The 54047-nt window shown below is 39.6% G+C and overlaps 1 protein-coding gene and 2 long non-coding RNA genes across 4 annotated transcripts; 1 reads left to right on the top strand and 2 right to left on the bottom strand.

The window, feature by feature from the left end:
• Positions 1–10884: 10884 nt before the first annotated feature.
• Positions 10885–40490, bottom strand: LOC147800385 (uncharacterized). Of its 2 annotated transcripts, none has more exons than XM_087146972.1 (13): positions 40444–40490; positions 35237–35308; positions 34216–34287; positions 33324–33395; positions 31149–31220; positions 22874–22945; positions 21165–21236; positions 18910–18981; positions 17447–17518; positions 16572–16643; positions 13946–14017; positions 12242–12303; positions 10885–11567 (listed from the first exon to the last, which is right to left on the bottom strand). In XM_087146972.1, the coding sequence occupies exons 1-12, from the start codon at positions 40461–40463 to the stop codon at positions 12261–12263; spliced, it is 783 nt and encodes a 260-aa protein (XP_087003098.1). In that variant the 5' UTR covers positions 40464–40490; the 3' UTR covers positions 10885–11567; positions 12242–12260. The 2 variants fall into 2 exon arrangements, with proteins under 2 accessions (XP_087003098.1, XP_087003105.1); XM_087146979.1 differs by lacking the exon at positions 40444–40490 and adding an exon at positions 36851–37372.
• LOC147800387 (uncharacterized) lies at positions 27140–27756 on the top strand. The gene is made up of 2 exons (XR_015427908.1): positions 27140–27298; positions 27679–27756. It is a non-coding gene; the product is annotated as an uncharacterized LOC147800387 (long non-coding RNA).
• On the bottom strand, positions 27758–31084 carry LOC147800386 (uncharacterized). The gene is made up of 3 exons (XR_015427907.1): positions 29882–31084; positions 29555–29617; positions 27758–28875 (listed from the first exon to the last, which is right to left on the bottom strand). It is a non-coding gene; the product is annotated as an uncharacterized LOC147800386 (long non-coding RNA).
• Positions 40491–54047: the final 13557 nt, after the last annotated feature.

The raw sequence follows: 54047 nt of genomic DNA, 5'->3' as shown, positions 1-54047 counted from the left end.
ACCCATGGCAAACATTGACTCGCTCGCGGCACACAACTATGTCTTCTCAAATGAGCGTCACAGATATGCAAATAGTCTATGTTAATGTGATACCTCTCCGTGGACCGTTTGTTAAAAAAAATTACATTTTTTCCCTCCCATTTATTCATCAAAAGCAGCAACTTTTACATACTGGATATCGTTTAAAACGGAAATTTTTCGAATTTAAATAATAAAAACCTCTTTTCATGGGCCCTTTGAAACGTATCCTCTCAAGGAGATGTTGTTTCCCGACGTCGGCTTATAGAATCCGCGCATAATTGAAGAAAAGCATGAGACTAAATGACGTAGAATCACATTTCTGACAGTCTTAGTTTGACGCGTTATGATATCCTGCTTTTGTGATGAAACTGATTATTTTCTTCATCTTTCCTGCGTTTGTTCACCTATTTCGTGCAAAGTGGCGGATTCAATAGCATGGAGTTTTCAAAATTTATTTTGGACCAGACACGTGAGCGCAAAACTGTAAGAAAAAAATTGTAGTTGGCAGAAGATCTTGGTTTCTGAAAGCCTGCCGTCAAAAATCAAGGACGCAGCAAATTTAGAAATGCAGCAGTTTTTCATCAGCGTTACATGTTTACAGCCACGACACTCGCATGATTGTATACTCCTCACTGCCGGGTTCAATTCGCTCAGAGTTGGAACAACTGACGCTAATATTCTGTTATAATTAGCAAGTCCAATCAGCATGAGGAAGCCGCTCCAGACATTTCACCAAATGACCGTTCGTCACCGGCAGGTAACGTTTAACTTAATTCTATGTAAATCCTACACGAGGCTTGGTCTATGGTCTTGGTCTATGGAACTGACCAAGTTTGGCTGACAAAAAGACGAAACACTCAGCTGACATAACAAGTGGATGAAATAGTGAACAGCGGTTCATGATGCGGATGCATATATCTGAATGTATTTCACTACAGGCTTATGTGCGTGAACCTTTCAGGGCACATTTTCTAGTTTTTCGCAAAACCAAACACAGGTGCCTTGATTAAACGGGCCACCCCCTTTTCAAAGAGAGGGGAAAGATGCATGCTCAATCAACTGGATTTGCGAGTGTATTTGAGAAATTAATCGTTGGAGGGACGAAACACTGTAACGTTTATGTCGACGAAAAATTTCGTATCGATATTGGTATTGACTTCAACTTTGCGGAAAATACGAGAATATTGAAAACAATGGCATTTGCTTTTAAACGCTTTTAAACAACAAGCTTTATATGATGCAAGAGGGAAATTCCATTTAACTTGGAGATGATTAGGGGCTTCAACATTAATTGGTAGTTTAACGAGAATAATCTCCTAAATTTTTAGTAAAGAGGCATCGTGTTGTGTCTATGGGGCATACAATGTCGTATCTCAGCCTGCAGGTTATGATGTTTGACCGGAATATGCATAGCGCCGTTTATGCTAATTGTGGTTCCATTAAAAAACCTAATTCACTAAAACTCGATGAAGACATCAAAGCTCAGAGAGAAAAAATGATTTTAAATATGTTACCTACCACAAGTTACATTTCCCGGCATAGAGTAATTCAGCAAAACACAATTACTGTGAGAACAGAAACCATTTCATGCGTTTTTATCAAAAGTACTCCAAACCGAGATAGGACTTTTTGCACTGAAAAACGATTGGCTCGTTGTGGAAAGAAGCATACACCTGTCTTCTCTACGACAAAAATGACAAAATACATACAAAAATCGCAGAGAACTTACATAAATACGAGAGAAGACATCCCACTGAACGCATTGGACTCAATGTTACTGATGTTAGCGTTTAGCAGGAACCTGTCAAATTAAGGGGGTAACATCATTGAAAATTAGTGAAAAAAAGTATTAAATGCAAAGTTGGAAAGAAAATTGATATTTTGCAGGCCATTTTCCGTAGAGAAATATTGCAGATAATTACGAAGCTCATCCCCTTGGGAAAAATAGAGCGGAAATGAGCACCTTTAAACAAAATTTATGGAAAGAGAAAGCCACTTCCGTTGCGCTGTGATGGCACAACTTGGTATAGAAAGGCGCGTCGAAGGGCTGAGGCTCCAGGCTAAGTATCTTAAGACAGGGCTGGGCCTCAGCAATTAAACATATTCTTTTTGTATACGGGATGCATTGTCGGATCGGTTTCTAAATTTGTATGCCTTTTTTTATTTGTTTGTTTTTAATCTAGAAATGCTCGCAACTCCTGTTCCGTTTTCAAAACACAAACAGTGATGAATTCCTCTTCGTTACTTCCCATTTACACGGGCCAGTATTATTGCACTCAGCTCCCTTTTGGTTCGAAGAAATAGATTCACGATTGATATGCCAGGGTCTCCCAAAACAAGTTTCCTCGCGTAAAGGTGTCGAATGCACCAGGGAATGTAAATAACATTTCTAATAATATTAATATAGAAGTTATTAGTGACACCAAAAGTATATGTAAACAGCAATTCCTTGTGACTTAAATGACATTTGGACATTTGCAAAAAACACAGACAGATCCACAACGTATGAGTGCCAGGGAAGGGCAAGCCAAAGGCCTTTAATTGCTTCTGGAATAGGACGAGAACCAACATTACGTCTTAAAATAACGCATGGTAGGTTATCTCTACAAAGGGATGGACTGTGTTTAATATATAACCGAGAAATTTCCACGTGTGCTAAAAAAGGCACAACGTCACTCATGTGATGTTCTGATGTACACGTATGCGATGTAGATTACCTGTTCGTTTTCAACTTCATTCGTTAAAATCTGTCTGTGTGAGAAAGACGTCATCTCTAACAACGAAGTTGGAGTTAATTTCTGTTCTTGTTTTCAATATTCTATTGTTGCCTTTCACTGTGCTGTTTATGCCATAATATTTTGGGTTGTTTTCCAGGTTAACGGCAAAGATTTGTTCGACATGGTCTGCTCATTAGCGCTTCGCACGGTGTGGTGTTAATCGCTGGGTGTGGGTGTGAATGGTATCCGATGAGCATCTCCGGGATGATGGTGTTTCCCTAACTCATCTGGAGACGGGCGATCTCCTGTGCTTTGTTCAGCGACTTCGTGACATTTTCAGCTTCTCTGTTTACTCTGGCATTATCCACTGTAGATCTAGGGTTGGAAAATGCGTCTTGGTTGGCAAATTCAGAAAGTTTCGTGGAACAGAAGAGGGGCCCTTTGTCGCTTTCCTTCAGCATTGAGGCGCGTCGATACAGCCAAATCTAAATCAAAGTCTGTAGAGCTCCTTTCGGGTTACGAATGAATAAAGGTAGGTTCCTTGTGCGGTTTTTCTAAACTTAAGCGCATATTTTTTGGTCGCAGTTTCTGGATTTGTTTTCTTTCTTTCGTTTGGTCAATGACAACTGCATGATCTGCTTCTAGGACTTTCTATATCATCTTCTTAAGGCCATCTGTTCCAGTCTCCTGCGAGGGGTGTCTGGAAAAGTGTCAAGCAGAGCTGCTTCGTCTAGACTGGTTCAAAGACCACTTCAAAGTCGACATCTGCGTCATGTTTCCCACTTCTTGATTCAGATAGAGAGTTTGGCCGCTTTATCCCTAACACGGGTATCTGGGGTTTGTGACAGAGGTGGTAGCAAGTCAGTATTTGTAAGTCCAAGCGTGATCTCTTAATTCACCAAAAAGCTAGAAGGAATGTTCTAAACTGGACCCATGGCAAGCATTGACTCGCTCGCGGCACACAACTATGTCTTCTCAAATGAGCGTCACAGATATGCAAATTGTCTATGTTAATGTGATACCTCTCCGTGGACCGTTTGTTAAAAAAAATTACATTTTTTTCCATCCCATTTATTCATCAAAAGCAGCAACTTTTACATACTGGATATCGTTTAAAACGGAAATTTTTCGAATTTAAATTATAAAAACCACTTTTCATGGGCCCCTTGAAACGTATCCTCTCAAGGAGATGTTGTTTCCCGACGACGGCTTATAGAGTCCGGACATAATCGATAAAAAGTATGATACTAAATGACGTAGAATCAGTTTTGTGACAGTCTTAGTTTGACGCGTTATGATATCCTGCTTTTGTGATGAAATTGATTATTTTCTCCATCTTTTCTGCGTTTGTTCACCTATTTCATGCAAAGTGGCGGATTGAATAGCATGGAGTTTTCAAAATTTATTTTGGACCAGACACGTGAGCGCAAAACGATAAGAAAAAAATTGTAGTTGGCAGAAGATCTTGGTTTCTGAAAGCTTGCCGTCAAAAATCAAGGACGCAGCAAATTTAGAAATGCAGCAGTTTTTCATCAGCGTTACATATCTACAGCCACGACACTCGCATGATTGTATACTCCTCACTGTCGGGCTTAATTCGCTCAGAGTTCGAACAACTGACGCTAATATTCTGTTATAATTAGCAAGTCAAATCAGCATGAGGAAGCCGCTCCAGACATTTCACCAAATGACCGTTCGTCACCGGCAGGTAACGTTTAACCAAATTCTGTGTAAACCCTACACGAGGCTTGGTCTATGGTCTTGGTCTATGGAACTGACCAAGTTTGGCTGACAAAAAGACGAAACACTCAGCTGACATAACAAGTGGATGAATGTATTTCACTACAGGCTTATGTGCGTGAACCTTTCAGGGCACATTTTCTAGTTTTTCGCAAAACAAAACACAAGTGCCTTGATTAAACGGGCCACCCCCTTTTCAAAGAGAGGGGAAAGGTGCAGGCTCAATCAACTGGATTTGCGAGTGTATTTGAGAAATTAATCGTTGGAGAGACGAAACACTGTAACGTTTATGTCGACGAAAATTTCGTATGGATTTTGGTATTGACTTCAATTCAGAGATGCCCCACACAAAACAAGGCAGATGTTATTAACAACATTGCATGCATGCTGCAGTGGTGACAAAATTACATGATCTTAAGAACTTCTGTTTTTTGGGTTCCACCTTGTAAAAGGCTATTTTCAGCTTTCTGAACGTGGAGCCTCATGCTTATTCTTTGTGACTACATTTAGCACCGAGAAATTCCTATGAGAGCTGGTGTTCGGATTCCATTGTCTTCTATAATAGCACAAATCAATCATCACAGTAAACTTACAATCTACGAACCGAGGAGAGCCCACTGAACGCATTAGATTTAATGTTACCGATGTTCACGGCTTCCAGGTTCCTGTCAAACAAAGAGAGTGTAACACAATCGAGAAATCAGTGAAAAGATGTAACGTATATTTTAATTAAAGATCACACTGCGGGGGACGGCCAACTAATAGTTAAGAAAAGCAAAAACATCTCTGATCCGTGTTGCATTATATCAAAACCGTAGATAAGGAATATAAGGGCATCCAGTCCGCTCAAAGAAACAAGGCCTGTAGCCGTTGCGTACTCAACTTACAGATAAACCGAACCAGGTAGCCTGATACATGAATACAGTCTATTTATGTTCAAAAGTTCCTCGCCTTCCAGTTTGTGCTAAAACGTCGTTATCTGGGCGAACTTAACGGAAACTGCCATTTAAAGCCTTCTTTGTTCAAAACGTTGAATCTTAAAATTCAGAGTTCATTTCTTTGCAGTGAGACGACTTGAAGAACGTTATTCGAAAAGCCCCTAAGTCAAGCCTAATGATCAAGGTTAAATACTTGCTTAATATGGTTAGTTTTTTACAATTGAAAAATGCTCAAGTTTGCGGAAAATAGGAGAATATTGAACACAATGGCATTTGCTTTTAAACGCTTTTAAACAACAAGCTTTAGATGCAAGAGGGAAGTTCCATTTAACTTCGAGCTGATTAGGGCTTCAACATTAATTGGTGATTTAACGAGAATAATCTCCTAAATTATTAGTAAAGAGGCATTGTGTTGTGTCTATGGGGCATACAATGTCGTATCTCAGACTGCATGTTTTGATGATTGACTGGAATATGCATAGCGCTCCGTTTATGCTAATTGTGGTTCCATGAAAAACATCATTCACTGAAACTCGATGAAGATACCAAAGCTCAGTCAGAAAAAAAATGATTTTAAATATGTTATCTACCACAAGTTACATCTCCCTGTATAGAGTAATTCAGCAAAACACAATTACTGTGAGGACAGAAACCATTTAATGCGTTTTTATCAAAAGTACTCCAAACCGAGATAGGACTTTTTGCACTAAAAAAAACGATTGGCTTGTTGTGGAAAGAAGCACACACTTGTAATTGTCTTCTCTCCGACAAAAAAGACAAAATATATTAAAAAAATCGCAGAGAACTTACATTGTGTGGAGATGAGACAGCTCACTGAACGCATTAGACTCAATGTTACTGATGGTAACGTTTGTCAGGTGCCTGTCAAATTAAGGAGTAACATCAATGAAAATTAGTGGAAAAGGTATTACATGCAAAGTTCGAAAGAAAATTGATAATTTGCAGGCCATTTTCCGTAGAGAAATATTGCAGATAACTACGAAGCTCATCATCTTGGGAAAAATACAGGGGAAAGGAGCACCTTTAACCAAATTGATGGAAAGAGAAAGCCACTTCCGTTGCGCAGTGGTGACACAGCTTGGTATAGAAAGGCGCGTCGAAGGGCTGAGGCTCCAGGCTAAGTATCATAAGACAGGGCTGGAGCTCAGCAATTAAACATATTCTTTTTGTATACGGGATGCATTGTCGGATCGGTTTCTAAATTTGTATGCCTTTTTTATTTGTTTGTTTTTAATCTGGAAATGCTCACAACTCCTTTCCGTTTTCAAAACACGAACAGTGATGAATTCCTCTTCGTTACTTCCCATTTCCACCGGTCAGTGTTATTGCACTCAGCTCCCTTTTAGTTCGAAGAAATAGATTCACGATTGATATGCCAGGGTCTCCCAAAACGAGTTAGCTCGCGTAAAGGTGTCGAATGCACCAGGGAATGTAAATAACATTTCTAACAATATTAATATAGAAGTCATCGGTGACACCAAATGGATATGTTAACAGCAATTCCTTGTGACTTAAGTGACATTTGGATTAGCAAAATCACAGACAGATCCACAACGTATGAGTGCCAGGGAAGGGCAAGCCAAAGGCCTTTAATTGCTTCTGGAACAGGACGAGAACCAACATTACGTCTTAAAATAATGCATGGTAGGTTATCTCTACAAAGGAAATGGACTGTGTTTATTATATAACAGAGAAATGTTAAAAAAGCAGAACGTCACTCATGTGATGTTCTGATGTACACGCATGCGATGTAGATTACCTGTTCGTTTTCAACTTCATTCGTTAAAATCTGTCTGTGTGAGAGAGACGTCATCTCTAACAACGAAGTTGGAGTTAATTTCTGTTCTTGTTTTCAATATTCTATTGTTGCCTTTCACTGTGCTGTTTATGCCAAAATATTTTGGGTTGTTTTCCAGGTTAACGGCCAAGATTTGTTCGACATGGTCTGCTCATTAGCGCTTTGCACGGTGTGGTGTTAATCGCTGGGTGTGGGTGTGAATGGTATCCGATGAGCATCTCCGGGATGATGGTGTTTCCCTAACTCATCTGGAGACGGGCGATCTCCTGTGCTTTGTTCAGCGACTTCGTGACATTTTCAGCTTCTCTGTTTACTCTGGCATTATCCACTGTAGATCTAGGGTTGGAAAATGCGTCTTCGTTGGCAAATTCAGAAAGTTCCGTGGAACAGAAGAGGGGCCCTTTGTCGCTTTCCTTCAGCATTAAGGCGCGTCGATACAGCCAAATCTAAATCAAAGCCTGTAGAGCTCCTTTCGGGTTACGAATGAATAAAGGTAGGTTCCTTGTGCGGTTTTTCTAACCTTAAGCGCATATTTTTTTGGTCGCAGTTTCTGGATTTGTTTTCTTTCTTTCGTTTGGTCAATGACAACTGCATGATCTGCTTCTAGGACTTTCTATATCATCTTCTTAAGGCCATCTGTTCCAGTCTCCTGCGAGGGGTGTCTGGAAAAGTGTCAAGCAGAGCTGCTTCGTCTAGACTGGTTCATAGACCACTTCAAAGTTGACATCTGTGTCATGTTTCCCACTTCTTGATTCAGATAGAGAGTTTGGCCGCTTTATCCCTAACACGGGTATCTGGGGTTTGTGACAGAGGTAGTAGCAAGTCAGTATTTGTAAGTCCAAGTCAAGTCCCTTGTAAATTGTTGCAATCTAAACCAAGTCACAAGTCATTTGGTCCAGTCACAATTCAAGTCGCAAATCAGTTTGGTCCATAAAAAAGCAAGCCACATGTCTTTTCCTTCATGTCTACAAGGTAAGTTGCGCCTTATTTCATCTCACTGTTAAAAGTAAACAGGGCCTGGCATCAACTGAAGATTTATAATTTGAGACAGATGAGTTTAACTCGCTTGAGTTACAAATACACGTACGCACGTACTGTTTATTATGCCATAACAATTTCCATGTGTGCCACTACACTTTTAAGGTACATGTACATGTCCAGTAATTATTTAAGAACTGTCAAGTGATACCAAATGTCTGCCACTGTGTCTGCCCAGTTAGATTATATCTGACTGCCAGCAATTAGACAAGGGCTTAGTTTCTATTCATGAAATTTTCCTTTTATTTATTTTCCTTTTAATTATTTTCAAGCCACAGCCAAGTGATCAGTCCTAGCCTTGGGCACAGAAGACCGATGTGGAAGTCCAAAGGAAGTCTATGCCAATTATTTCAAGACCACAATTGGTGTAAGAAGATAAGGCTGAAGGTAATACCCAGGTGTGGGGCTCTCTGCAAGCTTGCTTGTAGTTTCGTGAATCTTTCGATGTTTCTCCCACCCCACCCCATAGAATGTCGTCTAACTGAGTTTGGAATGTACCCATAGATTTTGAAGGTTGTTTCATCAAAGAGGACTTGAAATGACTTGGCACAAAAGATTTTTCCGATTTCCCCTCCCAGTGGTAGGCTGCAGGTTACTACTCCTACCGATTTTGCGTCAAGTAAGTGCTCGTGGCATAGGCCTAGACCTATTTTATCTCAAGATGAGAGAAGACTGTGCAGTCGTGGAACGTATACTTGAAATCCTCAACAACTAGCCCTTTAGTGATCATTTTCCCTTAAATGAATTTGTTTGGAACGCGTATATCGACACTGGTTCTGCCTATGTCTAGGCTAGTTCATCTCTCGACGTCCTTCTGAATGCCGGCTTTGATTGCGTAAGGAGTGGGGAACACCGTGTCGCTGGCTCGCCTCGATAACTGTCTCAAAGCTGCCTCCCTCGATACATAAGGCCTACCACTGTATTTCTGAAGATTGGCAACAGCTTTTGGGCAAATTGTATTGCTTCTGGTTTCATGCCGAATTTGACAAAGATTTGTTTGTCATTCTTAATATCGTGGGTCAGGCTTTTACTCCGAAGTACTTTTAGTATTTCCTAGTCCATTTCTGTGTGTAGTGTTGTGCTGTATGTAGCGTGCTGGTGATTGTCGTGACACTCTTGTCTGAAATCCGAAGGTCATTCGTTTTGGCAAGGAAGTCATCTGGTTGGAGTTTCGTTGTTATGAGTTTTAATGTAATATAGTGATCAATTTGACGTAAAGTATTAGTAAGGTTTTTATTATGTTGCTATCAACTATTGACACTTAAAATTTGTATTTGTAATTTATATTTGTTTTACGTGTGCAAAAAGGCCAAAGTAATTCCCTTTAATGGGATAATAAAGTTATATTGAATTGAACTGAATTGAACGTGGGGCCGAGTTGTTTCTCATGTTGCGGACAACAGATTTTGCTGTAGTTCCACATATATTTTTACTGATTATCGTCTGGAATTTCCTTTCACAGGTAAAGTCGTTCTGAAAGGTGTGTAGCTTGATTTGACTGGCCTGTAGTCTTTGTGGTTTATTCGGTCTGTACTGTGGTGTTTTGTGATGGTGTTCGTCTATGATGTTAACGTCTGCTCTACGCTCTGGGTCAATGCATAGACCTGAAGGAGAAAATACAACGGACTGCCAACTCCAGCGGGCGCACCGAGCATTGCGCGTAAACATGTTCCGTCAGCCGGAAGCTCTGGAGTTGCCGGCACAAGAAACTTCCGGTTGACCTTTTTAGCGTTGTTCACGTGCGATGAACGATAGCGACAGGCACTGCGCTCGTAACTTTTCTTTTCCTGGAAAAAACAATCGCAAAATGGACGAGATAGACAACATACAAGTGTGTTATGACATTGTGATAATTATAAGTATACTAACGTAAGCATTAATGACAATTAGTGAGCCTTTAGACAGGGAAAGCTGTGTATGTAGTCTTTTCTCATGCACGATTGTGACAATCGGCAAACATGATTGAGTATTCTCAGCCCAACCGACACTACCAGTTCTGGTTGGCTTGACCCAGCAAAACCTTTTTTTCTGACTCGTAAAGCAATTTTTAGAGTTAAAAATACTCATCTGGTGGGGTTGTCGGATTTTTCAAGGGGAAAAAATAGTAAGTGTTTCCCCGTTCATATTCAAGTCTTTTAAAAAATATTGCCAATGCTAGGGCTATGAGCAAATTTGTGTTTTTCTACAAGATTTAAATTTAAGGGACATCGTGTTATATTAGAAAAATGAGTGGGAAACATGAAGGCCCATAGCATAATTTCTGCAATGACTTCGTACATGTACATGCCATACTTCATAACTGTATGTAACACTAATAGGATCTTTATAAGCTGATTTTATACAGTCTGAATTGTTTTGAGGCAAAAAATGTGACAACATGCATCGGCTTGGTAAATTTTCAGGCAGAATATTAATGACGGGTTTCTGGCTTCCCTTGGTCAGAGGAGCATCCAAAACTTCTAAACATAACTCAAATTGGTTTGTAAACGACCAAATCCCCCAAAATTCTGAATTACAAAATGTAAAAAAAAGAGATTTACAATGTACACATACAAAAGTTATATTTTTTCAAGTACTTCATTTATTATATAATAGTTTCAAAGTTGTCTCTATCAATTTTGTCCAATAAAACTGAGGTTTCATTAAAACATCCTGTAAGATGCCTTTCTTTATTAGTTGAATTTGTCCATATTCACGACAGGCTTTTATGTAGGTGGCGTAACTGAGGGCAGTGGTATCCCCAAAGATATGGAATAGAGCAGAGTTCTTAAAGATTCTGCAGGTACTCGTGTACAACATTATGTGACATATTTGAAATGTGTAATGTGCACAAGTCACCATGATACTTGACCTTTGGACTCTGGCACTAATATTAGTGATTAAAGAACGCCTCCTAAAATCTTCATTCTTTAAAATCAACTACTTCAGTGTTCAAGGAGGTAAGATGAAACGAATGAGGAAATCGCAATATAAAGTAAGCTTGTGATTTCTTTCCTGCAACATAACTTTATCATCAATAAATATTGCTTCCCTGAGGAAAAAAGCCACAGTGTGCCAGGCTGGGATCAAGCACACAACATCCTGCATATACGGTTAAAGCATGTGGCCTGCTAAAGTTTTATGCTCCTTATGGGTGTTGCAAGTGCTGAAAAGATCAATCAGTTTCCTGCTTGCAGTCTGCTGTCAGTAGCTGTTGTGTCCTCAACATTGTGGCGCCCCTTCGTACATTGTTCAAGTCCATGTGAGCCACCAAGTCAGGGGATGGTGTAATTGATGCTGGCACAACCTAAAGGACTGGGATTCGACGAAGTATGAGTGAATAAAAGCCCGCTTGAATGGGGTTCAAACCCAACGTTCTTTTATCACATTCAAGAATGTATTGCACTTGCATTTTTTTTTTTCATTTTAAATGCCAGTTTTGAAGGATCACCAAAAGACCATGTTCCAATTAGTGTGAAGGAACGTACATTAGTCACTCACAAGATGTTCATTAACAGTAACATTTTATTCATAATTTACAGAAAAATATTAAACTATGCAAAAATGCTTTCATAACTACCCTTAAAAATAAATAAAAACTAAAGGGGTTGAGATCTGCTTGGTTGGATTGGCCCAATTTGATGACTTGAACCTAAGATCTGGCATTTGGCCAAGAATTACTTTTGAACAAGAGTTAAAATCTGACTTTTTACTTTTGAATGGTTATAGCACGCATACAATTCTGGTTACTACTCAACAAACATTTACAGAGCGGTTAACAGGAGGGCTTTTAATACATGTGAACATCAACAGAAAAGGATGCATTGCAGTGCAATGTGGATTAAACATCCAAACATGGAGCCAGACGCAAGAGAATGCAAAAAAATGAAACTTGTTAAAATTGCAATTTAAGAAATCAAATTTCAAATATTTAACACTGGAAAACTCAAGTCAACGACCAACTCAAACAACCATCTCAATGCACTTACCAGGACCAGAATGATTAACTTATGATGCGAGCAGAAATTCAGTGGGTAGGCTAAGTTGGCACCTGCACATACCACAAAATGAAATATAAGGAGAATTACTGTGAAGTGAAAAGGAATACTGGACCAAACCACAAGCAAACCAACTCATTTTTTCTTATCAATTTTTATTTTTTTCTTTATTTTTTTATAATGTTGATATTATCACCAAACTCTTTGGCACTACTTCTACATGTTTGTGATAAGCTGACGATATTTCAACTAAGCTGAAGAAGAAAAACACTTTGGTATTAAAACCCTAATGTACCGATAGTCACATTTTATGAACTCACCTATCATGCCTACTATAAAACAATGTTATCTTCAGATCTTGACAATTCCTAACTAGGCCTGCATGGTGTTGCCTCCATTTTCGTCTTTTCGCTGTTTTTGGGCTGAATCTGGCCTCTTCGGTACACCATAGAAACTCAACCCGCCTATTTTTGTCTTTGGGCACTGCTGTCAGCAACTGCACAATCATTACCTGAAACTTTATGCCATTTTGAGGAGGAAATATCAACACCTTATCGACGCAGCACGATCATGTATACGAACGACAGTAAAACGGAAGTTGTCTGTGCCGATAACTTCGGCACTTCCGCTTGACGCAAGATCGACGTGAGCCCGCTGGAGTTGGCAGTCCATTGTATTTTCTCCTTCAGGTCTATGGTCAATGCATACATCATCGTGGTCAACAATTGACTGCGCTGCCAACATGGATGTTTTTTGCGTTTGTTTTAGCTGTATTAAGGCGACTATTGAAATCTCGTCGCCAGACGACATTTACTTGTTTTCATGCTCGTCTTTTTGTTTTCGTAGATTTGGGGGGGGGGGTGACTGGTTGCTTTGTTCGCGTGGTCGATCAGCTTGGCAAGCGGAAAAGCGGTTTTATTTCCGGGGATTGTTGAAAGTCTTGCCGTGGGCTGGGCGTTTTTACTCTGCGGGTGGTTGTCGGTCAGGCCACAGTGAGCGCATGGTTGTGATCTATACGGAATTGTAACTTCCATATTGTCCTTCAGTTGATTCCTTCTTGTATTGTGGCTGATGAAATGATGGTTCACTCAACCTAATATCAGGGCATCTTAGAGAGAGGAATACATTCCATTTGCTTTTCCTATAACCCAATTTGAACAGACGTTTCACTAAATATCGCCACATCGACGTCACTACTGCCACAAAGGCTCCCCAACCCCCTGTTGTCCCACATTTTAACCTAACTACTATGAGACTGCAATCAGTCAGATGGGATGATACGCAGGGAAGGCATGCAAAAGGTTCATTTACATCCAAAGTGTAATTATATCGGCCTTAAACTGCACCTTGCGTCAGAATCAATCTGTTCGTGTTTTTCAGGCTTCTAAAACATCATCACTCGCCAAAAATGAACCGACTCCTTAGATAATTGCTGTTGAGTTGATCAAAGGAATTCAACCCCATCTGTTAGAAACCCTTGCGGAGTTAGGACAAGATGACTATTTAATACATATCTTCCCTCCGTAAACATCAAAACTGCGATGAGTTTTGTTTTCTGTGACAACAAAATTGCTGACCAAGGTTGCGTTGGGATCAGAGCGAAGCCCATGGAAATTCGTGTTAATGTGCATAGCTTGTTATGGATATTCAGCTTGCAGTGTCCTAGATATGACAACAAGAATTAGACAAACCTACAGCGTTTGGAGATTGTAGAACCTACTGAAAGCATTTGCCTCAATGCAACCGATGCTGACGCCTCTCAGGGTCCTGCCAAATGAAAGGAAAAAAGGAATTCTGGTATTTAAATTTGGAAAGAAATAATCTGCTCGTCAATTTGCCAGTAAACATTTATTGTTAACCGTTCGTGAACGTTGACGTTATTTGGTATGAAACGATCTCCAAAGCTATCAAACTTGCTAAATCGACTGGAATCCGGCTACTGCGTAATTTTAACAAGTTTTCATGGGGAACCCTTGAGTAATATGTAAAGTAAAGGAATCTCTCTAATTCCCCAAACATTTAGTGGTGGCTCTCTTTTTTCAGATGACGTCGTTTCTGTATAATTCATTTACATCTGGAAACCAGACAAACAAGATGCTCTTATGTCCTGTGTACATGTACAAGCTGAAAAGCTTTTACACAGTACAAAGTGTGGGGGTCAGTCTATTTTAGCGGCCGGCGTTACGTGCGCAAGCAGTTGCGATGGACATTGCGCGTGCATGAGGGTAAAAGAAGGCGCGTCACCACACGATGCTTGGAAACAGCTCCTGACCCGAAACCGAAGACGTTTGGGGGAGGGCTAACCCAAATGGATCAGACTAGTGCAGAGATTAAAATTTCAGCACGAACTCCAACTTCCATTTAAGCAACGGCCACCCATGCACTCTACAGGTGTGACTAGTGTAGGGGTGGAGGCACCTCGTTTTTCATTAGAGGCCTATGCCCCATTAAGAAAAAAAAGTTCGTCCGCCGTGGTGGTTGTGTTACCTTTTATCTCATGAGAAAAAAGTAGTTAAGATCCTGAGGATCCCCTTCCAGAAATTACAATGCTTCCTGTGAAACGTACCCTATCGCTCCAGCGACACACACCTTTCTTACCTATAAAGCATTATACACAATCTTTGCTGAACTGTTTATTATGGCATTAAGTTTCCTTTGCATCGATTAACTAATCGATCATGTTTAATAAGCTCTGCCCCCGTGGGATTCTTGAACAAGAAACCAAGTCAGCGGGTCGATTACTTGGGTCAGGCCCTAATAAATGGGACACATCATGCAAAAGTCAAATTGAACTCAGTCACATTGAAATCAAACACGGTGTTTTGTTGCAAGTCAGAATAATGGGGTTGCACTACTTTTTGGTGATCTGTTTTTTAATTACGTTTAGTTCTCAGACCATTGTTCTGTGTTCAGTATGTTTATAAAGAGATTTCCTGTAATCGATCTCCTTTTGCAGATTTAGCACCCACTTAAGCTACTTCAGTTAAACAATATCTAAATCACACAAGTTATTTTCTCGATTTATCACGAATCCCAAGCAAATTATTTTGCTTTTTATTGACCACACGTCACTTGTCCGAAAGCATCCAGCCAACGAAGAGGCAAGCTTATTTCAAAAGGAATCCCTAAAGGCTTTAAACAGCTCTATTTCTATATTGCCAACTATCACCTCTTGCCAATTTCTCATCTGGCTTGATTTATGACAGTGCATTCAACAAAGGAATTGTCTACTGGCTTGGCAAAGTCATATCGACTGGTGGTAAAATTGAAGAATTCATCATCAGTACTGATGGTAAAGGAAGAGTTGCCATTCAATCAAAAATCAAAGGGCGGGGTGGGCGGAGTACCACCCGTGGCGAAGCTGTTCTAAGTGGAGAAGGGAGCTGACGTAATTTTTCTCCTTATATATTTGCATATTTAACAATTTAGGGATTGATCAGTACATAGATACAATATCGAACTGCAGCGTCAACCTTTTACTGACAGTAAAGAAAATAAAAGAAATTGGACTACTTGGCAGAGCTTCGTAGGAGTCACTCTCCGCTTTTTTATTAATGAATTCATTATGATGCATATCTGCGCTATCTATCAGTTATCTATTATGATTGAAATACCATTGAAATCTGCTTTTTCGACGAACGATTTCAGATTGTAGGCCTAATAAATATAACCAACCAAGGAAGGGGACCCGAAAATCTTGCAAATGATGTCCAAATTTACGGTACAATGCCCAAAAAGTAACAGTTGTTTATAACCAACAAAATGTTACTTCCACTTAAGCTTATATTGCTGACGCCACCTTTAATCCGGTATAGGGAGAATAGGGTTCATTCAAATAATTTGTTGAAAGAGAGGGGGTGCTTTATAATCATTTATAAGCACCTAATCAGTTTTCCTATATAAGTTCATAATATATGTTCAACAAGCCGTATCCTCTTTGAGTGAGGCCTGTTCACCACTTCCCAGGTTGTATCGTGTTACTGGAGTATGATCCCTGGCTACATAGAGTTTCAGGTTTAATGGCTCCTGACTAGCAGCCCCCGAACAGAGATATTGGCAATTGGGAAGAGCCACTAACATAGGGCTGAATAGCTCAGTTGGTAGAGCACTGGTACGGTATTCCAGAGGCCGCAGGTTCAAATCCCGCTCCAGTCATTTTCTTTGTTCATCTTTATTATCATTTATAAGCACCTAGTCAGTTCCCCCTATATAGTTTATTTCATAATATATGTTCAAAAAGGCGTATAATCAAATAATTTATTTCAAATCAGCTGTCATTGTTCTCTGTAACGACAAGGATCATAAATTACTGAACACTTACAGTTCCTCCAGAGAGGAGAGTCCACTGAAGAAATTTGAATCAATGGAGATGTTGTGAGCAGTCATCTTGAACCTAAAAAAGGATGGAAGAACTGTAGCATAACTCACATTGTGTGTGCTGAGGAAACAAGACGTCCTGAATAGGTTAACTTGACACCAGCCCCTAATCGAATGCCTTAGTTCGATGGTTTTAACTAGGCCAACAATTTTTTGTTCTCCTTTAATACTAACAGGAAACAAAACTGCACGGCAATCCTTCCGAACAATGCTTAATCATATCACCAACTGAAACAGAATCAAGTAGCTTTCGAAATAAAGGTAATTGTCCAGTCAAATGATGCACACAATGTACGCGGGACGGGCAAAATCTCAGATAAAAACTTGATGTACGGAATTCTTAAAGATTGTCGGAGGGGCGTATCTTAGTCAAGTTAGTGTCTTTTTCGACGCAGGGTAATAACATGGTTCTTTGAACAACGTGTTTCATGCTTACTGATGTCATCATTGCGTAATCCTGGAATCTATTGTTAGTTTTAACATTTTTCCCACTGAAAATTAAAATTGGTTTAATCAAAATACCATTAAGCTGTGGTCTTCGCCGAACTTTATAAGATTATCACCTCCTTTGGATTGCTCAAGAAGAAATCTCGCAAAATCTTGCAATTAATGAAATCCAAATACAAAGTCCAAACAAATTGCTTTATTTTCAGTTTCTTCCTTTTTCAATAATGAAAAATCTTTCCTTCTAATAAAAGCAGCTCAGCCCAGTTTTATGACGAAAGACGATGCTTATTAAAATAGTGCGTTTGCGATGGTTACGTTACACATTGGGATGTTGCTCAATATGAGAACAACCTGGAGCCACGCGACACTTACAGGCTTAGAAGACTGGAGAGTCCCGTAGAGTCATTTGATTCAATGGAGTCAATGCTAACAGTATCAATGGTCCTGCAAAAAGCGAAACCAATAACTTAATTGAAACACACTGAAAAGGTCATGACAGTATTTAAAATTCGAGGGAAAGTGGTTAGTTTTAGAATCCTTGACAGGATAATGAAGCCTTTTCCAAAAAAAACCCTGTATTTATAGCATGATTATTAAAAGTTAAAAAGATCGCAGTCAGAGAACAGCGTTTGCGCCCAGGCAAACATCCATTCTTAGCACTCAGGTATAAAAGGTCAATTTGATTCAAGACGTGATATCAAATTTTGTGGCACTTATGTAACGTGACGTGATACTTATGTGACTGCGCATGATGTTTAATATTTGTTGAACATCTCTTTTTCTTCTGCAGTTACGTAATAGGGGCACACGGATTCAAGGAGTAATGTGTTACAGTTGGAAGTTGGGAGAAATGTCTGGATGATGTAATCAGGGGTCCTTGGGCGTGATCTTAAAAGGTACATAATTTTTTAGTGACTAAAAACTTTGGGTTTTATTGGGTTTTCTTTTGGAGTGAAGGTAGACAAACGATGATGAGGTCTTGATGAAAACTGACGTTACGTCAGTATCATATAACGACGCGTGGTTTTATCTTAACGGTACATGGCGACTCTTTAACCAAAGAACTGTCGGTTCGAATGGGTTCACGTTTAGAAAGTGGATAAACGGGAAGTGTTGTAGGTAAATATTAAAATGAAATTGTGAGGACGTCAACATAGTAACGTCACGTCGGTTTAAAGCTGCATATTTCAAGGACTTATAACAAGAGAACTATTTATAGTCTGATTTGGTTCAGAATTTTTATGCTAATAGGCATCAAAGGTGCACTTTCAGGGTTTTATAAATTGACAACTAGCACAGGTATGGAATGATTAAATGGATCACTTCTTGTAAAATATGGAGGAATGACATAAAACCCATCTTCCAGATTTACTGCAATGTATTAGTTTGTATGGAAAATAAACGTTCGAAGGACGGGAACCACAGAGTTTCTTTGCTTTTTTGAAAAACAATTTTTTAACACAAGAATTGTTAGTTTTGACTACCTAAAGACGTCATGGAAGACGCCACGTATATAATCTTGCAAGTAAAATCCACAGAGATGTCGCTCAAGACATTGCATTTATGCTGAATAATGACGGGAAGTCGCAAACTTTTTAAGTCTTTTTCATTTTACAAAGATCAGGACAACTTTATTGATAATAATGTTGTTAATTCATACAAGTTGTGGCCTACATCAAGTTTACGGTGTTCTCTGTGACAACAAAACTGGTACCCATAACTCCCGACTCGAGCACTTTCCCTGGACATTGGTATTAAATTACATAGCTTGTCATGGAAAAACAGTTTGCAATGCTCTCTGTGACAACGTAAATGAGGGATTACAGAAAACTCACAGTGTTTTCAGACTGTACAGCCCACTGAAGGCATTGGATTCTAAGGTGCCGATGCTTAAACCTTTCATTCTCCTGGCAAATGAAACGCAGTACAAAACTGATATATTTAAAATTCGAAAGAAAGAATCATTTTATAAATTGATCAAATACTTAATTAACATTCCATCAAGTAATATAGCCGGTGGTACCTATGCCACCAATAGAAATTTGGTAAACATCGACCTCTGTCTACAAATAATGTTCATTCGACGTTGATTTCACTGAAAAACACTGGTGCCCAATCAATGCGCTGCACCAACATTTTAACGTTTATTGGGAAATGATACTGCTGACGCTTTTTTACGTGAATTTTGCAAAGTCACTTTCAGGTGCTTTTGAGGGCTGTACCTGATAACATTTATAATGATTCGCTTTAAAAGCCATCAAAAGAAAGCTTTTCCCGTGTCTTGCATGAAAATTCCCACACAGACCACGAGGTACCCTTTGCCCCAAGTCTGCAAAGCAAGAGGTCCAGAATGATAAAGTTAGCCTTGAATTGGTGATAAAGTGAGGACATGATGTAATGATTTCCATTTTCCAGTAAATTACAGCTACTGACTGACCACTTAGCGACCTTTGCCCCCTGTTCTGGCAGCAAAACATATTTTCTATTACCTCCCTGATTCAGGTTTGAGCCTAAATTTCGCTTTTAGTTTGAAAGTAAGGCAGGCTTGTCTCATCTTTATAGGTGTTGCCGCAGGCTGCGCCAGCAGATCTGGTCGGCGTGATCTCTTAATTCACCAAAAAGCTAGAAGGAATGTTCTAAACTGGACCCATGGCAAGCATTGACTCGCTCGCGGCACACAACTATGTCTTCTCAAATGAGCGTCACAGATATGCAAATTGTCTATGTTAATGTGATACCTCTCCGTGGACCGTTTGTTAAAAAAATTTACATTTTTTCCCTCCCATTTATTCATCAAAAGCAGCAACTTTTACATACTGGATATCGTTTAAAACGGAAATGTTTCGATTTTAAATAATAAAAAACACTTTTCATGGGCCCTTTGAAACGTATCCTCTCAAGGAAATGTTGTTTCCCGACGACGGCTTATAGAGTCCGGGCATAATTGAAGAAAAGCAAGAGACTAAATGCCGTATAATCACTTTTGTGACAGTCTTAGTTTGACGCGTCACGATATCCTGCTTTTGTGATGAAACTGATTATTTTCTCCATCTTTTCTGCGTTTGTTCACCTGTTTCACGCAAAGTGGCGGATTCAATAGCATGGAGTTTTCAAAATTTATTTTGGACCAGACACGTGAGCGCAAAACGGTAAGAGAATATTTGTACTTGGCAGAAGATATTGGTTTCTGAAAGCCTGCCGTCAAAAATCAAGGACGCAGCAAATTTAGAAATGCAGCAGTTTTCCATCAGCGTTACATGTATACAGCCACGACACTCGCATGATTTTATACTCCTCACTGCCGGGTTCAATTCGCTCAGAGTTCGAATAACTGACGCTAATATTCTATTATAATTGGCAAGTCAAATCAGCATGAGGAAGCCGCTCCAGACATTTCACCAAATGACCGTTCGTCACCGGCAGGTAACGTTTAACCAAATTCTGTGTAAACCCTACACGAGGCTTGGTCTATGGTCTTAGTCTATGGAACTGACCAAGTTTGGCTGACAAGAAGAAGAAACACTCAGCTGACATAACAAGTGGATGAAATAGTGAACAGCGGTTCATGATACGGATGCATATATCTTAATGTATTTCACTACAGGCTTATATGCGTGAACTTTTCAGGGCACATTTTCTAGTTTTTCGCAAAACAAAACACTGGTGCCTTGATTAAACGGGCCACCCCCTTTTCAAAGAGAGGGGAAAGATGCATGCTCAATCAACTGGATTTGCGAGTGTATTTGAGAAATTAATCGTTGGAGGGACGAAACACTGTAACGTTTATGTCGACGAAAAATTTCGTATCGATATTGGTATTGACTTCAATTCAGAGATGCCCCACACAAAACAATGCAGATGTTATTAAGAACATTGCGTACATGCTGCAGTGGTGACAAAATTACATGATCTTAAGAACTTCCGTTTTTTGGATTCCACCTTGTAAAAGGCTATATTCAGCTTTCTGAACGTGGAGCCTCATGCTTATTCTTTGCGACTACATTTAGCACCGAGAAATCCCTATGAGAGCTGGTGTTCGGATTCCATTGTCTTCTATGATAGCACAAATCAATCATCACAGTAAACTTACAAACTACGAAGCGAGGAGAGCCCACTGAATGCATTAGATTTAATGTTACCGATGTTCACGGCTTCCAGGTACCTGTCAAACAAAAAGAGTGTAACACAATCGAGAAATCAGTGAAAAGATGTAACGTATATTTTAATTAAAGATCACACTGCGGGGGACAGCCAACTAATAGTTAAGAAAAGCAAAAACATCTCTGATCCGTGTTGCATTATATCAAAACCGTAGATAAGGAATATAAGGGCATCCAGTCCGCTTAACGAAACAAGGCCCATAGCCGTTGCGTACTCAACTTACAGATAAACCGAACAAAATCAAACAACAGACAAATCAAAATATAAGAATGAATCAAGTAAAATCCACTACGTGGCAGACAAGGGAGTTTATAGATTTGTCCCAGATAATAAAATTGGCAGCCATGCGAAACTAAACAAATCGCCATGGGACTAGCGTTGATGTCGATGCGTCGTTAGAGCAAAACCATCATAACTCCATTTTCTTAATTTAAATGTGTGGTTTTCAAGATTCACCTCATGATTACTGGCGTATTTGATTGATATATACTGAGTACAAGCCACAGAGAAGGCATTTTGTTATCTTATCTCCTGAGATTTATCGTTTTCAATGTAATATATTACAGTGGGTTGGCTATTTGGAAATCAAAATCTCACTTTTAACTTTTTTATGAGGCTTTAAACATTCAGAATTCATTGATCACAAATTCTAAATTATTCTAAACCAAAACTGGCATGAATTTGTACGAACGTTTACTGCGTTGATTTATTTTTATTTTCATCATGTTCCCGAACTGAAAACTTCAGCATCAGTTTCAATTCAAGGTAGCCTGATACATGAATACAGTCTATTTATGTTCAGAAGTAACTCGCTTTCCAGTTTGTGCTAAAACGTCGTTATCTGGGCGGACTTACTTAACGCAAATTGCCATTTAAAGCCTTCTTGGTTCAAAGCGTTGAATCTCAAAATTCGTCAGAGTTCATTTCTTTGGGATGAGACAACTTGAAAAACGTTATTCGAAAAGCCCTGAATTCAAGCCTAATGATCAAGATTAAATACTTGCTTAATATCGTTTATTTTTTACAATTGAAAAATGCTCAAGTGTAGAGAATATTATGAGAAAAAAACGCAAACTTTGCGGAAAATACAAGAATATTGAACACAATGGCATTTGCTTTTAAACGCTTTTAAACAACAACCTTTAGATGCAAGAGGGAAGTTCCATTTAACTTCGATCTGATTAGGGGCTTCAATATTAATTGGTGGTTTAACGAGAATAATCTCCTCAATTATTAGTAAAGAGGCATCGTGTTATGTCTATGGGGCATACAATGTCGTATCTCAGCCTGCAGGTTATGATGTTTGACCGGATATGCATAGTGCCGTTTATGCAAATTGTGGTTCCATTAAAAAACCTCATTCACTGAAACTCGATGAAGATACCAAAGCTCAGACAAAAAAAAAATGATTTTAAATATGTTATCTGCCAGAAGTTACATTTCCCTGTATAGAGTAATTCAGCAAAACACAATTACTGTGAGGACAAAAACCATTTAATGTTTTTTATCAAAAGAACTCCAAACCGAGATAGGACTTTTGGCACTAAAAAACGATTGGCTTGCTGTGGAAAGAAGCACACACTTGTCTTCTCTCCGACAAACAGTGACAAAATACATAAAAACTCGCAGAGAACTTACATTTTTCGGAGGTGAGACAGCCCAATAAACGCATTGGACTCAATATTACCGATGGTAACGTTTGTCAGGTGCCTGTCAAATTAAGGGGTAACATTCATTGAAAATTAGTGAAAAAAGTATTACATGCAAAGTTGGAAAGAAAATTGATGATTTGCAGGCCATTTTCCGTAGAGAAATATTGCAGATAACTACGACGCTCATCCTCTTGGAAAAATAGAGGGGAAATGAGCACCTTTAAACAAAATTTATGGAAAGAGAAAGACACTTCCGTTGCGCTGTGATGGCACAACTTGGTATAGAAAGGCGCGTCGAAGGGCTGAGGCTCCAGGCTAAGTATCTTAAGACAGGGCTGGGCCTCAGCAATTAAACATATTCTTTTTGTATACGGGATGCATTGTCGGATCGGTTTCTAAATTTGTATGCCTTTTTTTATTTGTCTGTATTTAATCTAGAAATGCTCACAACTCCTGTTCCGTTTTCAAAACACAAACAGTGATGAATTCCTCTTTGTTACTTCCCATTTACTCGGGCCAGTATTATTGCACTCAGCTCCCTTTTGGTTCGAAGAAATAGATTCACGATTGATATGCCAGGGTCTCCCAAAACAAGTTTCTTCTCATAAAGGTGTCGAATGCACCAGGGAATGCAAATAACATTTCTAACAATATTAATATAGAAGTCATCAGTGACACCAAATGCATATGTTAACAGCAACTTCTTGTGACTTAAATGACATTTGGATTAGCAAAAAACACAGACAGACCCACAACGTATGAGTGCCACGGAAGGGCGAGCCAAAGGCCTTTAATTGCTTCTGGAATAGGACGAGAACCAACATTACGTCTTAAAATAACGCATGGTAGGTCATCTCTACAAAGGGATTGACTGTGTTTATTATATAACAGAGAAATTTCCACGTGTGCTAAAAAAGCAGAACGTCACTCATTCGTTAAAATCTGTCTGTGTGAGAGAGACGTCATCTCTAACAACGAAGTTGGAGTTCATTTCTGTTCTTGTTTTCAGTATTCTATTGTTGCCTTTCACTGTGCTGTTTATGCCTTAATATTTTGGGTTGTTTTCCAGGTTAACGGCCAAGATTTGTTCGACATGGTCTGCTCATTAGCGCTTTGCACAGTGTGGTGTTAATCGCTGGGTGTGGGTATCAATGGTATCCGATGAGCATCTCCTGGATGATGGTGTTTCCCTAACTCATCTGGAGACTGGCGATCTCCTCTGCTTTGTTCAGCGACTTCGTGACATTTTCAGCTTCTCTGTTTACTCTGACATTATCCATTGTAGATCTAGCGTTGGAAAATGCGTCTTGGTTGGCAAATTCAGAAAGTTCTGTGGAACAGAAGAGGGGCCCTTTGTCGCTTTCTTGTAGAAATAAGGCGTGTCGATACAGCCAAATCTAAATCAAAGCCTGTAGAGCTCCTTTCGGGTTACGAATGAATAAAGGTAGATCCCTTGTAGGGTTTTTCCAAACTTAAGCGCATATTTTTTGTCGCAGTTTCTGTTTTTCTTTCTTTCTTTCTTTTGGTCAATGACAACTGCAGGGTCTGCTTCTAGGACTTTCTATATCATCTTCTTAAGGCCATCTGTTCCAGTCTCCAGCGAGGGGTGACTGGAAAAGTGTCAAGCAGAGCTGCTTTGTCTAGACTGGTTCATAGACCACTTCAAAGTCGACATCTGTGTCATTTTTCCCACTTCTTGATTCAGATAGAGAGTTTGGCCGCTTTATCCCTAACACAGGTTTCTGGGGTTTGTGACAGAGGTGGTAGCACGTCAGTATTTATTAGTCCAAGTAAAGTCACTTGTAAATTGTTGCAATATAAACAATATATGCAAACAATATGCAATATAAAAGTCACAAGTCATTTTGTCCAGTCACAATTCAAGTCGCAAATCAGTTTGGTCCATAAAAAAGCAAGCCACATGTCTTTTCCTTCAAGTCTACAAGATAATTCCGTCTTATTTCATCTCAATGTAAAACGTAAGCAGGGCCTGGCATCAACTGAAGACTTATAATTTGAGGCAGATGAGTTTAACTCGCTTGAGTTACAAATACACGTATGCACGTACTGTTTATTATGCCATAACAATTTCCATGTGTACCACTACACTTTTACAGTATATGTACATGTCAAGCAATTCTTTAAGAACTGTCAAGTGCTACCAAATGTCTGCCACTGTGTCCGCCCTGTTAGATTATAGCTGACTGCCAGCAATTAGACAAGGGCCTAGTTTCTATTCATGAAATTTTCCTTCTATTTATTTTCATTTTAATTATTTTCAAGCCACAGCCTTGGGCACAGACGACCGATGTGGAAGTCCAAAGGAAGTCTTATGCCAATTATTTCAAGACCACAATTGGTGTAAGAAGATAAGGCTGAAGGTAATACCCAGGTGTGGGGCTCTCTGCAAGCTTGCTTGTAGTTTCGTGAATCTTTCGATGTATCTCCCCCCCTAGAATGTCGTCTAGCTGATTTTGGAATGTACCCTTAGATTTTGAAGGTTGTTTCATCAAAGAGGACTTGAAATGACTTGGCACAAAAGATTTTTCCGATTTCCCCTCCCAGTGGTGGGCTGAAGGTTACTACTCCTACCGATTTTGCGTCAAGTAAGTGCTCGTGACATAGGCCTAGACCTATTTTATCTCAAGCTGAGAGAAGACTGTGCAGTCGTGGAACGTATACTTGAAATCCTCAACAACTAGCCCTTTAGTGATCATTTTCCATTAAATGAATTTGTTTGGAACGCGTAGATCGACACTGGTTCTGACTATGTCTAGGCTAGTTCATCTCTCGACGTCCTTCTGAATGCCGGCTTTGATTGCGTAAGGAGTGGGGAATACCGTGTCGCTGGCTCGCCTCGATAACTGTCTCAAAGTTGCCTCCCTCGATACATACGGCCTACCACTGTATTTCTGAAGATTGGCAACAGCTTCTGGGAAAATTGTATTGCTTCTGGTTTCATGCCGAATTTGACAAAGATTTGTTTGTCATTCTTAATATCCTGGGTCAGGCTTTTACACCGAAGTACATGTTAGTATTTCCTAGTCAATTTCTGTGTGTAGTGTTGTGCTGTATGTAGCGTGCTGGTGATTGTCGTGACACTCTTGTCTGAAATCCGAAGGTCATTCGTTTTGGCAAGGAAGTCATCTGGTTGGAGTTTCGTCGTTCTCTGTTTATAACTTTTAATGTTGTATAGTGATCAGTTTGTCGTATATTATTAGTAAGGTTTTTATTATGTAGCTATCAACTATTGACACTTAAAGTTTGTATTTGTAATTTACATTTGTTTTACGTGTGCAAAAAGGCCACAGTAATTCCCTTTAATGGGATAATAAAGTTATATACTGAATTGAACTGAATTGGACGTGGGGCCAAGTTGATTTTGCTGTTGCTGACAACAGATTTTGCTGTAGTTCCACATATATTTTTACTGATTATCGTCTGGAATTTCCTTCCACAGGTAAAGTCGTTCTGAAAGGTGTGTAGCTTGATTTGACTGGCCTGTAGTCTTTGTGGATTACTCGGTCTGTGCTGTGGTGTCTTATGATGGTGTTCGTCTATGATGTTAACGTCTGCTCTACGCTCTGGGTCAATGCAGACACCTGAAGGAGAAAATACAATGGACTGCCAACTCCAGCGGGCGCACCGAGCATTGCGCGTAAACATGTTCCGTCAGCCGGAAGCTCTGGAGTTGCCGGCACAGGAAACTTCCGGTTGACCTTTGTAGCGTTGTTCACGCGCGATGAACGATAGCGACAGGCGCTGCGCTCGTAATTTTGCCTCGGAACTTTTCTTTTTTGTGGAAAAACAATCGCAAAATGGACGAGATAGACAACATACAAGTGTGTTATGACATTGTGATAATTATAAGTATACTAACGTGAGCATTAATAACAATTAGTGAGCCTTTAGACAGGGAAAGCTGTGTATGTAGTCTTTTCTCATGCCCGATCGTGACAATCGGCAAACATGATTGAGTACTCTCAGCCCCACCGACACTACCAGGTCTGGTTGGCTTGACCCAGCAAAACCTATTTTTCTGACTCGAAAAGCAATTTTTAGAGTTATAAATACTCATCTGGTGGGGTTGTCGGATTTTTTAAGGGGAAAACATAGTAAATGTTTCCCCGTTCATGTTCAAGTCTTTAAAAAAAATATTTTCAATGCTAGGGCTATGAGCAAATCTGTGTTTTTCTACAAGATTTAAATTTAAGGGACATTGTGTTACATTAGAAAAATGAGTGGGAAACATGAAGGCCCATAGCATATGTAGCGGCGTAAAACTGTTATAGCGCCTTCTTTCGGGTGATTAGTGAAATGCACCGTTCGGTTCTTCCACTCGATGATCCGCTACGTACATGAGCGACATCTTTCCTTTCGATTAAGTAAACCCCCAGGAATGCAACAGTTGGTAAGACAAAGGAATTCTCCCATATTATGTGTCATAAAGGGATATTAGAATAAGCTTAAGGGTCATCTGGAGAATAAGGGTTAATTTGGGAGGAATAATGGGACGTTGTAACGCTAGTAAATTATGAAGGGCCGTTATTATACTGGGTTCATGTATTACACTACTGCTCGGATTTACATGTACAGGTACTTATATCATAAGTCACGTGGTCATTTGGCATTTACACAGTAAGACAGTTTATGGGGCACATAGTAAGTGTAAATTTATTCATAGGGATGTGTTGTCAACTGTTTCTTTATTTCATCATAACGGATTTTGACTAAGGTTTATGTACATGTATTGCTACATAAGTTGTACTTCTATTTCTCTATCCATTGTAGCGAACCGCTGACTTGGGACTTGGAATGGGCTGCCATCATTAAGGGTAGCGAATAAACAGTTCAAGTTCAAGTTCTGGAGAGAGCTGTTCCACGGGCCAATTTTTTTATCAGTGTGTTCACACTTGCGTTCCTTGTGTAATTTAAGAGGTTACAGCATAATTTCCCCAATGACTTCGTACATGTACATGCCATACTTCATAACTGTATGTAATACTAATAGGATCTTTATAAGCTGATTTTATAGAGTCAGAATTGTTTTGAGGCAAAAAAAAGTGACAACATGCATCGGCTTGGTAAATTTTCAGGCAGAATATTAATGACGGGTTCCTGGCTTCCCTTGGTCAGAGAAGCAAGCAAAACTGCTAAACATTACTCAAATTGGTTTGTAAATGATCAAATCCCCCAAAATTCTGAATTACAAAATGTAAATAAACAGATTTACAATGTACACATACAAACATTATATTTTTTTCAAGCACCCCATTTATTATATAATAGTTTCAAAGTTGTCTCTATCAATTTTGTCAAATAAAACTGAGGTTTCCTTAAAACATCCTGTAAGACGTCTTTCTTTATTAGTTGAATTTGTCCATATTCACGACAGGCTTTTATGTAGGTGGCGTAACTGAGGGCAGTGGTATCCCCAAAGATATGGAATAGAGCAGAGTTCTTAAAGATTTTACAGGTACTCGTGTACAACATTATGTGACACATTTGAAATGTGTAATGTGCACTAGTCACCATGATACTTGACCTTTGGACTCTGACACTAATATAAGTGATTAAAGAACGCCTCCTAAAATCTTCATTCTTTAAAATCAACTACTTCAGTTTTCAAGGAGGTAAGATGAAACGAATGAGAAAATTGCAATATAAAGTAAGCTTGTGATTTCTTTCCTGCAACATAACTTTATCATCAATAAATATTGCTTCCCTGAGGAAAAAAGCCACAGTGTGCCAGGCTGGGATCAAGCACACAACATCCTGCATATACGGTTAAAGCATGTGGCCTGCTAAAGTTTTATGCTCCTTATGGGTGTTGCAAGTGCTGAAAAGATCAATCAGTTTCCTGCTTGCAGTCTGCTGTCAGTAGCTGTTGTGTCCTCAACATTGTGGCGCCCCTTCGTACATTGTTCAAGTCCATGTGAGCCACCAAGTCAGGGGATGGTGTAATTGATGCTGGCACAACCTAAAGAACTGGGATTCGACGAAGTATAAGTGAATAAAAGCCCGCTTGAATGGGGTTCAAACCCAACGTTCTTTTATCACATTCAAGAATGTATTGCACTTGCATTTTTTTTTCATTTCAAATGCCAGTTTTGAAGGATCACCAAAAGACCATGTTCCAATTAGTGTGAAGGAACGTACATTAGTCATTCACAAGATGTTCATTAACAGTAACATTTTATTCATAATTTACAGAAAAATATTAAACTATGCAAAAATGCTTTCATAACTACCCTTAAAAATAAATAAAAACTAAAGGGGTTGAGATCTGCTTGGTTGCATTGGCCCAATTTGATGACATGAACCTAAGATCTGGCATTTGGCCAAGAATTACTTTTGAACAAGAGTTAAAATCTGACTTTTTACTTTTGAATGGTTATAGCATGCATAAAATTCTGGTTACTACTCAACAAACATTTACAGATCGGTTAACAGGAGGGCTTTTAATACATGTGAACATCAACAGAAAAGGATGCATTGCAGTGCAATGTGGATTAAACATCCAAACATGGAGCCAGACGCAAGAAAATGCAAAAAAATGAAACTTGTTAAAATTGCAATTTAACTTGAGAAATTAAATTTCAAATATTTAACACAGGAAAACTTAAGTCAACGACCAACTCAAAAACAAGCAACTCAATGCACTTACCAGAACCAGAATGATTAAACTTATGGTGCGGGCAGAAATTCAGTGGGTAGGCTAAGTTGGCACCTGCACATACCACAAAATGAAATATAAGGAGAATTACTGTGAAGTGAAAAAGAATACTGGACCAAAGAACAAGCAAACCAACTCACTTTTTCTTATTAATTTTATTTATTTATTTTTTTTTATAATGTTAATATTATCACCCCACTCTTTGGCACTACTTCTACATGTTTGTGATAAGCTGACGATATTTCAACCAAGCTGAAGAAGAAAAAGACTTTGGTATTAAAACCCTAATGTACCGATAGTCACATTTTATGAACTCACCTATCATGCCTACTACAAAACAATGTTATCTTCAGATCTGACGATTCCTAACTAGGCCTACATGGTGTTCTTTGGGTGCTGCTGTCAGCAACTGCACAATCATTACCTGAAACTTTATGCCATTTTGAGGAGGAAATATCAACACCTTATCGGCGCAGCACGATCATGTATACGAACGACAGTAAAACGGAAGTTGTCTGTGCCGGTAACTTTGGCACTTCCGGTTGACGCAAGATCGACGTGCGCCCGCTGGAGTTGGCAGTCCATTGTATTGTCTCCTTCAGGTCTATGGTCAATGCGTACATCATCGTGGCCAACAAGTGACTGCGCTGCCAACACGGATGCTTTTTGCGTTTGTTTTAGCTGTATTAAGGCGACTATTGAAATCTCGTCGCCAGACGACATTTACTTGTTTTCATGCTCGTCTTTTTGTATTCGTAGATTTGGGGGGGGGGTGACTGGTTGCTTTGTTCGCGTGGTCGATCAGCTTGGCTAGCGGAAAAGCGGTTTTATTTCCGGGGTTTGTTGAAAGTCTTGCCGTGGGCTGGGCGTTTTTACTCTGCAGGTGGTTGTCGGTCAGGCCACAGTGAGCGCACGGTTGTGATCTATACGGAATTGGAACTTCCATATTGTCCTTTAGTTGATTCCTTCTTGTATTGTGGCTGATGAAATGATGGTTCACTCAACTTAATATCAGGGCATCTTAGAGAGAGGAATACATTCCATTTGTTCACTCAACCTAATATCAGGGCATCTTAGAGAGAGGAATACATTCCATTTGTTCTTCTCGAACCCAATTTGAACAGACGGTTCACTAAATATCGCCACATCGACGTCACTACTGCAACAAAGGCTCCCCACCCCCCTGGTTGTCCCACATTTTAACCTAACTACTCTGAGACTGCAATCAGTCAGATGGGCTGACATGCAGGGAAGGCATGCAAAAGGATCATTCACATCCAAAGTGTAATTATATTGGCCTTAAACTGCACCTTGCGTCAGAATCAATTTGTTCGTGTTTTTCAGGCTTCTAAAACCTCATCACTCGCCAAAAATGAACCGACTCCATAGATACTAGCTGTTGAGTGGATCAAATGAATTCCACCCCATCTATTAGAAACCCTTTCGGAATTAGGACAAGATGGCTATTTAACACATATCTACCCTCCGTAAACATCAAAACTGCGATAAGGTTTGTTTTCCGTGACAACAAAATTGCTAATTGCTAGATATGACAACACGAATTAGACAGTACAAAAAAACCTACAGCGTTTGGAGATTGTAGAGCCTACTGAAAGCATTTGCCTCAATGCTACCGATGCTGACGCCTCTCAGGGACCTGCCAAATGAAAGGAAAAAATTCTGGTATTTAAATTTGGAAAGAAATAAGCCGCTGGTCAATTTGCCAGTAAACATTTATTGTTAACCGTTCGGTGAACGTTGACGTTATTTGGTACGAAACGATCTCCGAAGCTATCAAACTTGCTAAATCGACTGGAATCCGGCTACTGCGTAACTTTAACAAGTTTTCATGGGGAAGCCTTGAGTATTATGAAAAGTAAAGGCATCTCTCTAATTCCCCAAACATTTAGTGGTGGCTCTCTTTTTTCAGATGACGTCGTTTCTGTATAATTCATTTACATCTGGAAACCACACAAACAAGATGCTCTTATGTCCTGTGTACATGTACAAGCTGAAAAGCTTTTACACAGTAAAAAGTGTGGGGGTCAGTCTATTTTAGCGGCCGGCGTTACGTGCGCAAGCAGTTGCGATGGACATCGCGCGCACATGAGGGTAAAAGAAGGCACGTCGCCACACCACGCTTGGGAACAGCTCTTGACCGGAACCGGAGACGTTTGGGGTGGGCTAACCCGAATGGATCAAACTAGTGCAAAGATTAAAATTTCAGCACGAACTCCAACTTCCATTTAAGCAACGGCCACCCATGCACTCTACAGGTGTGACTAGTGTAGGGGTGGAGGCACCTCGTTTTTCATTAGAGGCCTATGCCCCATTAAGAAAACAAAAGGAAAAATCACGTGTTCGTCCGCCGTGGTGGTTGTGTTACCTTTTACTTCATGAGAACGAAGTAATTAAGATCCTGAGGATCCCTTTCCAGAAATTACAATGCTTCCTGTGAAACGTACCCTATCGCGCCAGCGACAAACAACTTTCTTATCTATGAAGCATTATGCACAATCTTTGCTGAACTGTTTATTATGGCATTAAGTTTCCTTTGCATCGATTAACTAATCGATCATGTTTAATAAGCTCTGCCCCCGTGGGATTCTTGAACAAGAAACCAAGTCAGCGGGTCGATTACTTGGGTCAGGCCCTAATAAACGGGACACATCATGCAAAAGTCAAATTGAACTCAGTCACATTGAAATCAAACACGGTGTTTTGTTGCAAGTCAGAATAATGGGGTTGCACTACTTTTTGGTGATCTGTTTTTTAATTACGTTTAGTTCTCAGACCATTGTTCTGTGTTCAGTATATTTGTAAAGAGATTTCCTGTAATCGATCTCCTTTTGCAGAATTAGCACCCTACTTCAGCTACTTAAGTTAAACAATATCTATATCACACAAGTTATTTTCTCGATTTATCACGAATCCCAAGCAAAATATTTTGCTTTTTATTGACCACAGGTCACTTGTCCAAAAGCATCCAGCCAACGAAGAGGCAAGCTTATTTCAAAAGGAATCCCTAAAGGCTTTAAACAGCTTTATTTCTATATTGCCAACAATTACCTCTTGCCAATTTCACATCTGGCTTGATTTATGACAGTGCATTCAACAGAGGAATCGTCCACTGGCTTGGCAAAGTCATATTGACAGGGGGTAAAATTGAAGAATTCATCATCAGTACTGATGGTAAAGGAAGAGTTGCCATTCAATCAAAAATCAAAGGGCGGGGTGGGCGGAGTACCACCCGTGGTGAAGTTGTTCTAAGTGGAGAAGGGAGCTGAAGTAATTTTTCTCCTTATATATTTGCATTTTTAACAATTTAGGGATTGATCAGTACATAGATACAATATCGAACTGCAGCGTCAACCTTTTACTGACAGTGAAGAAAATAAAAGAAATTGGACTACTTGACAAAGCTTGGCAAATCCCTGGCTACATAGAGTTTCAGGTTTAATGGCATCAGACTAGCAGCCCACGAACAGAGATATTGACAAATGGGAAGAGCCACCAACATAGGGTTGCATAGCTCAGTTGGAAGAGCACTGGTACGGTATTCCAGAGGCCGCAGGTTCAAATCCTGCTCCAGTTAATTTCTTTGTTAATCTTCATTATCATTTATAAGCACCTAGTCAGTTTCCATATATAGTTTCTTTCATAACGTATGTTCAAAAAGCCGTATAATCAAATAATTTATTTCAAATCAGCTGTCACTGTTCTCTTTAACGACACAGATCATAAATAACTGAAAACTTACAGTTCCTCCAGAGAGGAGAGTCCACCTAAGGAATTTGACTCAATGGAGATGTTGTGAGCATTCGTCTTGAACCTAAAAAATGATGGAAGAACTGTAGCATAACTCACATTGTGTGTGCTGAGGAAACAAGACGTCCTGGATGGGTTTAACACCAGCCCCTAATCAAATGCCTTAGTTTGATGGTTTTAACTAGGCCAACAACTTTTGTTCTCCTTTAACACTAACAGGAGAGAAAATTGTACGGCAATCCTTCCGAACGATGATTAATCATATCACCAACTGAAACAGAATCAAATAGCTTTTGAAATAAAGGTAATTGCCCAGTCAAACGATACACACAATATACGCGGAACGGGCAAAATCTCAGACAAAAACTTGATGTACGAAATTCTTAAGGGTTGTCGGAGGGGAGTGTCTTACTCAAAACGGCGATAAGCAAATTCTTGTGCTGGTGTCTTTTTCGACGCAGGGTAATAACATGGTTCTTTTAACAACGTGTTTCATGGTCACTGATGTCATCATTGCGTAATCCCGGAATCTATTGTTAGTTCTAATATTTTTCCCAGTAAAAATTAAAATTGGTTTAATCAAAATGTCATTAAGCTCTGGTCTTCGCAGAACTTAAGATTATTACCTCCTTTGGATTGCTCAAGAAGAAATCTCGCAAAATCTTGCAAATTAATGAAATCCAAATAGATAGTCCAAACAAATTGCTTTATTTTCAATTTCTTTCTTTTTCAATCATGAAAAATTCTTTCCTTTCAATAACAGTAGCTCAGCACAGTTTTATGACGAAAGACGATGCTTATTAAAATAGTGCGTTTGCGATGGTTATATTACCCATTGGGATGTTGCTCAATATGAGAAAAACCTGGAGCCACACGACACTTACAGACTTAGAAGACTGGAGAGTCCCTTAGAGTCATTTGATTCAATGGGGTCGATGCTAACAGTATCAATGGTCCTGGAAAAGACGAAAGCAATAACTTTATTGAAACACACTGAAAAGGTCATGACGGTATTTCGAGGGAAGGTAATTAGGTTTAGAATCCTTTACAGGATAATGAAACCTTTTCCAAAATAACCTGTATTTTTAGCATGATTATTAAAAGTTAAGAAGATAGCAGTCAGAGAACAGCGTTTGCGCGCAGGCAAACATCCATTCTTGGCACTCAAGTATAAAAGGTCAATTTGATTCAAGTTATAAAATCAAATTTTGTGGCGCTTAGTTAGATGACGTGAGTCTTATGTGACTGAGCATGATGTTTAATATTTGTTGAACATCTCTTTTTCTTCTGCAGTTACGTAATAGGGGCACACGGATTCAAAGAGTAATGTGTTACAGTTGGAAGTTGGGAGAAATAATCAGGGGTCCTTGGGCGTGATCTTAAACGGTACATAATTTTTTAGTGACTAAAAACTTTGAGTTTGATTGGGTTTTCTTTTGAAGTAAAGGTAGACAAACGGTGATGAAGTCTTGATGAAAACTGACGTTACGTCATTATCATATAACGACGCGTGGCTTTATCTTAACGGTGCATGGCGACTCTTTAACCAGAGAACCGTCGGTTTGAATGGGTTCACGTATATAATCTTGCAAGTAAAATCCACAGAGATGTTGCTCAAGACATTGCATTCATGCTGAAAAATGACGTGAACTCGCGAAGTTCTTAAGTCGTTTTCATTTTACAAGGATCAGGGCAACTTTATTGATAGGGCACCTCATGCTAATTCATACAAGTTGTGGCATACATCAAGTTTGCGGTGTTCTCTGTGACAACAAAGCTGGTACCCAAAACTCCCGACTCGAGCACTTTCCCTGGACATTGGTATTAAATTACATGGCTTGTCATAGAAAAACAGCTTGCAGTGCTCTCTGTGACAACGCAAATGAGGAATTACAGAAAACTTACAGTGTTTTGAGAATGTAGAGCCCACTGAAGGCATTGGATTCTAAGGTGCCAATGCTTACACTTTTCATTATCCTGGCAAATGAAAGGAAGTACAAAAATGATATATTTAAAATTGGAAAGAAAGAACCATTTTATAATTGATCAAATACTTAATTAACATTCAATCAAGTAATATAGCCGGTGGTACCTATGCCACCAATAGAAATTTTTGTAAACATCGACTTCTGTCTACAAATAATGTTCATTCGATGTTGAGTCCACTGAAAAACACTGGTGCCCAATCAATGCGCTGCACCAACATTTGAATGTTTATTGGGAATTGATACTGCTGACGCTTTTTTACGTGAATTTTGCAAAGTCACTTTCAGGTGCTTTTGAGGGCTGTAACTGATAACATTTATAATGATTCGCTTTAAAAGCCGTCAAAACAAAGCTTTCCCCGTGTCTTGCATGAAAATTCCCACACAGACCACGAGGTATCTTTGCCCCAAGTCTGCAAAGCAAGAGGTCCAGAATGATAAAGTTCGGCTTGAATTGGTGATAAAGTGAGGACATGATGTAATGATGTCCATTTTCCAGGAAATTACAGCTACTGACTGACCACTTAGCCACCATTGCCCCCTGTTCTGGCTTCAAAACATATTTTCTATTACCTCCTTGATTCAGGTTGGATTGTTTGCTTATACCAGAGATACACATGTAGGTTCCCTATGCGGTTCCTAAGCCGCCAACCTCTTCCATAGTACATTGACCAACTGAGGAATACGAGGATTCATCCAGCTAGTTCGAAGAAACAGCACAACCCCAACCAGCCGGAGTTTTGAGGCTTAATCAATGGAGAAAAATGTTGCTGGCAAGGTTGGAATTAAAGAACTAAGAACAAACACGCACCAAGCGCACTCAGGATAGGGCCCCAACCAGCAGCGGTTGTACGTCAGTCCTGATTTTGCTAATAGGACGATACAACCCTGCAAAACTCCTGTCGACACGCTATCATCTTACGAAGTCCTAGCAACCCACGCGCGCAGCCAGCACCAGGAACTAAGATAACGCGCTCTTCTGATTAGTTGCCGTGCATGTTTAATGCACGATTTCCACGGGCATGAATTATTAATAGCCCAGACTTAACACAAGTCTACACAGTTACCCTGTTTTGCCACAATATTTCCGCATATGAAGTGGCAAATCTCCACCTATAAGTTATTACCAAACCTTCGACTAAAGAGCTGATGTCTTAATTAACAAATAGAAGGGAATGTGATTGCCTATATGACATTTGTGGACACCATGACCCTAATCCCTAAGAAATCAACACATTTGCTGTAGAAACGCATGGAAATGTTCAATTTCTCCAAACTGACACATTCGCTGTAGAAACCCGTGGGGATGTCCAATATCTCCAAACTGAGATATTTGCTGCAGAAACTGATGGGAATGTTCAATCTCTCCTTAACCGGGACAGCGCTGCAGAAACCCATCCATGTTCAATTTCTCCAAACCGAGACACTCGCTGCAGAAACCAAAGGGAATGTTCAATCTCTCTAACCGAGACAATAGCTGTAGAAACCTTCGAGAATGCTCATTCTCCAATATCCCATATCCAACTGAACTTACTGTAATACCCATGTAGTATGTTGAGGGGGCTCCGCGTAGAGCCGGGGTATCAATTGTCTCTTGACAGACAAACAGATGCCCTGAGACACGGCTGTCTGATTTTGATGATTCTGGCATTTATTCCAGCTCTCCCAACATTTGAGTAGACTTCCAGTCAGTCACAGCAGGTACAGGTAATAAATGATGTGAAAGTGACGAGTGTCCCCCCTGATTCAAGAATTATCCCCTGGCAAACATTTAGTGGTGAGTCTCCCCTCGTGACACTCAGGGCGTCATGTCGTTTCGAGTATTCGCAACACGTAACAACAACCCAACTCCCCAAAACGACAACTTTTTACGTACGTCCCAACGGAAGACCCCAATTCTATTGTTCTCCCTGACCCGAGGTCACATACCGTCTTCCCAGATACAAGGTCTATTTTTAGAACATACATACAGATACCAGGTACTCAATTTAGAACAACGGAGCGCCCTCTCGTGATATAAATACAATTTACCATCAAGTTCAATAGTCAAATGTGTACGTGCTTAATACTGAAACTTATTTGTTGCTGAAACCCTTCATCCACTAGACATGTATAATGAAAGGAATAGCATTTGGCCAATTTGGAAGCAATTTGTATCCTTTCCTAACATTTTTTTCTATCCTCTCCGTCTTTGTTCACGGGCTTTCTTTGATGTCCCAAAGATCGTGAGCGTTGCGCCTGGCTTCAGCAATCGTGCAAATCTGACCCCAAATGATTTATAGATATTCGGGAGAAAATACCGTGGCTCGAAATGTAGACTGAACAGTTTGGAGCTCGCTGTCAGTCACCCTAACTCCCAATCGCCAATTTAGCCTAAATTTCGCTTTTAGTTGGAAAGTAAGGCAGGCTTGTCTCATCTTTATAGGTGTTGCGCCAGCAGATGTGGTCGGCGTGATCTCTTAATTCACCAAAAAGCTAGAAGGAATGTTCTAAACTGGACCCATGGCAAGCATTGACTCGCTCGCGGCACACAACTATGTCTTCTCAAATGAGCGTCACAGATATGCAAATTGTCTATGTTAATGTGATACCTCTCCGTGGACCGTTTGTTAAAAAAAGTTACATTTTTCCCTCCCATTTATTCATCAAAAGCAGCAACTTTTACATACTGGATATCGTTTAAAACGGAAATTTTTCGATTTTAAATTAAAAAAAAATACTTTTATGGGCCCTTTGAAACGTATCCTCTCAAGGAGATGTTGTTTCCCAACGACGGCTTATAGAATCCGGGCATAACTGAAGAAAAGCATGAGACTAAATGCCGTAGAATCACTTTTGTGACAGTCTTAGTTTGACGCGTCATGATATCCTGCTTTTGTAATGAAACTGATTATTTTTTCCATCTTCCCTGCGTTTGTTCACCTGTTTCACGCAAAGTGGCAGATTCAATAGCATGGAGTTTTCAAAATTTATTTAGGACCACTACACGTGAGCGCAAAACGGTAAGAAAATATTTGTACTTGGCCAGAAGATTTTGGTTTCTAAAAGCCTGCCGTCAAAAATCAAGGACACAGCAAATTTAGAAATGCAGCAGTTTTTCATCAGCGTTACATGTATACAGCCACGACACTTGCATGATTGTAAAGGCCTACTCCTCACTGCCGGGTTCAATTCGCTCAGAGTTCGACCAACTGACGCTAGGCCTAATATTCTGTTATAATTATCAAATCTAATCAGCATGAGGAAGCCGCTCCAGACATTTCACCAAATGACCGTTCGTCACCGGCAGGCAACGTTTAACCAAATTCTGTGTAATCCCTACACGAGGCTTGGTCTATGGTCTTGGTCTTGGTCTATGGAACTGACCAAGTTTGGCTGACAAGAAGAAGAAACACTCTGCTGACAACAAGTGGATGAAATAGTGAACAGCGGTTCATGATACGGATGCATATATCTTAATGTATTTCACTACAGGCTTATGTGCGTGAACCTATCAGGGCACATGTTCTGTTTTTTTGCAAAACAAAACACAGGTGCCTTGATTAAACGGGCCACCCCCTTTTCAAAGAGAGGGGAAAGATGCATGCTCAATCAACTGGATTTGCGAGTGTATTTGAGAAATTAATCGTTGGAGGGACGAAACACTGTCACGTTTATGTCGACGAAAAATTTCCTATCGATATTGGTATTGACTTCAATTCAGAGATGCCCCACACGAAACAATGCAGATGTTATTAACAACATTGCATGCAGTGGTGACAAAATTACATGATCTTAAGAACTTTCGTTTTTTGGGATTCCTCCTTTTAAAAGGCTATATTCAGCATTCTGAACGTGGAGCCATGGGACTAGCGTTGATGTCGATACGTCGTTAGAGCAAAAACATCATAACTCCATTTTCTTCATGTGTAGTTTTCAAGATTCAACCAATGATTTCTGGCGTATTTCATTGATATATACTGATTGTAAGCCACAGAGAAGGCATTTTTTTATCTTATCCCCTGAGATTTATCGTATTCAATGTAATCTATTACAGTGGGTTAGTGTCAGGTTATTTTGGAATCAAAATCTCACTTTTTTATAAATTTTTTAAAATTTGTTATAAGGCTTTAAACATTCAGAAATCATTGATCACAAACTCTAAATTATTCTAAACAAAAACTAGCATGAATTTGTATGAACGTTTATGGCGTTGATTTATTCTTATTCTCATCATGTTCCCGAATTGAAAACTTCTGCATCAGTCTCAATTCAAGGTAGCTTGATACATGAATACAGTCTATTTCTGTTCAGAAGTAACTCACCTTCCAGTTTATGCTAAAACGTTGTTATCTGGGCGAACTTAAAGCAAACTGCCATTCAAAGCCTTCTTTGTTCAAAACGTTGAATCTCAAAATTCGTCAGAGTTCATTTCTTTGCAGTGAGACGACTTGAAGAACGTTATTCGAAATGCCCCTAAGTCAAGCCTAATGATCAAGATTAAATACTTGCCTAATATCGTTTATTTTTTACAATTGAAAAATGTTCAAGTGTAGAGAATATTATGAGAAAAAAACGCAAACTTTGCGGAAAATACAAGAATATTGAACACAATAGCATTTGCTTTTAAACGCTTTTAATAACAAGCTTTAGATGCAAGAGGGAAGTTCCATCTAACTTCGAGCTGATTAGGGGTTTCAATATTAATTGGTGATTTAACGAGAATAATCTCCTAAATTATTAGTAAAGAGGCATCGTGTTGTGTCTATGGGGCATACAATGTCGTATCTCAGCCTGCAGGTTATGATGTTTGACCGGAATATGTATAGCGCGCCGTTTATGCTAATTGTGGTTCCATTAAAAAACCTCATTCACTGAAACCCGATGAAGATACCAAAGCTCACACAGAAAAAAATGATTTTCAATATGTTATCTACCACAAGTTACATTTCCCTGTATAGTGTAATTCAGCAAAACACAATTACTGTGAGGACAGAAACCATTTAATGCGTTTTTTTCAAAAGTACTCCAAACCGAGATAGGACTTTTTGCACTAAATAACGATTGGCTCGTTGTGGAAAGAAGCACACACCTGTCTTCTCTACGACAAAAATGACAAAATACATACAAAAATCGCAGAGAACTTACATAAATACGAGAGAAGACATCCCACTGAACGCATTGGACTCAATGTTACTGATGTTAGCGTTTAGCAGGAACCTGTCAAATTAAGGGGTAACATCATTGAAAATTAGTGAAAAAAGTATTACATGCAAAGTTGGAAAGAAAATTGATATTTTGCAGGCCATTTTCCGTTGAGATATATTGCTGGTAACTACAAAGCTCATCCTCTTGGGGAAAATAGAGGGGAAATGAGCACCTTTAAACAAAAATTATGGAAAGAAAAAGACACTTCCGTTGCGCTGTGATGGCACAACTTGGTATGGAAAGGCGCGTCGAAGGGCTGAGGCTCCAGGTTAAGTATCTTAAGACAGGGCTGGGCCTCAGCAATTAAACATATTTTTTTGTATACGGGATGCATTGTCGGATCGGTTTCTAAATTTGCATGCCTTTTTTATTTGTTTGTTTTTAATCTAGACATGCTCGCAACTCCCTTCCGTTTTCAAAGCATAAACAGTGATGAATTCCTCTTCGTTACTTCCCATGTACACGGGCCAGTATTATTGCACTCAGCTCCCTTTTGGTTCGAAGAAATAGATTCACGATTGATATGCCAGGGTCTCCCAAAACAAGTTTCCTCGCGTAAAGGTGTCGAATGCACCAGGGAATGTAAATAACATTTCTAACAATATTAATATAGAAGTCATCAGTGACACCAAATGCATATGTTAACAGCAATTCCTTGTGACTTAAATGACATTTGGATTAGCAAAAAAACACAGACAGATCCACAACGTATGAGTGCCAGGGAAGGGCAAGCCAAAGGCCATTAATTGCTTCTGGAATAGGACGAGAATCAACATTACGTCTTAAAATAACGCATGGTAGGTTATCTCTACAAAAGGATGGACTGTGTTTAATATATAACAGAGAAATTTCCACGTGTGCTAAAAAAGCAGAACGTCACTCATGTTATGTTCTGATGTACGCGTATGCAATGTAGAGTACATGTTCGTTTTCAACTTCATTCGTTAAAATCTGTCTGTGTGAGAGAGACGTCATCTCTAACAACGAAGTTAGAGTTAATTTCTGTTCTTGTTTTCAGTATTCTATTGTTGCCTTTCACTGTGCTGTTTATGCCATAATATTTTGGGTTGTTTTCCAGGTTAACGGCCAAGATTTGTTCGACATGGTCTGCTCATTAGCGCTTCGCACGGTGTGGTGTTAATCGCTGGGTGTGGGTCTGAATGGTATCCGATGAGCATCTCCGGGATGATGGTGTTTCCCTAACTCATCTGGAGACGGGCGATCTCCTCTGCTTTGTTCAGCGACTTTGTGACATTTTCAGCTTCTCTGTTTACTCTGGCATTATCCACTGTAGATCTAGGGTTGGAAAATGCGTCTTCGTTGGCAAATTCAGAAAGTTCCGTGGAACAGAAGAGGGGCCCTTTGTCGCTTTCCTTCAGCATTAAGGCGCGTCGATACAGCCAAATCTAAATCAAAGCCTGTAGAGCTCCTTTTGGGTTACGAATGAATAAAGGTAGGTTCCTTGTGCGGTTTTTCTAAACTTAAGCGCATATTTTTGGTCGCAGTTTCTGGATTTGTTTTCTTTCTTTCGTTTGGTCAATGACAACTGCATGATCTGCTTCTAGGACTTTCTATATCATCTTCTTAAGGCCATCTGTTCCAGTCTCCTGCGAGGGGTGTCTGGAAAAGTGTCAAGCAGAGCTGCTTCGTCTAGACTGGTTCATAGACCACTTCAAAATTGACATCTGTGTCATGTTTCCCACTTCTTGATTCAGATAGAGAGTTTGGCCGCTTTATCCCTAACACGGGTATCTGGGGTTTGTGACAGAGGTAGTAGCAAGTCAGTATTTGTTAGTCCAAGTCAAGTCACTTGTAAATTGTTGCAATCTAAACCAAGTCACAAGTCATTTGGTCCAGTCACAAGTCAAGTTGCAAATCAGTTTGGTCCATAAAAAACAAGCCACATGTCTTTTCCTTCAAGTAGGCCTACAAGGTAAGTTGCGCCTTATGATTTCCACGGGCATGAATTATTAATAGCCCAAACTTAACACAAGTCTACACAGTTACCCTATTTTGCCACAATATTTCCGCATATGAAGAGGCAAATATGCACCTATAAGCTATTGCCAAACCTTGGACTAAAGAGATTATGTCTTAATTAACAAACAGAAGGGAATGTGATTGCCTATATGACATTTGTGGACACCATGACCCCAATCTCTAAGAAATTAACACATTCACTGTGGAAACCGGTGGGGATGTTCAATTTCTCCAAACCGACGCATTCGCTGCAGAAACCAAAGGGAATGTTCAATCTCTCTATAACCGGGACATGCGCTGCAGAAACCCATCCATGTTCAATTTTTCCAAACCGACACATTAGGTGTAGAAACCTACGGGAATGCTCATTCTCCAATATCCCATATCCAACTAAACTCACTGTAATACCCACTAGACATGTATAATGAAAGGAATAGCCCTTGGCCAATTTGGAAGCATTTCCTATCTTTTCCTAACATTTTCCTATCCTATCTGTCTTTGTTCACGGGCTTTCTTTGATGTCCCAAAGATCGTGAGCGTTGCGCCTGGATTCAGCAATCGTGCAAATCTGACCCCAAACGAGTTATAAATATTCGGGAGAAAACACCGTGGCTCGAAATGTAGACTGAACAGTTTGGAGCTCGCTGTCGGTCCTGACCATTTGGCCCTGGTCACCCTGACTTCCAATCGCCAATTTAGCCTAAATTTCGCTTTTAGTTGGAAAGTAAGGCATTCTCGTCCCATCTTTATAGGTGTTGCCGCAGGCTGCGCCAGCAGATCTGGTCGGCGTGATCTCTTAATTCACCAAAAAGCTAGAAGGAATGTTCTAAACTATACCCATGGCAAGCATTGACTCGCTCGCGGCACACAACTATGTCTTCTAAAATGAGCGTCACAGATATGCAAATTGTCTATGTTAATGTGATACCTCTCCGTGGATCGTTTGTTAAAAAACCTTACATTTTTCCCTCCCATATATTCATCAAAAACAGCAACTTTTACATACTGGATATTGTTTAAAACGGAAATTTTTCGATTTTAAATAATAAAAACCACTTTTCATGGGCCCTTTGAAACGTATCCTCTCAAGGAGATGTTGTTTCCCGACGACGGCTTATAGAATAGGCCTACGGGCATGATGGAAGAAAAGCAAGAGACTAAATGCCGTAGAATCACTCTTGTGACATTCTTAGTTTGACGCGTCACGATATCCTGCTTTTGTTATGAAACTGATTATTTTCTCCATCTTTCCTGCGTTTGTTCACCTATTTCGTGAAAATTGGCGGATTCAATAGCATGGAGTTTTCCAAATTTATTTTGGACCAGACACGTGAGCGCAAAACGGTAAGAAAATATTTGTACTTGGCAGAAGATCTTGGTTTCTGAAAGCCTGCCGTCAAAAATCAAGGACGGAGCAAATTTAGAAATGCAGCAGTTTTTCATCAGCGTTACATGTATACAGCCACGACACTTGCATGATTGTAAAGGCCTACTCCTCACTGCCGGGTTCAATTCGCTCAGAGTTCGACCAACTGACGCTAGGCCTAATATTCTGTTATAATTATCAAATCTAATCAGCATGAGGAAGCCGCTCCAGACATTTCACCAAATGACCGTTCGTCACCGGCAGGCAACGTTTAACCAAATTCTGTGTAATCCCTACACGAGGCTTGGTCTATGGTCTTGGTCTTGGTCTATGGAACTGACCAAGTTTGGCTGACAAGAAGAAGAAACACTCTGCTGACAACAAGTGGATGAAATAGTGAACAGCGGTTCATGATACGGATGCATATATCTTAATGTATTTCACTACAGGCTTATGTGCGTGAACCTATCAGGGCACATGTTCTGTTTTTTTGCAAAACAAAACACAGGTGCCTTGATTAAACGGGCCACCCCCTTTTCAAAGAGAGGGGAAAGATGCATGCTCAATCAACTGGATTTGCGAGTGTATTTGAGAAATTAATCGTTGGAGGGACGAAACACTGTCACGTTTATGTCGACGAAAAATTTCCTATCGATATTGGTATTGACTTCAATTCAGAGATGCCCCACACGAAACAATGCAGATGTTATTAACAACATTGCATGCAGTGGTGACAAAATTACATGATCTTAAGAACTTTCGTTTTTTGGGATTCCTCCTTTTAAAAGGCTATATTCAGCATTCTGAACGTGGAGCCATGGGACTAGCGTTGATGTCGATACGTCGTTAGAGCAAAAACATCATAACTCCATTTTCTTCATGTGTAGTTTTCAAGATTCAACCAATGATTTCTGGCGTATTTCATTGATATATACTGATTGTAAGCCACAGAGAAGGCATTTTTTTATCTTATCCCCTGAGATTTATCGTATTCAATGTAATCTATTACAGTGGGTTAGTGTCAGGTTATTTTGGAATCAAAATCTCACTTTTTTATAAATTTTTTAAAATTTGTTATAAGGCTTTAAACATTCAGAAATCATTGATCACAAACTCTAAATTATTCTAAACAAAAACTAGCATGAATTTGTATGAACGTTTATGGCGTTGATTTATTCTTATTCTCATCATGTTCCCGAATTGAAAACTTCTGCATCAGTCTCAATTCAAGGTAGCTTGATACATGAATACAGTCTATTTCTGTTCAGAAGTAACTCACCTTCCAGTTTATGCTAAAACGTTGTTATCTGGGCGAACTTAAAGCAAACTGCCATTCAAAGCCTTCTTTGTTCAAAACGTTGAATCTCAAAATTCGTCAGAGTTCATTTCTTTGCAGTGAGACGACTTGAAGAACGTTATTCGAAATGCCCCTAAGTCAAGCCTAATGGTCAAGATTAAATACTTGCCTAATATCGTTTATTTTTTACAATTGAAAAATGTTCAAGTGTAGAGAATATTATGAGAAAAAAACGCAAACTTTGCGGAAAATACAAGAATATTGAACACAATAGCATTTGCTTTTAAACGCTTTTAATAACAAGCTTTAGATGCAAGAGGGAAGTTCCATCTAACTTCGAGCTGATTAGGGGTTTCAATATTAATTGGTGATTTAACGAGAATAATCTCCTAAATTATTAGTAAAGAGGCATCGTGTTGTGTCTATGGGGCATACAATGTCGTATCTCAGCCTGCAGGTTATGATGTTTGACCGGAATATGTATAGCGCGCCGTTTATGCTAATTGTGGTTCCATTAAAAAACCTCATTCACTGAAACCCGATGAAGATACCAAAGCTCACACAGAAAAAAATGATTTTCAATATGTTATCTACCACAAGTTACATTTCCCTGTATAGTGTAATTCAGCAAAACACAATTACTGTGAGGACAGAAACCATTTAATGCGTTTTTTTCAAAAGTACTCCAAACCGAGATAGGACTTTTTGCACTAAATAACGATTGGCTCGTTGTGGAAAGAAGCACACACCTGTCTTCTCTACGACAAAAATGACAAAATACATACAAAAATCGCAGAGAACTTACATAAATACGAGAGAAGACATCCCACTGAACGCATTGGACTCAATGTTACTGATGTTAGCGTTTAGCAGGAACCTGTCAAATTAAGGGGTAACATCATTGAAAATTAGTGAAAAAAGTATTACATGCAAAGTTGGAAAGAAAATTGATATTTTGCAGGCCATTTTCCGTTGAGATATATTGCTGGTAACTACAAAGCTCATCCTCTTGGGGAAAATAGAGGGGAAATGAGCACCTTTAAACAAAAATTATGGAAAGAAAAAGACACTTCCGTTGCGCTGTGATGGCACAACTTGGTATGGAAAGGCGCGTCGAAGGGCTGAGGCTCCAGGTTAAGTATCTTAAGACAGGGCTGGGCCTCAGCAATTAAACATATTTTTTTGTATACGGGATGCATTGTCGGATCGGTTTCTAAATTTGCATGCCTTTTTTATTTGTTTGTTTTTAATCTAGACATGCTCGCAACTCCCTTCCGTTTTCAAAGCATAAACAGTGATGAATTCCTCTTCGTTACTTCCCATGTACACGGGCCAGTATTATTGCACTCAGCTCCCTTTTGGTTCGAAGAAATAGATTCACGATTGATATGCCAGGGTCTCCCAAAACAAGTTTCCTCGCGTAAAGGTGTCGAATGCACCAGGGAATGTAAATAACATTTCTAACAATATTAATATAGAAGTCATCAGTGACACCAAATGCATATGTTAACAGCAATTCCTTGTGACTTAAATGACATTTGGATTAGCAAAAAAACACAGACAGATCCACAACGTATGAGTGCCAGGGAAGGGCAAGCCAAAGGCCATTAATTGCTTCTGGAATAGGACGAGAACTAACATTACGTCTTAAAATAACGCATGGTAGGTTATCTCTACAAAAGGATGGACTGTGTTTAATATATAACAGAGAAATTTCCACGTGTGCTAAAAAAGCAGAACGTCACTCATGTGATGTTCTGATGTACGCGTATGCGATGTAGATTACATGTTCGTTTTCAACTTCATTCGTTAAAATCTGTCTGTGTGAGAGAGACGTCATCTCTAACTACGAAGTTAGAGTTAATTTTTGTTCTTGTTTTGTTGCCTTTCACTGTGCTGTTTATGCCATAATATTTTGGGTTGTTTTCCAAGTTAACGGCCACGATTTGTTCGACATGGTCTGCTCATTAGCGCTTCGCACGGTGTGGTGTTAATCACTGGGTGTGGGTGTGAATGGTATCCGATGAGCATCTCCGGGATGATGGTGTTTCCCTAACTCATCTGGAGACGGGCGATCGCCTCTGCTTTGTTCAGCGACTTTGTGACATTTTCAGCTTCTCTGTTTACTCTGGCATTATCCACTGTAGATCTAGGGTTGGAAAATGCGTCTTGGTTGGCAAATTCAGAAAGTTCGGTGGAACAGAAGAGGGGCCCTTTGTCGCTTTCCTTCAGCATTAAGGCGCGTCGATACAGCCAAATCTAAATCAAAGCCTGTAGAGCTCCTTTCGGGTTACGAATGAATAAAGGTAGGTTCCTTGTGCGGTTTTTCTAAACTTAAGCGCACATTTTTTGGTCGCAGTTTCTGGATTTGTTTTCTTTCTTTCGTTTGGTCAATGACAACTGCATGATCTGCTTCTAGGACTTTCTATATCATCTTCTTAAGGCCATCTGTTCCAGTCTCCTGCGAGGGGTGTCTGGAAAAGTGTCAAGCAGAGCTGCTTCGTCTAGACTGGTTCATAGACCACTTCAAAATTGACATCTGTGTCATGTTTCCCACTTCTTGATTCAGATAGAGAGTTTGGCCGCTTTATCCCTAACACGGGTATCTGGGGTTTGTGACAGAGGTAGTAGCAAGTCAGTATTTGTTAGTCCAAGTCAAGTCACTTGTAAATTGTTGCAATCTAAACCAAGTCACAAGTCATTTGGTCCAGTCACAAGTCAAGTTGCAAATCAGTTTGGTCCATAAAAAACAAGCCACATGTCTTTTCCTTCAAGTAGGCCTACAAGGTAAGTTGCGCCTTATGATTTCCACGGGCATGAATTATTAATAGCCCAAACTTAACACAAGTCTACACAGTTACCCTATTTTGCCACAATATTTCCGCATATGAAGAGGCAAATATGCACCTATAAGCTATTGCCAAACCTTGGACTAAAGAGATTATGTCTTAATTAACAAACAGAAGGGAATGTGATTGCCTATATGACATTTGTGGACACCATGACCCCAATCTCTAAGAAATTAACACATTCACTGTGGAAACCGGTGGGGGATGTTCAATTTTCTCCAAACCGACGCATTCGCTGCAGAAACCAAAGGGAATGTTCAATCTCTCTATAACCGGGACATGCGCTGCAGAAACCCATCCATGTTCAATTTTTCCAAACCGACACATTAGGTGTAGAAACCTACGGGAATGCTCATTCTCCAATATCCCATATCCAACTAAACTCACTGTAATACCCACTAGACATGTATAATGAAAGGAATAGCCCTTGGCCAATTTGGAAGCATTTTCCTATCTTTTCCTAACATTTTCCTATCCTATCTGTCTTTGTTCACGGGCTTTCTTTGATGTCCCAAAGATCGTGAGCGTTGCGCCTGGATTCAGCAATCGTGCAAATCTGACCCCAAACGAGTTATAAATATTCGGGAGAAAACACCGTGGCTCGAAATGTAGACTGAACAGTTTGGAGCTCGCTGTCGGTCCTGACCATTTGGCCCTGGTCACCCTGACTTCCAATCGCCAATTTAGCCTAAATTTCGCTTTTAGTTGGAAAGTAAGGCATTCTCGTCCCATCTTTATAGGTGTTGCCGCAGGCTGCGCCAGCAGATCTGGTCGGCGTGATCTCTTAATTCACCAAAAAGCTAGAAGGAATGTTCTAAACTATACCCATGGCAAGCATTGACTCGCTCGCGGCACACAACTATGTCTTCTAAAATGAGCGTCACAGATATGCAAATTGTCTATGTTAATGTGATACCTCTCCGTGGATCGTTTGTTAAAAAACCTTACATTTTTTCCCTCCCATATATTCATCAAAAACAGCAACTTTTACATACTGGATATTGTTTAAAACGGAAATTTTTCGATGTTAAATAATAAAAACCACTTTTCATGGGCCCTTTGAAACGTATCCTCTCAAGGAGATGTTGTTTCCCGACGACGGCTTATAGAATAGGCCTACGGGCATGATGGAAGAAAAGCAAGAGACTAAATGCCGTAGAATCACTCTTGTGACATTCTTAGTTTGACGCGTCACGATATCCTGCTTTTGTTATGAAACTGATTATTTTCTCCATCTTTCCTGCGTTTGTTCACCTATTTCGTGAAAATTGGCGGATTCAATAGCATGGAGTTTTCCAAATTTATTTTGGACCAGACACGTGAGCGCAAAACGGTAAGAAAATATTTGTACTTGGCAGAAGATCTTGGTTTCTGAAAGCCTGCCGTCAAAAATCAAGGACGGAGCAAATTTAGAAATGCAGCAGTTTTTCATCAGCGTTACATGTCTACAGCCACGACACTCGCATGATTGTATACTCCTCACTGCCGGGTTCAATTCGTTCAGAGTTGGAACAACTGACGCTAATATTCTGTTATAATTAGCAATTCAAATCAGCATGAGGAAGCCGCTCCAGACATTTCACCAAATGACCGTTCGTCACCGGCAGGTAACGTTTAACCAAATTCTGTGTAAACCCTACACGAGGCTTGGTCTATGGTCTTGGTCTAAGGAACTGACCAAGTTTGGCTGACAAGAAGAAGAAACACTCAGCTGACATAACAAGAGGATGAAATAGTGAACAGCGGTTCATGATACGGATGCATATATCTCAATGTATTTCACTACAGGCTTATGTGCGTGAACTTTTCAGGGCACATTTTCTAGTTTTTCGCAAAACAAAACACAGGTGCCTTGATTAAACGGGCCACCCCCTTTTCAAAGAGAGGGGAAAGATGCATGCTCAATCAACTGGATTTGCGAGTGTATTTGAGAAATTAATCGTTGGAGGGACGAAACACTGTAACGTTTATGTCGACAAAAAAATTTCGTATCGATTTTGGTATTGACTTCAATTCAGAGATGCCCCACACAAAACAATGCAGGTGTTATTAACAACATTGCATGCATGCTGCAGTGGTGACAAAAATTACATGATCTTAAGAACTTCCGTTTTTTGGGATTCCTCCTTTTAAAAGGCTATATTCAGCACTCTGAACGTGGAGCCTCATGCTTGTTCTTTGTGACTACATTTAGCACCGAGAAATTCCTATGAGAGCTTGGGTTCGGATTTCATTGTCTTCTATAATAGCACAAATCAATGATCACAGTAAACTTACAAACTACGAAGCGAGGAGAGCCCACTGAACGCATTAGATTTAACGTTACCGATGTTCACGGCTTCCAGGTTCCTGTCAAACAAAAAGAGTGTAACACAATCGAGAAATCAGTGAAAAGATGTAACGTATATTTTAATTAAAGATCACACTGCGAGGGACAGCCAACTACTAGTTAAGAAAAGCACAAACATCTCTGATCCGTTTTGCATTATATCAAAACCGTAGATAAGGAATATAAGGGCATCCAGTCCGCTCAACGAAACAAGGCCTGTAGCCACTGTGTACTCAACTTACAGATAAACCGAACAAAATCAAACAACAGACAAATCAAAATATAAGAATGAATCAAGTAAAATCCACTACGTGGCAGTCATGGGAGCTTATAGATTTGTCCCTGATAGTAAAATCGGCAGCCAAACGAAACTAAACAAATCGCCATGGGACTAGCGTTGATGTCGATGCGTCGTTAGAGCAAAAACATCATAACTCCATTTTCTTAATTTAAATGTGTGGTTTTCAAGATTCACCTAATGATTACTGGCGTATTTCATTGATATATACTGATTACAAGCCACAGAGAAGGCATTTTTTTCTTATCGCCTGAGATTTATAGTATTCAATGTAATCTATTACAGTGCGTTGGTGTCAGGCTATTTTGGAATCAAAATCTTACTTTTAACCTTTTTATGAGGCTTTAAACATTCAGAAATCATTGATCACAAATTCTAAATTATTCTAAACCAAAACTGGCATGAATTTGTATTTGGCAGAAACCCATCCATGTTCAATTTTTCCAAACCGACACATTAGCTGTAGAAACCTACAGGAATGCTCATTCTCCAATATCCCATATCCAACTAAACTCACTGTAATACTCACTAGACATGTATAATGAAAGGAATAGCCCTTGGCCAATTTGGAAGCATTTCCTATCTTTTCCTAACATTTTCCTATCTTCTCCGTCTTTGTTCACGGGCTTTCTTTGATGTCCCAAAGATCGTGAGCGTTGCGCCTGGCTTCAGCAATCGTGCAAATCTGACCCCAAACGAGTTATAAATATTCGGGAGAAAACACCGTGGCTCGAAATTTAGACTGAACAGTTTGGAGCTCGCTGTCGGTCCTGACCATTTGGCCCTGGTCACCCTGACTTCCAATCGCCAATTTAGCCTAAATTTCGCTTTTAGTTGGAAAGTAAGGCATTCTCGTCCCATCTTTATAGGTGTTGCCGCAGGCTGCGCCAGCAGATCTGGTCGGCGTGATCTCTTAATTCACCAAAAAGCTAGAAGGAATGTTCTAAACTATACCCATGGCAAGCATTGACTCGCTCGCGGCACACAACTATGTCTTCTAAAATGAGCGTCACAGATATGCAAATTGTCTATGTTAATGTGATACCTCTCCGTGGATCGTTTGTTAAAAAACCTTACATTTTTCCCTCCCATATATTCATCAAAAACAGCAACTTTTACATACTGGATATTGTTTAAAACGGAAATTTTTCGATTTTAAATAATAAAAACCACTTTTCATGGGCCCTTTGAAACGTATCCTCTCAAGGAGATGTTGTTTCCCGACGACGGCTTATAGAATAGGCCTACGGGCATGATGGAAGAAAAGCAAGAGACTAAATGCCGTAGAATCACTCTTGTGACATTCTTAGTTTGACGCGTCACGATATCCTGCTTTTGTTATGAAACTGATTATTTTCTCCATCTTTCCTGCGTTTGTTCACCTATTTCGTGAAAATTGGCGGATTCAATAGCATGGAGTTTTCCAAATTTATTTTGGACCAGACACGTGAGCGCAAAACGGTAAGAAAATATTTGTACTTGGCAGAAGATCTTGGTTTCTGAAAGCCTGCCGTCAAAAATCAAGGACGGAGCAAATTTAGAAATGCAGCAGTTTTTCATCAGCGTTACATGTCTACAGCCACGACACTCGCATGATTGTATACTCCTCACTGCCGGGTTCAATTCGTTCAGAGTTGGAACAACTGACGCTAATATTCTGTTATAATTAGCAATTCAAATCAGCATGAGGAAGCCGCTCCAGACATTTCACCAAATGACCGTTCGTCACCGGCAGGTAACGTTTAACCAAATTCTGTGTAAACCCTACACGAGGCTAGGTCTATGGTCTTGGTCTTGGTCTATGGAACTGACCAAGTTTGGCTGACAAGAAGAAGAAACACTCAGCTGACATAACAAGAGGATGAAATAGTGAACAGCGGTTCATGATACGGATGCATATATCTCAATGTATTTCACTACAGGCTTATGTGTGTGAACTTTTCAGGGCACATTTTCTAGTTTTTCGCAAAACAAAACACTGGTGCCTTGATTAAACGGACCACCCCCTTTTCAAAGAGAGGGGAAAGATGCATGCTCAATCAACTGGATTTGCGAGTGTATTTGAGAAATTAATCGTTGGAGGGACGAAACACTGTAACGTTTATGTCGACGAAAAATTTCGTATCGATTTTGGTATTGACTTCAATTCAGAGATGCCCCACACAAAACAATGCAGATGTTATTAACAACATTGCATGCATGCTGCAGTGGTGACAAAATTACATGATCTTAAGAACTTCCGTTTTTTTTGGGATTCCTCCTTTTAAAAGGCTATATTCAGCATTCTGAACGTGGAGCCTCATGCTTATTCTTTGTGACTACATTTAGCACCGAGAAATTCCTATGAGAGCTTGGGTTCGGATTTCATTGTCTTCTATAATAGCACAAATCAATGATCACAGTAAACTTACAAACTACGAAGCGAGGAGAGCCCACTGAACGCATTAGATTTAACGTTACCGATGTTCACGGCTTCCAGGTTCCTGTCAAACAAAAAGAGTGTAACACAATCGAGAAATCAGTGAAAAGATGTAACGTATATTTTAATTAAAGATCACATTGCGGGGGACAGCCAACTACTAGTTAAGAAAAGCACAAACATCTCTGATCCGTTTTGCATTATATCAAAACCGTAGATAAGGAATATAAGGGCATCCAGTCCGCTCAACGAAACAAGGCCTGTAGCCATTGTGTACTCAACTCACAGATAAACCGAACAAAATCAAACAACAGACAAATCAAAATATAAGAATGAATCAAGTAAAATCCACTACGTGGCAGTCATGGGAGCTTATAGATTTGTCCCTGATAGTAAAATCGGCAGCCAAACGAAACTAAACAAATCGCCATGGGACTAGCGTTGATGTCGATGCGTCGTTAGAGCAAAAACATCATAACTCCATTTTCTTAATTTAAATGTGTGGTTTTCAAGATTCACCTAATGATTACTGGCGTATTTCATTGATATATACTGATTACAAGCCACAAAGAAGGCATTTTTTTCTTATCGCCTGAGATTTATAGTATTCAATGTAATCTATTACAGTGCGTTGGTGTCAGGCTATTTTGGAATCAAAATCTTACTTTTAACCTTTTTATGAGGCTTTAAACATTCAGAAATCATTGATCACAAATTCTAAATTATTCTAAACCAAAACTGGCATGAATTTGTATTTGGCAGAAACCCATCCATGTTCAATTTTTCCAAACCGACACATTAGCTGTAGAAACCTACAGGAATGCTCATTCTCCAATATCCCATATCCAACTAAACTCACTGTAATACTCACTAGACATGTATAATGAAAGGAATAGCCCTTGGCCAATTTGGAAGCATTTCCTATCTTTTCCTAACATTTTCCTATCCTCTCCGTCTTTGTTCACGGGTTTTCTTTGATGTCCCAAAGATCGTGAGCGTTGCGCCT

The sequence above is a fragment of the Acanthaster planci genome, linkage group LG01 (assembly GCF_054643075.1).
Source record: "Acanthaster planci isolate LZ-2023a linkage group LG01, COTS_SCS, whole genome shotgun sequence".
In the NCBI taxonomy this organism is placed as follows: domain Eukaryota; kingdom Metazoa; phylum Echinodermata; class Asteroidea; order Valvatida; family Acanthasteridae; genus Acanthaster; species Acanthaster planci.
This window is presented reverse-complemented; position numbering and strand designations above follow the sequence as displayed.

Excerpts from the sequence above, each read along its gene's own strand:
- LOC147800385 (XM_087146972.1), bottom strand. The coding sequence starts at position 40,463 with ATGTCTTCTCTCGTATTTAT. Across the intron at positions 17,519-18,909 it reads CTGTACAGTCTGAAAACACT|GACCATTGATACTGTTAGCA; the intron begins GTGAGTTTTCTG and ends CGCTTTTTGCAG. Across the intron at positions 12,304-13,945 it reads TTCTACAATCTCCAAACGCT|GTGCCAACTTAGCCTACCCA; the intron begins GTAGGTTTGTCT and ends TGGTATGTGCAG.